Here is a 72089-nt window from a genome sequence, read left to right on the forward strand (position 1 = left end):
GATTTTTAATTGGGGGAAAGTGAATGGGAAAAGTGGGGAGGGGAGAGGGGGAGACTGGCCTCTGGGGACAGGGGCAGCAGAAGAAAAGGTGAGGGAGAGAAGAGAGACAGAGAGACAGCAGAGAAGCAGAGAGAGAAAGGAAGAGAGGGGAGGTGGGCAAAGCCGTCCTTTTAAAAGCGAATGTAGGGATTGAGCACAGGAGGTGCCTTTAGTGGCTGCAGCTGAGGACATATCCTGTAAGGATCCCAAGGGCAGGCCAGTACAGATGCCTGGATACTAACACTCTGACACTATTTGTGTCAGGGACAAGAGGTCAATTCCTAGTCATCTAAGTGGCAAAGCCAAACTCCCCCACAGTTCAATCAGGCAGGGCCTTCTATTTTGTAAGGAAATGTTCGAAAACCTGTGGAATCACATATGTGACTCCATAAGCCAGGAGGGGGAATGGAACTGTGTTTGGGACCTCCAGTGTAATAGCCACCTCCTAAGTCTTCTGTTCTCTCCAAAATAACCAAACTCACTGTCCTTTCTTTGGGAACCAAACTAAGAATTAACTGATGGAACCACTTCCGAGGCCTCTCAGAAGCTTCAAGTATTAATATAACCTTCGTGCCTACCGATTCCCCCGGCTCGGCGTTATGTTCCCCACACAGAGAGCACTCCCCATTTACCTTAATGGGTTTGCTTCGCCCCAGAGCCTTCTGTTGCCTGACCAATCGAGTTCCCCACAGTCAGGGGTCCTTGTTTTGGCTCCATTTGCCATGACCTTTTCAGTTCAGGGATTAACCTAACTGGGGCAAGAGGGAATGAAGAAACAGCAGACACACATACAGAAAAGCTTGGGTTGGGTGGGCCCTGTGCTCTGATGGAGACACATGGAAAACAGCAAGCTCATGTGTTTACAGGTGAAGGAGGAGGCAGATTGAGCTCACCTTGGTAGGGTCTCTGTAGGGGACAGTTTCACATTGTAAACACCCAGAAGCAGGAAGCTGTGCTTGGCATATTCTTCAGACTCTGTCAGTATTCACACAGGGACCAGGGCAAGGCTTTGTCTGTCCTGTGGGTCTAAAACATTGGAGTCCTTGACAGGTGATCACGTCCACAACATATATTTACTCAGGGCTTCTGCTCACACGATGTGTCTCAGGTCTTTCCATTGTTTGCTTAGCCTTTCTTGAGACTGTGCAGTAGGTGGGTACTGTGTGATCATTCTCCCTCCTGCCCATCTCCTTCCATAGGTGCCATCTCCTTCCACAGATGCCATGACCATACCTCAGGGTAAAGGGTCTTCCATCCTCCCCTTCATGGCTTCTAACACATTTCTGTCACATCTAATGTTTCCATGTCCCTATCTTGAAGGATGAAAACTTAGACCTTACCATTAGAAAGAAATTCCTTATTGTCAATTAAAGAACTATGTACTAGTGTTCCTGAGTATATTGGCTCGCATCCATAATTCCAGCACTCGGGAGGCCAAGGTAGAAGGCTCACTGCAAGCTTGAGGCCAGAATAAGTTATTTTTTTTTAAAAAAAATCCTTATATCTGAGAAATTGGACTTCGGAATCCCAAAGCTTTTTTCCACCCTTAGTGGAACACACTTGTAACCAAATGTCATCCCTAACACAAACACCTAACTTGTAATCTTATTTCATACTAAGCATCATAGACTGTCAGGCAAGAGGTCTTGAGTTTTTAACATTTATGAAGTAACATACTTATTTTATAAGCATAAATAAGTTATAACTTAAGTGATTAAGTTACAATAAAGGACATCTAAATTAGATATACATTTTTATCTTCTCTCTACAAAGTGTATGTTCAAGTGTGTGTGTGTCAGTGTGTATATGTCTGCTTGTGTGTCTCTATGCATATGTTTGTGTATTGTATGTCTGTATTATGTGTGTGTATGTTTCTGTGTGTCTGCTTGTAAATGTGTGTGAATGTGTGTTAGTGGACGTCTGTCTTTTGTGTGTGTCTATGGTTATATACATGTGCTAGTGAACTGCTGTGGTATGTGTGTGTGTGCATGTGAGTGCGTTAGTGGATTGCTGTGTAAAATGTAGGTGCAGATGGTAGTGGATGTTTGTGTTATGTGTGTGTGCCTGTGTGTACATCAGTGGATGTCCGTGGCAGTGAACTAACAGCTCTATTGATTTTCATTTTTCCTCTGACCAGTGATATGTATGATGGGAAATGTAGCTAGTCTCCTCCATTTTTCAGTTCTGTTTTGCTGTCTTCCTACAATAATCTTCTCCTGGATATATTTTTTTAATTAAATTTTGTTCATAAATTTGAAAAACTTGAATCCCATAAAGTTTTTTTGGTCTACTGAGTCTTGAGGCAGTTGAGAGTATACTGGAGGCTTGCAATAGGGCAGCTCTTTCAAAAGCCAAAATCTACTTCCCTTCAATCAAATTTTTATTTGCTTCTAAGAAGCAAAATTATGTTAGAAATTTTTACAAGAGTATCACCATCATAGATAAAAATGTATAACCTAAACTATTGATATGTAAGTTACAGATCAAGATCAAAAGGGAGAAATTTTCTGATACTATTTAGTTACTGATAATGTGCAGAATATTTAGTTACTGATAATACACAGAATACTCAGAACACAACATATGGAGCTAGACTTTATAGTTTATTTATATTAGTTAACTAGCCACATAATATGTAATTTATTGATTGCATTAAGTGACTATACATGGGTATCAGTTAATTAGTTTTGAGTTCCAAAGGGACTCTTCAGTATTCTGTTGTGTGGCACTGAGGTTAGACCTCCAGAGTCATGTACCTGCATTGCCAGGTTTCCTGTTGGCTCTACAGTCAGGGAGTTTGCAGGACTCAAGTGGGGAGGAGATATTCTGCTTGCATTGTTTGCTCCAGTATCCCATAGCGACACTTCTTTCCTTCAGCAGCGGCAGCTGAATCTAGTTAGTACTTGCTCTAATATTTGTGGACCAGCTTTGTCACAGACTCTAAGTGTCTTCAGCACCAGGCAGTTGGCATCAATGCCTCTGCTCACAGGTTTGCTCTTACCCCACAGAGGCTCTTCTGGGAAACCAAAGACTTCAGCAGTAGATAAAAGCCAAGTCCCTCCCTGAGTGCCAGGTCTTCCTTTCCTTGGGGACTCTCCTAACATACTTTTGAAGTGGTTCTAGCCTTGGATCTCTGTTTTCGTGGTTGCTACCTGGTGATACCTGGAAGTCTGTGGTGATTGGAGCTTATTTAAGCAGGTTTGCAGCAGCTGAACTTGCCATTCTCAACTTTCTCCACAAATTACAGTTAAGCTAAAAACCAAACTAAGTCAAAGCTAATGGGCTCTTGTTAATTTTGCTTAATCCCAGTGTTATTGAAGAATTGTGAAGGAAGAAAGAAGGAGGGGCCAAGGAGACACTCAAAGCCTTTCCTTTAATTAGGAACAAATCAGATATGTCTGGTTTCTCCCCCTCTTTGTTAATATAATAGAGTGCTGGATGTCTTAGCTAGCTCAATAAGACATGTGAAGGCAATAAAAAGGATACAAAGGATTCAGTGTATCCTTATTTGCAGATGATAGGATTCTGTACATAAAAGACCCCGAAGAGTCCATGAGACATATCCCACACCTGGTAAACACATCCACAAAGTAGCAGGACTCAAAAATAGCACTAAAAAAATACATAGCCTTTCTATATGCAAATGACAAGCACATCAAGGAAGAACTTAGGGAAACAATTAAGTCTGCAACAGCCTTAAAAAATCATGGAACAAATATAACTAAGGAAGTGAAAGACTTGTATGATAAAGATATTAAGACACTGAAAAAGGACACTGAAAATTATACCAGGAGATGGAAAGAGTGCCCATGCTCCTGGATTGGCAGGATTAATACTACAAAAACAGCCATCCTACAAAAGGCAACTTAAAGATATAATGCAATTCTTATCAAAATTTAAATGCAATTCTTTACAGAAAAAAACCTTAAATGTTATATAAAATATGAAAGACTCATGAAAACCAAAATCCTGAACAGCAAAAGGATGCCTGGAGGTGTCACCATCGAATATTTCAAGTCGTTCTCAGGGCATACTCAAAGGACTCTACATCCTATTATCTTCATTCGTTTACTACTGGGGAGACGGGACATCCTGACCAAAAGCAGTTTGGGAAGGAAAGCTCTTATTTCTCCTCCCAGATTAAAGTCCTTCATGAAGTTAATTCAGTGAATGAACTCAGAGTTGGGTCCTGGAGGCAGGAACTAAAGCAGAGGCCCCAGAGGGTGCTGCTTTCTGGCTTAGTTCCCATGGCTTGCTCAGCCTGAGTCCTTATACAACCTTGGGTATCCTACCCAGGAATGACACCATTTCCAGTGAGCTGGACCCTTCCACATCAATCTCCAATAAAGAAAATGCCCTAGAGCTTTGCCTGCAATCTGATGTGTGCATTTTCTCAATAGATACTCTTCTTTCCAGAAAACTCTAGCTTGTGTCAGGTTAACAAACACTCAACCAAGACAACGGGTGCCTTGTCATACTAAACACTGGCATACTAAAATATTACTATTAATTCATAACCTTTCCTTTTTTGTTTATCCCTAAGATCTCAAATTAATATCAACGTCACAATATAATAAAGCATGGTATAACATTTAAAGTCCCACAGCGTGAAAAAGTTCAGTCTCTTCAAAGTACCCAAAGTCACTCTAAAATGCCAAAGATTGGGCTCCTTTAAAGTCACAAGCAAGTTAGGTAAGAATCGGGGCACAGCCCCAATCGGAGACCAGAGAGAACCAGGAGATAGTGAAATCAGAGCCAAATCAAAGGTTAACAGTAGAAATTAAATCCTGTAGCTCAATGTCCCACATCTGGAACTGACTGAGACCTTGGTCTGGGCAGTTCCATCTCTCTGTGTCTGCCGCCCACAGCACACACAGCTCTCCCCATCCACTCTAATCATAGATTACTATTAATGTCATCAAAGAGCTCGATAGCAAATTAAAACACAATCAAAGTTTTAAAAGGGAAAAGGTGAGAATAGAAATTTCTCAAAAAGAGGCGTACTGATAGCCAAGATATTTGTAAAAATGATTAAAATCATTAGTTATTAGGAAAATACACATCAAAATCACAGTGGGATTTTACTTCTCTGAGGATCCAATAATAATATCAAAAACACAGAGGATGACAAGGAGGAAAGGGAAATTTTGTATAGTGTTGCTGCAGATGCAACACAGAGCGGCCATTGCAGAACACAGAGCGGCTGATCCCTGTGAAGTAAGGGAAGAGCTACCACCTACCCCAGAAACCACATTCCTGAGTACCTATGCAACATCAATGGAATAGTCGTGTTGAAAACAGATACGGGCACTCCCATGTTTATTACAGCAATATTTGCAGTAGCTAAGACTCAAAGCACCATCGACAGATGAGCAACAGTGACATTTGAACAGAACAGAATGGTTTTTATTGTAAAAAAAAATTCTGACATTTGCAGCAATATGGACGAAATTACAAAACTTTACGTTAAGTGCAATGAGACAGACATTGAACAAACACTGTGTAATTCACAAACAGGAAATACTTCAGAAGCTGATACCTAAGAAAGAAAAAGTAGGACATCAGTTACTATAGAGTGAGAAGTGGAGAAGAAAAGCGATGGGAGAAGTTGATAGTTACATCAAAAAATTCTACTGTTCGGTTTCATAATAGGGTTATTATAAGCAAATAATGATAATGTGCTGTTACTAAATAGTTACTAAATAAAACATTATATTCTGAATAATCCTTTCAGGAAAAAAATAAATATTTGTGATAGATATGCTAATTACATTATTTGATAATACTATATATATATATATATATAGCTACTGAGGCTTTACATCACAACAGATCCTTAGAAATATTACAGATCAGTTATAAATAAAATTTTAGCACAGAATCCCCACACCCCACAAAACATACTTTATCATCTCATTAGGGAAACTGAAAACTACTCATCCAAATGGCAAGTTTCTCGTGTAAGATGAAATGAAAGGAGGAGACATGGAGGAAGTGCGTCAGCACAGCCGGAGAAGCGGAAAGGCTGCTGAACAGATGCAGCTGGAGACGAAAGTGGAGAGTCTGAGAGAGCAGAGAGAACAAGGAGATAGCGAAAGCATTGCTCTTGCTACACGGAGAGTCATCACTGTGGCCCTGGGCAGGTGTCCTCAGTCCACGTGCAGAGTAAGGGAACAGCGTCACCTTGACTCTCACTTCTCTCAAAGCAGGCAAGGAACTCTTGCTTTTCCTTTTGTTCTATTTCTTTTTTCCTCTTCCAACTCCCCTTTTCTTTTTCATTTCCTCTCTATAGGTCAAGTTTGTCTCAACCCTATTCTGTGGTTCAAACTACCAAAAAATTATAATTCTCATATTTCAGCCTCTCTGGTACTGTGATTAGTAAATATGCCACGACAACTGACACCAAACCCATCAATCAAGAATAGTTATGCCTCGTCTATTTCTCATATACAATCACTGGTGTCTGAATTGTCCTGTTTGGTCCTCACAACAGCCCTGTGAGGTAGTCAGGAAGCATCGTGTTTCCGGAACACAGAAGACAGAATCCATAGTGGCAGGATGGATACCCAAGCCCATGTCTTCTGTGTCCTAATCCAGGATGCCTTCCACTGTAAGATGAACTGAGCTCACGGTGGTGAGCACAACAGGCTCCCTGCTTAGAACCCTTGACTGTTCTTTGAGCTCGCAAACACAGTTCTTTCAGACTTGCAACCTCATGCCCGTGCTCAGAGAGTCAACGCACTACATCTGGGTTAGGATCAGCATCAGAAGGATGAAGAGGATAGAACTAGAATGTCTGGAATGAGGGTTACTGCTCGATTCTTATGGGACCAGGTTGGATGTTCTAAATTCAAAGCAGCAAAGCCCAGGAGACAAGAAGCCGTTCAGAGGATCTTCTCATCTAACAATTTATTGATTCCTTCACAAATCCTCTTGAGATTGGGCCTGCAGTTTCCGCGCGGACCATAGAGGGTGGAAAGGAACTCCACGTCAGCAAAGTGGTTGAAGACATGGTTTATGCGTCCATGGGTTCTGGGTGTCAAATGTCGCTGCACCAGTTCGTGGACCAGGTCCTTGCATTCATGCAGCAGCTTAGATAGCACGTTTCTATCAAAGGTGTATTCTACTTCATAGAAACTGACCATGGTCATGGCAGTCTGGTTCAGCTTCTTCCGCAGTTTCTCCACAATTACAACTTCCTCCTGACTGAACTGTTTGTTCCGGTAGAGGATACCGATTTTGATGGCCACCTTGATTGAGTCTTTCATGATCTTGTGGGCTTCCTTCTTGCTATGGGTGTGCTCCTCGGTGACTTTGTACAGCTCGTCAAAGATCTCACTGCTGGTGTCATCAATCAGCATGTTGGCTACAGTTTTGCTGGCTATTTTGCTCAGGATCTTCTTCTGGGCTTGAAGGGCAAGACTTTTTGAGCTGAACACATTAGGACCTATGGTAAAGAAATAAGCACATGTAGGACAATGAGAACTGTTACTTTTTTTGCAAGTAAAACACATTAAGTTAATCTTACATCCTTTGAACACAGACTAATGTCTAGATCCACAGACACCTAACTGAACTCCACCCCAGATCTCCCAAATGCTTAGATTATAGGCATGTGTCACCGTGCCCTGCCCACCAACATTTTTATTAATTTTATATTGCATTTATTTGTGTTGTGCATGTGTATGCATACACACAATGTGTGGGCACACATGTTATGGTCACGGGGCAGCTTTGTGGAGTCTCAAGGGTTGAACTCAGTTTTTCAGGCTTGGTGGCAAGCACCCTTGCAGCAACTGAATCAATCTCATCAACCCTCATCACTGTTCCTGGCAGCACAAAGAAGGACACTTTATGGGTAAACAGACATCAAAAATGCCGAACCACCAGCTGACCTGCCCTCTCCACATGGGCCGGATCCTTCTGAGAAGTTTCTGAATGCTATTCAGGACGCTCATCCATCTGTTCTGGAATCGTCTCCCCCTCTTCCAGACCAGGTCTTACCAGTTTAGACCTACCCAATGCATGAGGCCTCTCTGACTCGACTACTTACCAAAGGTTTCCCTACAGCCACTGGAAACTATTCATTTTTGCAACTTACATAAGACAGAATTAGTGCATGTGCTCAGAATGTAGTCAGCTTCCAGGGACAATATAGATAAGTTGATCATGGAAATCTTTGTTTGTTTTTGCCTGAGTCTCGGGATCCATGTTTTATTGAAGATACTTTATTTTCATTTTCAAGGTCTTGGAAATTGTGGCACGGTCCAGATGCCAGGCAGCTGTGTGCTGGGGTTGTCATTGCCTGTGTGTTCAACTTACACAACACAGTCAGAAATTTGGGAGGAAGTCAAAAGAACTCTATTAAGAATAATTCCCAACCAATGTTTACTTGCTTACTAATTACTTAATTTAATTGTTTATTTTTATTTTTGAGGTGGGGTCTCACAGGGTGGGGATTTAGCTTAGTGGGAGGGCAGTTCCTTAGCAAGCACAAGGCCCTGGGCATGGTCCACAGCTCAAAAAAAAAAAAAAAAAAAAAAAAAAGACAAAAAAGAAAGTCACAAAGACACAGGATTTCACTCTGTAGCCCAGGCTGGTCTGAAATTCAATCTGTAGCCCAGGTTGGTCTGGATTTCACTCTGTAGCCCAGGCTAGTCTGGAACTTCTTATGTAGCATAAGCTAGATTTAAACTCAAGATCCTCCTGTTTCTGCCTTCTAAGTGTTGGGGTTACAGTGTGTGTCTCTGTGCCCAGGTCACTAATTCTCAAGGGCACAGAATGCTACTGTGAGGGAAACGCAAATACCAACAAATGACAAATCAAGCATACCTTGTGTGATTAGCACACTGAAGGAAACGCAGGAAAACCACAGACAGCTTATTTTGCTCTTTTCCGCTTTGTGAATAAAGGAGAACATATGGGTTTTTAAATCTTGCAACACTATGTCTGCATAAGTCTATCTTGAATTTGTTAAAATACTCCACGAAGTCTATAACTGGCCTATGTAGCCCAAGATGGCTTCAATCTTGCAATACTCTCACTTCTACTCTTTGGTGCTGGGATTGCAAGAATGGACTACCACACTTGGCTCACTCACAGAACTTTAATTTCATGTATGCTCTTAATACTTGAAAACATCTAATTAATCCATCATAATTATCTGCAACCAAAGCGTGTAAATAAATTGAAATTTAAGCAAGAGTCTGGTGATGATAAATCTCCACAGACTGAAAATTTTCTTCTATTGGGGCACAGTGCTCATGCCAAGACTAATCTGGGCTGAATATTTATTAATCTTTAAAAAATAAAGCTTTATAAGAAACACATCTCTAAATGACATGTGGAATAGCAGGCTAAGGTACTTTGATTAAAAGACACATCGTCAGTATGAGTTTCAGATTGGCTCTTTGTCTGGGAAGGTTCTCCACCCAGAGCTACAAACTTCTTTCAACTTCTTCCTAGGAGGAAACCCCATGATTGAACAATGGGAAGAAGGATCACCATGCCTTGGCCTCATGCATCTTCCTGGGCAAATGAATTTGTATAAAGTCTGCACAGAAAGGACGATAGAAATCAGAGAGGGGATTTGTGTCAGAAAGTCCATTTCCTCAAAGCTCTCTTTGTCTGAGCTAGGTAAGCAATGCATGCTCACATGAAGGAGGAGGAGCACAAGTTTGAGATTAGCCTGGGCTATTGAGAGACTTCAAAATAAAACAAGAAATCTGGCTGAGAGATGGCTCAGCAGTTAGCAACATGGCATGACTGCTCGTGCAGAGGACCTGAGTTCAGTTTCCGGGACCTACACCTACAGCTCGTAACTGCCTGGAAGTCTGTCTCCAAAGGATGGCCTCTTCTGGTCCCTGTGGGCACCTGTACTCATCCATACACAGACAGACAGGCAGGCAGGCAGACAGACACACACACACTTGAAAATAGGATAAATCTTTTTTTAAGACAAAATAATGTGTCTTGTGAAGGAAAAAAAAGTCTCTTAAAGAAATTTGAAAACACTGGGTATTACACAAAATGAAATGGATTATTTTCTGTGAGGCTTAATAAATACATTACAGTGGCCCATCAGTTCCAAGAGAAGACAGAAATGACTGGGGAAGAAAATGCCTGCTCGCAACACGATGTCCATTTACCGGTACCTGGAACCAATGCTGTCTTACACGACAAAACCGATGTGGTTAAGGGTCTTGAAGCAGAGAGATTATGTTGTTCCGTCCACCCACAGGCTCATGGAACGATGTGTTGCTGCGAGGGGACAAGACAAGGGACCGGAAGCAGAATAGAAAGCGGTGTGAGAGCAGAAACAGAGGCTGGGGTGACGTCACTGCCAGCTCTGCAGATGGAGGATGCGGACATGAGCCAAGGAATCTGGGTGGCCTGTGGAAGCTGGAACTGCAAGATGAAGCTTTCTTCCTTACACCCTCCCAAATCCCTGCGAACCTGCTTCAGACTTCTGAGTTCCAGGACCATGAAGACAAACTCACAGCATTTCAAGGCTGTTTATGGTGAATTGTTATGGTGGAGGAGGCTAATTTAGGCACGTAGAAGGAAAAATTTCCACTTACTCATCGTGATACCAAGCCCCTTGGTGGTTTCCCTAAGGTTTTTGGCCATCTCTCTAGAAGGAGACTTATTTATCTGCAAATAAATAGGACTTACAAATTTCTACTCTGAGAACTCAAGAAGGTCTGAATATGGAAATCTCCAAACACTTGAAAGATCACAAGGCTTGAGACAGAAGAAGCCAAACGTGCGGGACCATCAAAAACCACCAGGAAAACAAATGAAACAAAAAGTTGCGTCACCAAATGGATTGCCCCAGGACCACGGAATTGCTGCATTAAACATGATCATAAATGTGCCTCATCACAGAGGGCCCCCGACCCATCCCCCCAGATGTCCCGGGAAGGAAGGCTCTGTGTTCACTCCCATGAGTTTTACATGATCATCTACTTTTGCTCTTGATGGTTAGTGCATCAGATATTGGCAAGGCTTCAAGAAGTCCTGCAGGAAAGATAATCCCATGGTTTGTTTAGTCACCCAGTCACAAACTTACTAGGCACACACACACATAAATATGTAAAATACATCCCGTAGGATGGATTATGGGAAACAGTGGGAAGGATTAGCAGAAATAAAATCAAGACAATCAGGACAACAGAACACTTTTCAACCCCCAGAGCCCTATGGGGGAGGAGATACACAGTGCTACTAAGGATTTAAGGGAGTGTGAACTCCAGAACATGGAAATCCTCACTTTTTTCTGTCCATATTTGTATATTAGCATGCTATAGGGAAACCATGTTGGCAATATACCAGGAAGAGACACTGTAGACTAACTTCTAGAAGAGTCAAGTTTTGGGAACTAAAGTCAAGGATAAGCTGAGTAGGAAAGCAAGCTTCACTACAGCTAGTGGGAAGCACTAACATGTTCAGAATCAGTATTGATACAATCTATGGCCAGGGATAATTCTGTTAATTATTTCTGAACAGAAGTCCCCATTATCTAGCAATTAAGGGTAAAGGACAGTTTCTGAGGCTTAGGGATTCCTGACTCCAATGCGACAGTGGAAATGAACTAGAGAGAGAACACCAAGATGCTCTACGTGGACACTTGATTACGTAGGAAAAGCCTGGAGCAAGACCGACCTGCTGTGTCAAAAACAGCGTTCAGCCAGAGCACAAGTTATACCTCCATATTTCCAGAAAACATGAAGCACTCCCAGATGGTGAAATGGCATGCCCATAGTGGCAAACAGCAGGAAGTCTCACCAGGCTTGGCGAGTGGACAGGAAAGGCAGAGGAGCCTCGTGAGAACAGGTAATAAACTTGGGGAGAAAGATGAAGTAAATGATGGCTAGAAAAGACATCAGACTTCGAGCTGTCACCAGAGCCCCAGAGAGTGCTCTTGAGCGACATCAGGCTGTGGGGAGGGAGGGACCAGAGCACAGCTATTTTGTCCCCCTCCTCACAGGACTCTCATTCTCTACCGCTGTTGCTTCTCTAGAAAGTGAGCGGAGAACTTGAACATGAGTTCGGAGGGCCACATTAGCATCCTACAACAGAGGCTCCTTTGTAAGAGCAAGCAAACAGCATCACTTCATTGCTATTGACAACTCAAGATGACAGCAGGGGAAAATTAGCTGCAAATGTTAAGCAGAAGTTATAAACAGACTTGTTATCCGGATGGAAGCAATGTGTGCTGTTTAGGGAGGACCATCTGTCAGGGTGGGGAATCAAGTGTACAGGGAAGGTGGGGAGCAAGACCATGGCCATGGAGAAGGCAAGACCCAGATGGAGGAGCTCAGAAGACTTCTGGCCACCAGTCACTTAAGTTTCCATGCAGGGAACAGGAAACATGAAGGTGTTTTGAGTGGGGCATGCTCACAAACAGCTCTTTAACTTCCTTCCGCAGGGAGTTCAGAAAGTGTCTGTCTGCAAGACACAAAATCAAAGACGGGGAGCCTATGCTCTTAGCATGCAAGTACATATGAGCAGGGGAGAGCAGGCAGAGTCAGTGACTGCTCTCCTCTTGGCAAGAGCTCTTCCACAGACACACTCTGAGGCAAAAGCAATGTTCTAACATAATCCGATAAGAAATCAGCCATAAAGTCAGGCCTCTGTAACTGAAGCACTGGGAAGCCTTTTTTGAGGTGGGGCTTGTTTGTTTTTCCCAGACATCTATCATTTTAGGTGAAATGAAGAGATTTTGGCAGAGACAGCTGTCAAAGTTTTCAGTCTCTTGCTTAATCTTTTCTTACCCACCCCAGCCAACCACCACCCTACACGGAGCAATCTGTAACTCATGATTTTGCACCTGAGGGGCAGTGCGCCACCTATCTAGGGTCTAGGATCATTACAGTCCTGCAGGAGAAGACCTAGGTGCTCCAGCTCATAAAGAAGAAACTGAGGCCCAGTTGACCGCAGCAGTTCATTCAAAGACATGTAGCTAGTCAGCGGCAGAGCTCCAGGGCCCAAGACTCTAGACAAAGCCTACAACCATGGCCTTTCTACTCCCGGCCCCTGCCTACCTGCCTGTCACTATGCTACTTGCTATGATGGTCACGGACTCACCTCTGAAACAGTAAGCAAGTCTCCCATTAAATAATTTTTTTGATAGGTTGCTTTGGTCATGGTGTCTCCTCATAGCAATAGAACAGTAACTAAAAAGCTCCTTAATGACAGTGACTCCTTATGTGATTAAATGGACTTCAATTTAAACCTCCATCTACCTGGGAAGGCGAACACTCATCATTTAACACAGAAAGGACAGAATTATGAGAGAATAGTACATTTGCCAGAAGCTGATGATAGATGCAGTTTTTGGTTTTGGACAGAACTGTGTCTGTTTTAACAGAACTATGTGTGGATTTTGTTTTTCTTATTGATTTTATAGCTAGCTCTGAAAAGTAAATGAGAATCTGATCACTTTCCTTTACCAGGACTATCTGAGGCAGATATTTGTGAAGTCACTAGAGACAGAATCATTTCCAACTGGACAGGATCTGACGATCCGAGAGATTTTTATACCACACAAGGGCATTCATCAGTAAAACCAGCGTCCACTCATGCAACCATTTAAACAAAGTCTAGTCATGCTCTCCTTTTAGGGTAGTCCTGCTTACTGAAGTACTTATGCATATAAATGATCATATTCTTGCAGCAGTTCTATGATACACACAAAATCAGCAGCATCTTACAGGCATAGAAGCCAAGGCAAGAGAAAGTAAGGGACTTCTCTAAATGCACTGTGCAGGAGCTAACAGCGCTGGCTCCTGTGGTCCACCCTATTGACCTGTACTTCACCGCCCACTAAATACACATTATTTTAATACATACTAAACTTCTAAGCATGGGTAATAAATCAATTAGCTTAAATGGTTTTTTGAATTACTGCCCGTTTTAAAATAAAAATTGATCAGGTTTTATCTCCCTCAAGAGAATTAATTTTTCAATAACTGACCTGGAGAGATGGCTCGGTGATTAAGAGTGCTTACTGCTCTATCAGAAGGACCAGAGTTCAGAGACCCATTCCCTCATCAGGTGCTCACAAACATCTGTAACTCCAGCTCCAGGGGATCAGACACCCTCTCCTGGCCTCCATGGGCACATGCATGCTCTCCCACAGACATGCACATATGTACACACACACACACACACACACACACACACGCAATACAACAAAGCTTTAAACTTACAAAGCATTTCAAGCACATAGATAAAACAGAAGAAAATATAACATTTATATGGTCAATGCACAGAAAGAACAATTCTTTTAAAATTAATTTTTAAAATGTATTGTTATTGAACATATGAGGTGCATGAGTGTGGGTATGTACACATGCAAAAGCCTACACGCAGAGGTCAGAGGACAACTCTGTGTAGTCTGTTCTCTCCGCCACCTTTATATAGAAGTTCTGGAGATTCAACTCAGGTCATTGTGAGCCAGGCACTTTACCTGGCAAAGCATCTGGTCAGCCCAAGAACAGTTCTTAATATTTTGCCTTCCAAGACAGAGGGAAGAGGCATCCTTTTTGTTTCCAGCTTCTCTCCCGCTGCTCTCCCCTCGAATCCATTCGACTCTAGAGACTGATGTCTGACCTCTGGTTTTTATAGATGAGGGTTTCAAAGTTTTCATAAAAGATAAACCCTTTAGAAACATTTCATTCAACATCACACTTTCAAGATTTACCAAGTTTGAATATGTCTGCATATTTCCTTTGTCAGACATTCAAGTTCAATGCACCTCCTGTGCACACACAGCAGTCTGCAGGTCCTACATCTAGAAGATGTCTGCCAAGTCCTGGCAGAAGTGCTGCCAACTGCTCTCCATGGAGAGTGCACCAGTTTTCGCTCCCAGCCGTGGGGAGCTCCAGAGGTTAAGCGTCCTCGTCAATAGCCCACCTTTTGAATTCTTGTTCATCTGAATAGTGCAAAAACTGGTATTTGGTTGTAACACACATCACTCTCAGCCAATGGCATACAGAAGATTTAAACGTTAACACACAGTGGCCAATCATTTCCTTGATTTTTTTTATCTGATGTTTAAAATTGCATTTCCTGCCATGAGGTAATGAGGTCTCATATTTTCTCGAATATTAAGGCTCTGTTTTTTACATTTAGTTCTTCAGTCCACCTGGAGAGAATCTATGCATATTCTATATGGTTTGGATTATTTGCCTCCAAACAATTTATTCTTTTGGTTAAATATTACATCCTTTCTGCTACTGATCTTTCAGGCATCCCTCCATTTTTCATATCAACTTTCCACATTTAATGAATATATTTCTGATTTTTTTAGTGCATTCTCTAGTCTGTTGGTATATTTCAATAGCAATGCCACACATTAATTGCTAATACAATGGGTGAGTACCCCCACTTTGTTCTGCTTAGAAACTGTCTTCACTATTCTTTTCCTCTCCAACATGAACTTCAAATCATTGCTCAAAATCTATTGCATAAAATCTAATGACAGAGTTCAGCAAGTTAAGTCACTTGGAGATAAACACAGAAGAACCCAACCATTAACAGCCATTTAGTTAACTGTCAGAAAGGGCCAGCCAGATGGCTGTGCTAGCTGATGACGGGAGTTTTGTCCCCAGAAGCCATGTGGAAGGGGGAGAACTAGGAAGTTGGTCTCTGACCTCTGCTGTGAAACACACAGGCCCCCTTCTCTCTCTCTCTCTCTCTCTCTCTCTCTCTCTCTCTCTCTCTCTCTCTCTCTCTCTCTCTCTCACACACACACACACACACACACACACACAACCAAGAAGTAAACTATAAGTTACATCAAAGGCTATTTTGTGAGTAAAATGTGCAGACACACTATAAGCATAGAGTAGAGAAGATCCGGCCAAATGGTGAGAGGATCGTATTTAATGGATGAAGTTTCCACATCAAAGATGACTTCAGCTCCACTTCTCCCAGTGATTTAGCTTGGTGGGCTCTGTGGTTAGGTCTAGTAGATTGCATGCAGCATCTCTTGGGTATTATAATGTAGTCAACATTGCCTACACAAATTTGCCATATTTTTCTCATGTTTTCTTGCTTGTTTGTTGTTTTATTGCTTTATTACAATGGTGGGAACCTCCACCAGTGCGATCTTGGGAAATAAGAATTATTGGCATTTCTGTCTCATTCCTAACTTCAAAAGGATTACCTCTACATTTTCTCCATAAAATATGATGTATGCTGTGGTCTTCATGAAGTTTTTTTTTTTTTTTATAGTTTTACAGGACAAAGAAAGTCATAAATCCAGGCAAGTTTAAAATCCATTGGTGAATATGCCAGACAGACAGGCACAGAGAGATGCAGGGGCTATTGTACAGGCACAGAGAGATGCAGGGGCTACTGTACAGGCACAGGGAGATGCAGGGGCTATTGTATAGGCACTGGATGCTGTGTGATGAAATTCTTAGCTCTAGGATTGGTGGACGCTAGTGCTCTGCTGTGTCAACTGATAAAACTGGTAATTCATTATAAGAACAAGAGCTATTAAAGATACATATGAGTTAAATGAGATGCCAAAGCAAAAAAAAAAAAGAAAGAAAGAAAAAAGAAAGAAACTAAAAGTCTTTTTAGAGTGGACTTTGAAACTAAGGATAAATTCTAAAGTTACAGAGCACTCATCTTTCGGTGACATTGCTTGTCCTAGAGTTTCCTTGAGCAGCTTTCTGTGCTCCCTAAAGTGTCTTATTAAAACTCCTTCCAGCCGGAAAGCCCCGAATCTCAGTTTGGCCAGCACTGAGGTCCCTACAGTAAGGGGACTCCTCAGGCTGCTAAATCAAATGTCGCTATGTCTGCAGACCCTCAACAATATTCCTGGGATTTCTGCAGAGACACGTCTCCAAGCTTCTTGGTGAGTTTCCCTGCGTCATTTGACAGGTTGATCCCTTGAATGTGGGTTCTGCGTTCCTCTGCTTTTCTAACAAACCCATAGAGACATCAGAGAGACAGGGGATAACTTTCCTCCTGGCCCATGAGGCTGCCTGATGCATCCTTAGCTTTTGGTTAAGCTAGCGCTCTGCTAAATTAATGGGTTCCCAAAGACTTTAATCTATTAATCATAGATTTGGTTCTGACTCAGAGGTGGGCAAGGAATGGCTGTTTCGGAGGGCTAGAACCAGTCCAAGTTGAGGTAGCTAGCCTTTGGACCTGCAACGTTCCAGTCTCTCCACAGCCCTGACTTTCTAATCAGCCAATCTGTCTCTGCAGACACAGCTTCTTTCAGGAGATTTTGTTCACACTTCCGCTTGTTAGACAATGTACTTTGTGCATGCGGGGTTACATATTATTTATTAAATGTTAAGGTCCCTCATCGCAAGGAAGGCTCATTTCTGGGATTTGATGCAAATGAAACTGAGCAGGAGCAGGCCAGCAGTCTGCATTCAGGGGAGGGGAATAGTAAAGGCCAGGAAGAGAGAAACACTTGGGTCGTGGGAGAGGGCCGAAGGAGAGAGAGGAGGAAGGGAGGGGAGCGGACAAAAATATATAGTCCAATAAATCCATAAAAAAGAAAAAAGACATAAACCCTTGGGTCACATCAAAACTATTAGTCGCTATGGTATGAATCTGAACTATTTTTACGCCATCTGCATCTGACATAACATTTGTATGTGACAATTGCTAAACCTAAAATTAAGTAATCAAGGGCACAATTTGGCCTAATGGAGTGACGTTTACAGATGAATCACACATCTAAAATAATCAAAATTTACATATCTTTAATGAGATTGACTCTATAGTTCTCTCTATATTTGTAACCTATTAACTATCAAACTTTCTTTGAATGGCTAGACATGGGACTTTTGAAGACGTCACTACTCTGGTATTATCTTTTAATTAAATACAAATATTGTTTAATTAATTTTTTTTTTTTTGGTTTTTCGAGACAGAATTTCTCTGTGGTTTTGGAGCCTATCCTGGAACTAGCTCATGTAGACCAGGCTGGTCTCGAACTCACAGAGATCAGCCTGCCTCTGTCTCCCGAGTGCTGGGGTTAAAGGCGTGCGCCACCACCTCCCGGCTGTTTAATTAATTTTTAAAGAAAGGCTAGTTATATTATAGAACGTTTAGACATTAACTGAAAGCGAATCGGCACTCAAGGTATAAACATTGTGAATGTTACTAAGCGTTGATGTCTTTCGTATAACTTGGATAAGAAGAATTAACCAAAACCTTAGTTATCTCTAGCAGAGTAAATAGAGTTAAAGTTTAACTTAAAACCTAGATTTTCTTTTTAACTTTGCCCAAATATACTTACTTATATAGACAATGGAAACACTTGAAATTTCCAGTTTCATATAAGCAAACAGTCACAACAAAAGGCGTGATTAAATGAAAGAACACGGTAGCTTCACTTGTGGCATCATTAAAACCAAGACTAGTATTCTATCAATTAGAAATATTAGGTGATATTAGATGTTATAAACAATTTTATTTATTCGTTTGTTTGTTTACTTTTGATTTTTCGAGACAGGGTCTCTCTGTGTAGCTTTGGAACCTGTCCTGGACCTTGCTTTATAGACCAAACTGGCCTTGAACTCACAAAGATGCACTGCCTCTGCATCCCGAGTGCTGGGATTAAAGGCGTGCACCACCACCACCTGGCCACAAACAATTTTTAAAATCTAATTACAAAAAATCTAAGAAATAAAAAAGGTTGTCAGGCTGTAGTGGCACACGCCTTTAATCCCAGCACTCGGGGACGCAGGGGCAGGTGGATCTCTGACTTTGAGGCCAGCCTGGTCTACAGAGGGAGTTCCAGGACAGTCAGGGCTGTTACACAGTGTAATCCTGTCTCATAAAGCCAGAGGGACAGACAGAGAGAAAGAGAGAGAGAAAGGGGGGGGGGGGGGCGGCACTAGGCTACTAGGCTGTCGGTGGATGAAGACAGGAACATCCAGCATTTTTGGCGTTTACACGAATGTGCTTGCAGATGGCATGGAAGAGTTTGCAGCTTCCTAGGAGTGAGCAGGAGGCATCTGGCACATTCTTCATCTGTAAAGTAGGAAGGAGTTTTTGATGTGATGTCCTTTTTTTCTTTTAGTTGATAAAATCGTCTGGTTTTTTAACATAAGAAGTCTCTGTAACTAATTTAAACTTTAGTTAACAGCTCAAGTCTTGTACGATACTATGTGCTATTGGTTCATCTAACAGACCAGACTTTATAAACAGATTTAAGTATCTGTCCAACAGCAAGCTTTACCATCACTATATGATTTAATAGGATTATTCTAAGGAGACATTATTCTCTAAACAGAATTTTTTTATATACTTAAAGCAATGGCTGACTATTTAAAAGACAAAGGTTTTATCCAATAAGAAAACATATTTATAACCCCAGTAGTACAGACATTGAGAAAAACAATTAATAAATGGGACCTCCTGAAGATGAAAAGCTTCTGTAAAGCAAAGAGCATGGTCAACAAGTCAAAACAACAGCCTACAGAATGGAAAAAGATCTTTACCAACCCCATATCAGACAGAGATCTGATCTCCAAAATATACAAAAAAAATCAAGGAATTGGTCATCAAAAGAACAAATAATCCATTTAAAAAAAAGTGGAGTACAGACCTAAACAGAGAACTCTCAACAGAAGAATCTAAAATGGCTGAAAGATACTTAAGGAAATACTCAACATCCTTAGCCATTAGAGAAATGCAAATCAAAACAACTCTGAAATTCCATCTTATACCTGTAAGAATGGCCAAGCTCAAAAACACTGATGACAACTTATGCTGGAGAGGTTGTGGGGTAAAGGGAACACTCCTGCATCGCTGGAGGGAATGCAAACTGGTACAGCTCCTTTGGATATGACAATTTCTCAGAAAATTAGGAAACAACCTTCTTCAAGACCCTATAATACCACTTTTGGGTATATATCCAAAGGATGCTCAATTGTGCCACAAGGACATGTGCTCAACTATGTTCATAGCAGCATTGTTTGTCATACCCAGAACCTGGAAACAACCTAAATGTCCCTCAACTGAAGAATGGATAAGGAAAATGTGGCCCATTTACACAATGGAGTACTACACAGCAGAAAAAAATAATGACATCTTGAAATGAATGGAGCTAAAAAACATCATATTGAGTGAGGTAACCCAGACCCAGAAAGACAAATATCATATGTACTCACTCATAGGTGGGAAGTTAAAAAGACAAGGTCTCTTGAGGGGACCTTGGGAGAGGGCTGAAGGGGAGGGGAGAGGCAGGGAGGCGAGCAGAGAAAAATGTAGAGCCCAATAAAACCAATAAAAATAAATAAAATTACAAAAAAGAAAAAGAAAACATATTTAATCACAACTCTTAAATTGTCCATTTAGTAAGAGAAGACTAAGAACAATTCAATACTTAAGAAAAGATTATTATAAAAAAGCATGAATTTTATCTCAGGGTATTAAATTAATTTTCAAAATTTTTGTAGCCTTTATATTATTTTTAGTTATAACCATATTTATTTTACATAACTGTCTATAACATACTTTAATCTTAGCATTATTATAATTGCAAAATTTGGAGAACAAGTTTAATGAGGCAATTTTAAGTGAAAACTCAGGAGGCTGCATCTAAAACACAGCATACAGTGTCTTAGCGATCCGATAATTATAAACATAGGCAAAGTACGTAATAGTCTTCGTTTCTTAATCAAATTTAAATTAGTTATATGTTAAAGATTTAAGCTATAAAAGATAGCTTGAAATGGTTTTTTTTTTTGTCAGAAAAAGTATTGACTTTTTACTAATGTTTCTGAAGCATCAAAAGTAGGATAAGGCATCTAGGGCAGGAAAATGTTTGACTCTTCTTCTTCTTCTTCTTCTTCTTCTTCTTCTTCTTCTTCTTCTTCTTCTTCTTCTTCTTCTTCTTCTTCTCCTCCTCCTCCTCCTCCTCCTCCTCCTCCTCCTCCTCCTCCTCCTCCTCTTCTTCTTCTTCTTCTTCTTCTTCTTCTTCTTCTTCTCATTATTATTATATAATAATATAAAATAGATATGACTACTTTAAAAGATATGTATTTATATCACACACATATTATGATGATCTGCAAACTCTAAGATGTCTACGTAAGCCTCAAAGCAAGTTTTCAAAATGACAATTAAAAAGTACTTAGAGTTTTCTCTTACATAGGCCTGACTAAAGTAAGAGCCTTGAAAACCCCATTTTTAATTTGTTTGTTTTTAAAGAGGCAATGGTGGTGAAAGACATCCTTAAAATCCATAGAATGTGTGTGTATTTATACATATACTTGTGTAGCATATCTAAACTCACAGACATGAGCTTTTTTTTTTTGAGACAGGGTTTCTAAGTAGTTTTAGAGCCTGTCCTGGAACTAGCTCTGTAGACCAGGCTGCCTACCTCTGCCTCCCGAGTGCCGGGATTAAAGGAGTGTGCCACCACCGCCCGCCATGAGCTATCCTTTTAACCAGTGGAATAAATAGTTTAGAACATCAAGGGAGGGCAGTTGTCAATAGGAAGAACATGTCCTGCAGTAGGAGCAATCACCTCTTCAAGTTAACTTACACCCTCAAGCAATGGGGACCATGTTGTAGAACCAGATCTGGGATGCAGATCGAGAAGATAACATCTTGAGCAGAATTGTAGGATTATGTGTTGCTTGTCATTAAAAGCAGCTTCAATGTTTTTTTTTTTTAATTTAAAAACTCTCGGTAATTGTCTCAAGGAAAGATCTAGGACAATTAGTCATCTCTAATGTTTTACCTATATGTTACACTGATTAAATATACTTTTTGTCTTTTATCATATATTTATCTTAATTTTAGTTTACTATCAGTCAGAATGAAGTCAAACCAATTAGTTTACATGAACACTTATAAGTCAATTTGACAGTAAGTACCTTTTGTAAAAATAAAACATAACCCAATATAGGCAGTTTATGTTTGTAATAAAGCATAAGATATTATTCAATAAACCAAGATTTTCAACATAATTGTGTTGGGATTTTTATTTTCAATATTTTTCATTATGAAAAGGAAAAGTCATAGAGTTCTTCAGTAAACATATACCTCTATTAATTTATATGTAGTCCATCCATAATAAAAACATTACATTTAAGTTCTATGTTAATATTTTGAGGGGGTTGGAGAGATGGCTCAGCAGCTAAGAGCTCTGGCTGCTCTTCCAGAGATCCTGAGTTCAATTCTCAGCAACCACATGGTGGTTCACAACAATCTATAGTGGGATCTGATGCTCTCTTTCGTCATGTAGGCATGCATGCAGACAGAGCACTCATACAAAAAATAATATTTTAAAAAATATGAATTTATGTATCTATTATATAAATGCAGATCTGGTTTGGAAAGAAATCTTTATCAAAATCCATATATATAATAATAAATGTTTGTGAAACATTTAACATTTGCAAAGATCATTTCAATATATTTTAAGATGTTTAGCATACTTAAATATATAAATATGTATTTATCAGGTCTTAATATATGACTTAATATTGAAATTTGAATCTACATGTGTAGTTTTGCAGAGCATATGAAAACAATTTTAGCACATAACAAAAATTAATTTTAAAAAGAGAACTGAGGTAGAGAACAGTGTGTTAAAAAGATCTTTAACATGACAGCCTATATTGGGGAGGATGTGGAGTAAGGGGAATGCTCATCCATTGCTGACGGGAGTGCAAACTTACAGCCACTTTAGAAATCAGTATGATGGTTTCTCAGAAAATTGGGAATCAATCTACCTCAAGATCCAGCAATGCCACTCTTGGGCATATACCCAAAGGATGCACACTCATATCACAAGGACATTTGCTTAACTATAGTCATAGCAGCATTATTCGTAATAGCCAGAACTTGGAAACAACCTAGAAGCCCCTCAACCAAAGAATGGATGAGGAAAATGTGGTACATTTACTCAGTGGTAAAAAAAAAAAAAAAATGACATCTTGAAATTTTCAGGCAAATTGATGGAACTAGAAAAAATCCATCCTGAGTGAGGTAACCCAGACCCAGAAAGACAAACATGGTATGTAATGACTTATAAGCGGATATTAAATGTAAAGCAAAAGATAAGGCTACAATCCACAGCCCCAGATATGCTAGGTAACAAGGAGGACCCTAAAAGGGACACATGGATCTTCCTAGGAAGAAGAAATAGATGAGAACTTCTGGGTAAACTGGGGGTGGGGAGATAGAGAGGAGGGAATGCGAGGATGGAAACATGAGGGATTGGGATGGTGGAGTTGGGGGCAGGATGAAGAGGGAGAGCAATGAAAGAGATATCTTGATAGAGAGGCCATTATGGGGTTAGGAAGAAACCTGGTGCCAGAGAAACTCCCAGGAACCCACAAGGATGACCCCAGCTAAGACTCCTAGCAATAGTGGAGAGGGGGCCCTGAACTGGCCATTTCCGTACTCAGATTGGTAACTACTCTAATTGTCATCATGGAGCCTCCATCTAGTAACTGATGGAAGCGGATGCAGAGATCCATAGCCAAGTACAGGGCAGAGCTCCAGGAGTCCAGTTGAAGAGAGGGAGGAGGGATTATATGAACAAGGGGGGGGTCAAGATCATGATGGGGAAACCCTCAGAGACATCCGACCTGAGCTTGTGGGAGCTCACAGACTCTGGACCAACAGCTAGGGAATAGGCATGGGACTGACATCTGCATCTGGGTACCAGTTATGTAGCTTGCTCTGTTTGTGGTGCTGTTACCAGTGGGACCAAGACCTGGTCCCAACACATGAGCTGGCTCTGTGGAACCTATTCCCTGTGGTGTGATGCCTCACCCAGCCTTGATGCAAGGGGGTGGAGGTTGGTCCTGGCTCACCTTGATGTGCCATGCTTTGTTGACTCCCATGGGAGGCCTTACTCCTTCTGAATGGAGATGGAGGAGTGGATAGGGAGTGAGAAGGGAGGTAGGGGAGGGAATGAGAGGAGAGGAGGGAAGGAAAGCTGATTGGTAGGTAAATAAATACATAAGAATAAAAGAGAAAAAAATCTTTGATACAAACAATACATGAAAACAAGGAAAATACACAAAAACAATTATCACAGACACATGACACAATTATGTGAAATTAGGTGTACTCACTTTAGGAAAAAAGTTAGAATGTTTATCCTATTTCTTTAAGACGTGAAATGATTGGCAACAGAGGGGTCAAAACGTGATGTCTGTCCTACAGACTTAAGGTAAACCATCTCTCTTTCTCTCTCTAGCTGAGGGGGAAGAGTGAGGTTTTGTTGTCTTTTATTTTTTAATTGTATCCCAAACTGATTTCTAGGAGGTAACTTGGAAGTCACAACTTGTGCCAAACCTATTAGATGAGCCACGTTAAAAGTAGAAAGCAGAAAAAAGATTTATTCAAAGTGGTCACATTGGGGAGGGGTGACAAAGATGGAGCAAACCTCTCAAGTCTACCTCTAGGGTCCTGAAGTAAGAAAAAGTTTAAATAGAGGGGCCAGACATGCACATTTCTGAGCAGTTCTAGCTCAGGTAGTTACACCGCCAACTCATCATTACCTAAGTGTTAGTCTCGCCTGTGAGGTGGTCTGACCAGCTGTTAGACTTGTTTGAAAGCTCTTTCAGAGAGACAACTTGTTCCTCCGGCTGTAGCCCTCTCCTTTTCCCAGAATGAGATTCCTGGGGAACTCCATTATCCTTAAAGCCAATTGTTTGAAGACTGAGAGGCACAAACCCTCTTTAGGATCGTTATACAACTGGAGGGGGCAGAGATCAGTTTTATAAAGCTGCTCCCCAGAAAACAATACACATGACCCCCGAGCAGAGCACAGATGAGTCTAGAAAATGACCTATTTTTGGTGTCCGTGGCTCGCAAATATTTAGTGGGTTTGTTAGAAAAGCAGAAGCAAAGAAACGCAGAACCCACATTCAAAGGATCAACTGTCAAATAACACAGGGAAACTCACCAAGAAGCCTGGAGACGGGTCTCTGCAGAAATCCCAGGAATATCGTTGAGGGGGGTCTGCAGACACAGTGACATTTGATTTAGCAGCCTGAGGAGCCCCCTAACTATAGGGATCTCAGTGTGGGCCAAACAGATTCGGGGCTTTCTGGCTGGAAGGAGTTTTAGTAAGACACTTTAGGGAGCACAGAAAGCTGCTCAAGGAAACTCTAGGACAAGCAATGTCACCGAAAGATGAGTGCTGTGTAACTTTAGAATTCATCCTTAGTTTCAAAGTCCACTCTAAAAAGATTTTAATTTTTTGCTTTGGAATCTCATTTAACTCATATGCACCTTTAATAGCTCTTTTTTATAATGAATTACCAATTTTATCAGTTAACACAGCAGAACACCAGTGTCCACTATCCAAGAGCTAAGAATTTCATCACACAGCATCCAGTGCCTATACAATAGCCCCTGAATCTCCCTGCATCTCCCTGCATCTCCCTGCATCTCCCTGCACCTGCCTGTCTTGCGTACTCACCAGTGGATTTTAAGCTTGCTTTGACTTATGGTTTTCTTTGTCCTATAAATCTACAAAAACCTTATGAAACTGTTTCTACATTAGAACATGGAATTGGGGTAACCTAAATCTATGTCCCCTGGCCATGGTCGCTCAAATGGCTCCAGAATAAACTATCTCTTATTGCCTTTAAGATGAGAGCTGTGATTTTTATGTTAACAAACATACAGCCAGCTAGAGTACCTCATGGTGTTTACCTTCTCCTTTTTGCATGTCTTGTTGTGTGTATGTGTGTGTGTGTGTGCGTGTGTGTACGCACACACACGTGTGTGTTTTCTTCCTTTCTCCTGAAAAATTTCCTATCTACGCTGACTGGGGAACACCTGTTTTAGGTCAGTTTTATGTGCTGCTTTTGGAGCTGACTTTCTCAGTTTTTACCCTGAAGTCATCTTCTTCACTAGGTCTCAGGATTTACACATTTACACAAACATTTACACAAAACATGATGGGGCTCAAGACACTGGGTGGCCAATCACTCATAGGTGTCTTCCCAGACAAGCAATATAGTTCCTTCTGACCCAGGAATGGGGAATATTTGTTGGGTTTCCCTGTGAGTCTGTGGAATATTGTGGGTGTCCCCCTGGTACCCCATACCTTTGAGTGGGAGGGAACAGGTACCACTTCTTCTTGGTGTCTTTATCATCAGGTATCATAAAACCCCTAAGCTAAAGGCTAAACAAGGTCAGAAGAGTAGCAACAGAAAAAGACAGAATTACGCATTTGAGGAGGAATGTCAGGAGTCAAAGGCCAAAGGATATTAAATCAAAACATTTCAAAGACAGTGAAAACCAATACAAATACCAAAATACCTTCAAAATAAAATGTTGACCAGAATGCCTTTAGAGATCCAAAAGCAAGCCAGCCAATCAACCAATCAGCAAACCAAACCAAATATCTGCACCAAAATGTTTCAAAGCAAACAAATTAATTAGATTTCTTAAACAAATACATTGGAAGTGGACCAAAATGGGGTCTGTCAAAATAGAATCCTTGTTAAACAGCTTAGAATAAACAAAAATGGACTGTCAGTCAAACCAAGGGAGGCCCTGACCCTGGAAAGAACTCACAACAATCATTTGAGGAAATATCACCAGGCAGTCTGGACTCAGTGTGTTCATGCAGATACCTGGCTTCCATTCAGGTAGCTTCTCCAGTGAAAGTGGACCATTCTCAAATCCCACATTGTGGCACCGTAACTGTCTACCCAAAAGACACGACAGCTCTTGTCTTAAAGGGAACATGAGTTTATTCTGGAGCCATTTTGAGTGGCTGTGGTGTAATGGTCTGTCCTGTCCCTTTAAAGAGACAAGCCACGCCTACTCCCTCCCCTGTCCACCAGGCAAGCTGATCTTTAGCTTCCAGTCTGAGTCTCTTCCTTTCCATCTCTCTCCCAAAGAGGCAGCTTCTGTCTCGCTCCCTTCTCCCCACTTCTCCCCATTCCCCCTCTCTCCCTCTCTCTTTGCTGCCTTTTTCCCTCCCCCCCTTTCCTCTCCATAACCCATTAAATAAATATCCAACCTTACTCTGCATGGCATGCCTACCCATCTCGGTCTCTCACCTACAAGGCAGCTCCATGCCTAGGACCCACTGGCCCTCATGGCCTACCAGCCATTTGGGGGCTCCCTGCCTGGGACCCAGCTGCCTTCATGGCCCACCATGGTCTCGGGATCTGCTGCCCACTGCCTCCCTCCACTTGGGAGACCTGCAGCATGGTCTCATGGCCCGCTGCCCACTACTGCCAGTCGGAGACCTACAGCGTTTTATTTCTAAACCATTACACATGTCCCTGGGAACACAGATTTAGATTACCCTGAATTCCATGTTCCCTGCTGTGGGTTTCTGATAGGCAGCACCAGGTTAAAGTATCTTCTTTCTGCTCCTTATTCTACCAAGGCTCTCTGCTTTTAAGTGGAAATACATACCTTATTTTATTAAATGCATTCTCTGTGTCTGCTTAGATTGTTTATCTCATAATACATTACTTGAACAATCATAAAAGTTTTAAACATAAATTATTCTTGCATTCCTGTAACAAGCCTTACCTGATCCGATGTGTGTGAACAAAATACTGATGAATTCTAATAGTAAATTTAGGATTTGACATTTTTCTGGAGCAAACTCCAGGGAAAATAAATTATAGACTGAGGAGGTGGTTATTTATGCTCATAGAACCAAAGATCCTGAAAAACGATTTAATCTGATTAACTCAGCAACATGTAAAACCCCAGTTTAATAAACATGCATACACACACAGTTTAATAAACACACACATATACACACACACACATGCACACACACACCTGTAAATTGAACTAAAGAGGTTGGAACACATGTAGGAGAAGCCAGAGGGGCAACAATCTTGTAGGCAACAGTGCATCTTATTTAACAATCAATCTAGTTTATTTTTTTAAAGAAAATATGAATTTCATTTCAATCAAAACCTGAATATGGATCAGCAGGCAGGGGACACTTACAACACACTGCTTATGAGATCCCTTGTGTATATGCTTCAGTAAAATTGGAACTGGAGTAAACCACATTGGAATATTCATGGTCACCACTGTCAATATCAGACGTATGGACTAGCACCACCGAGGGGTGTAGCTCATAGTGGAAGGTGAGAAAGATGATCACTCAAGGATTCTGAGGTTGGGACCCTGGACTTTGTAGACTGGCTCAAAGGGCTGACCCATTCACATTTCTGTGGTGGTAGAAGCCTGTTTTCCCAGAAGTTTCTCAGAAGTACTTCTTTCTTGAGAAGGCCTTCCTAAATCAATGTCCCCCTCCCCCCCATTTGGTTCTAGGAAGTTAAGTGGTCCAGAAAAAGAAATTGTAGACTTTACAGTAATCAAAGATCGTACCAGTGAAAGGATTCGTGCTGCTGAATTACCAGGTAGTCTTTCAAGGATGGCGGGAACAGCTATTCCAGGGGTCATGGAGTCACTCCTCAAAGACAGTGACACACAGCCTGCTGACCTGACTCAGGAGTAGTAGGAAACAATGGGAGAGCAGGTTTCCCATCCCCCTGCAGAGCCCCTCAAATTCTCCGGGTGACTATCTCCTTGTGTACCTGGGTTCTTAGTCTGCTAAACAGAGAAGCAGCCCAGAGTGTTCGTGTTTAACAGTGATCCCCTTCAGAATCGGCAGTTGAATTTTCATCCACAAAACCCACCATGGGGCACATACCAAATAGGAGCATTTCTTGGAATGGGTCAGCAGCCGTCCTTAGTCAAAGGCTAATTCGTCCTGTGCAGACCCCCCTTCTACTGTTGTCGTTAGACACAGTGCTGTCTCCTCCTTTGAAAACCCTGGGGCGTTTACCTCAAAGCCAACAGCTCTCCTCTTCTGTGGCGCCCCTCCAGAGGGCCTTATCCTGTCTTTTCTGGGGCTCTGGACTCCTCCAGCAGGCCTCAGCATGTGCCAACCACAGAACAAGCAGTTGGCAGGATCTCTCCTAAAGACTCTTCCTGTGCCAGCCTCAGCACCCACAGACTGAGCCACAGACAGCCAGTTCTGCCAGCCACTGACCTGAGCTAGTTGCTACACAGGCCTGTAAAAACTTCCGCTCCAGTTGCTCCCGTTAGACCCCACTCTATGTGCATCCCTGTCTCCCCTAAATCAAAGCTCATGTTTTCCCCAGACTCACGGCAATTGCACTGTGCATCATCTCCACAGGCCCACGCAAGTCCAGCCACTCTCCGTGACTGTCCTCTAAACAGACTGCCCTGCACAGGGCCTAGTCACGGAATTCCCTTTGGCCTTCCTTTGTTTGTTCCTTGGCAGTTCCAAGAGGGGTATCCATGACACATGGCAAACATTTAATAAACCTAAAACTCAAAAATTAAATAGTGACTGTTCAGCGCAAGAAGGTACCCATGGAGGAGTAGTCTTGTACTTCCCCATTTTCACTCCACACTCAGCAGTAACTGCTGTTGCCAGTGGCACAAATGGCCTTTAAAAAAATACAATTGTAAAATACAATTTAATTGTGACAGCCAATTGTCTGGATTGCTTTTATTAATTGTACATTTTATGGCAACCCATGTACATGTGCTGAGCAAACCCAGCCTTATTTTATCCATACCCTGCTTCCCAACTTCTAGCCTCAATATTCTCCGTTCGGGGGGACTTGTATGAGACACAGGGAGTGGCACTGGCCTTCATGTGTCCAGTTTATTTCACTTAACATGATGTCTTCCAGTTCCATCTATTCTGCTGCTAATGACAGAATTCTATTCTTCCTTACGGCTGAAAATTACTTCATATACATATATACAAATATGTGTGTGAGTGAATATATTATATTTTTACTGTCCATTCATCAACTAATGGGCACCCATGCTGATTCTTATCCTGCCATTATGAAAAAAAAAGCCATGGAAACATGGCTACCCAGGTATTTCTGGCATGTTGACTTCATTTCCTTTGGATAGATAAATAAAAGTTAGATAGCTGGATGAGGCAGTAAATCTATTTTTAGAATTTTTTTATATGTTTGGCTGTTTTGCCTTCATGTATGCCTGTGCACCAAGTGTGCAGTGTCTGGATTCCCCTGGGACTGGAATTATAGATGGTTTTGAACCACTATGTTGGTACTAGGAAAGAATCCTTGTCCTCTGGAAGAGTAGCAAATGTTCTTAACCCATAAGTCATCTCTCCAGCTCCTATTTTTAATTTTTTTTTAAAAAGGAACTTCCATAAACTTTTCCATAGCGTCTATAGCAATTTACATTCCCACCCTCAGTGTATGAGAATTTATCCTTTATCACAGTCTTGCTAGTATTTGTTATTTTGGGCTTTTTGACAACCCTTCTAGCTATGTTGCGTTTCTCTAATGGCTAAAGATATTGAATACTTTTCTCATATATTTGTTTGCCAATTGGATAGTCTTTTAATTGTCCATGTGGGGTGTCTGAAGCAAGGGGGCACTTTTGTTTGTTACCATGTGAGAGTACAGAGTGCTACAGGCCTTTACTGGGCAGGTCTGCTGACTGCCACACAGTCCAGGACACGGAACGTCAAGAGTGCCCCAAGTTAGCTTTCTCATCCTTTGACTGACCTGGCTGTCAGCAGCATGGAGCCCTCCGTAGGGTTGGGGTTTCTGCTGTCATCCCCCCAGTTCTCCAGTTTCTTCACAGATTTATGCAGACTCCCAGGCATGGCTCAGCCAGGACCCTGAGCTAATGGCCTAACTTCCATTCACTCTTCATCTCCAAGCTCTTGGTCTGGCGTCATCTCTCGACTATACCATGACCTTTCACACCAGGGCCCCCTCTATGACTCTGCTCATTCAATCATCCCACGCCCCTTCTCAACCCAATCCCCACTCAACCTCAAGGGCTCTACTTCAAGTACCTCAGACTCCTGAGAAAAATTTTCCTGTAATTCTCTTTAGTAATTAATCATGACTAATCACCCATGCCTGGATGAACAACTTTATCTCCCCCGAGTCTAAACTCCTCGAGAGCAGAAATCATGGTTCATGCACCCAAAAGCTACAGACAGGACTTAAAATGAAATGTCTCTCAATTCTGACATGTATTAGAATTCACATTAACACCAATGATAGCCAGGTGGTTGGTGGCACACTCCTTTAAACCTGGCATTTGGGAGACAGAGGCAGGTAGATCTCTGTGAGTTCAAGGCCAGCCTGGACTACAGAGTAAGTTCGAGAACAGCCAGAGCTGTTACACAGAGAAACCCTTTCTAAGGCCAGGCGGTGGTGGCGCACGCCTTTAATCCCAGCACTCGGGAGGCAGAGGCAGGCGGATCTCTGTGAGTTCGAGACCAGCCTGGTCTACAGAGCTAGTTCCAGGACAGGCTCCAAAGCCACAGAGAAACCCTGTCTCGAAAAAACCAAAAAAAAAAAAAAAAAAAAATTAAAAAACAAGAATAAGAACAACAATAATAACAACAAAAGAAGACCAATGATAACCTGTATCAATGATACTGGGGTCTACTTCCTCCTCCTGGGGTCAGGGTTTCCTGCATTGTGCTCCTTATCCAGTGAGGGGTTGTAGCTATCACATTACTTTCTTGTTTTTTTTTTTAATTTTAAAATAATGCAGGTATATCATTTCAATATCAAACTGATGAACAAAACTTGTAACGAAATGAGACATCTGACCCATGTCTGATGCTGGCCTCTTTGAGACAAACCCCTTCAGGCTATTTCATATGTTTCCATGACTAATGGCCTCCACTATTTAAATTATATGCTTATACTTCTAGCTCTTGGTTTTATTTGCTTTTAACTTCAGACTACAGAAGGCAGAAATGTCATTGTCTTCCCTATTTGTTTTTCCGTCTACCTTCTACTTTGGTTCTCCATCAACATTTGGTTAGATCACACTTTGGCAGTTACAGTATTATGATTTAGATAACATTCATAGCTTAGCCAGGATGTTCTCTGACTTCTATGACTGCATTTCCTCTCTTACGCATCTTGTTTTTCCCAGGAGTTAACACAGCTTGTCCATCATCTGGTTTATTTCCTGTCTATCTAGAGCTAAGACACCCCCAAAATTCTAAGAGATACATGGTTCTCAGTATGAAACACATCAACTACTTGTCTGCTGCTGAGATCCGAGCAGATTTTCCTCTATGCCCGACATCTCCCTCCGCCTTCCCCACTTCTCCTTGGCCCTGTCTGAGTTCTCAGCTTTGTGGCTTCCCTCCTTTAATTTACTTCCCGGACCAGCAGAGTGCTCTATTTGTTACTCTTCATCTCTATGACAAAACACTGGACAGGAAGGAAGAGTTTGTTCGGCCCAGAAGATTACTCCATGGTCGTGTGGCCCCAGGACCTTGGGAAGAACATCATGGCAGAAGGAGCATTCAGAGGGTAAAGGTGAATAGGCTGTTCATCTAAGGTCAGAGAGGAAGCAAAGAAAGGAACGGGCAGAACAAGATCAGCCTAAGGACAGGCCCTTAATGATTTATTTCATCTGCCTGGGCCCTACCTCCTAACATTTCCAGAGCCTCCAGAAACCGGGCTACCCAACACCTGAGCCTGCGGGAGACTTATTCTTTTCAAACCACTATAGGCACTTTGTCCAGAATAGATGGCAACAAACACCTTAAAAAGTCAGAGAATAAAGGGTCCAGAGGGAAAGTATAAAATTTTATGTAGGTTTTTAAACAAACACTTAAACTGTAGCCATTTGTGTAAAGACACAAAAAAGGTAGAAATTATGTTGCACCTGAGGACCCAGTTGGCTGATCCCTAAGCTTTGGTAGCACCCCATGAAAGGGGTCTTGGAAAGTTCCTTTGTTTCTGAGATCTAGCATGTTTCACAATGACTTTATTCCATCTTCACACTTGATGGATGGTTTAACTGGGCCCAGAGAGCTATCAAAATTCATTTACCTCAAGCATGCAACAGACTTACCGCCACTGCCACCTAGCTCTCAAGGTCATGGTTTTTAAAACTATTACAGTGTGCGGTCCTGTTTTTACTCTCTTGTGGTTAAGACCATGACTTCAGAACCATTTCTAGAACTGATCACTGGACTCAATTTCTACTCCTTTTCTTTTATTTCTCCTGGAAGCCTTGTGGGGCTGTGTAGAAACCCAGGGTCAAGAAATTGGGAGGGCCAGAGATGCTGAAGGAGCAAAGGACACAGAACATCTATAGTAATCCAATGATTTGGAAGTCTGGGCTGGAGAATCACAAATTAAAAGCCAAATAGCCTGGAAAACAGAATGAGACCTTTTCTTAAAAAAAAAAAAAAAAAAGCCTGGGGAGGGGGACACTGACCAGATGGTTCATCTGGTAGCAGCATTTGCTGTCAAGCCTGGTGGCCTGAGTTCAATTCCTGGGTCTCCTGTGGTGGAAGGAGAGAACCAGCTTCTGCAAAGTTGTCCTCTGACCTCCACATATGCGCATGGCATATACAAGCACTCGTGTATACCAGCACTCCATATATACCAGCACTCCGTATATACAGGCACTCCATATATACCGGCACTCCGTATATAAAGGCACTCCACATATACAGGCACTCCGCGTATACAGGCACTCCGCGTATACAGGCACTCCGTGTATACAGGCACTCTGTGTATACAGGCACTCCGTGTATACAGGCACTCTGTATAAGCGATAAGACAACATAAGGGGATCAAGGGGATTCGTATTGGAAAGGAAGAAGTTAAGCTTTCGTTATTTGCAGATGATATAGTATACATAAGCGACCCCAAAAACTCTACCAAAGAACTCCTACAGCTGATAAACACCTTTGGGAATGTGGAAGGATACAAGATCAACTCCAAAAAATCAGTTGCCTTCCTATACACTAAAGATAAGGAAGCAGAGAGGGAAATCAGAGAAACATCACCTTTCACGATAGCCACAAATAGCATAAAATATCTTGGGGTAACTCTGACCAAGGAAGTGAAAGATCTATTTAACAAGAACTTTAAGTCTTTGAAGAAAGAAATCGATGAGGACACCAGAAAATGGAAGGATCTCCCTTGCTCTTGGATTGGGAGGATCAACATAGTAAAAATGGCAATTCTACCAAAAGCAATCTATAGATTCAACGCAATCCCCCATCAAAATCCCATCAAAATTCTTCACAGATCTGGAAAAGACAATAATCAACTTTATATGGAAAAACAAAAAACCCAGGATAGCCAAAACAATCTTATACAATAAAGGATTGTCTGGAGGCATTACCATCCCTGACATCAAACTCTATTACAGAGCTACAGTATCAAAAACAGCCTAGAGAGTTTTTAACAGCAAAATACAACACTAAGAATAGTTGGAAACAGATCTCTTTGTTCACTTGTGAACCTTGGCCCATCCTGCTATGGGGGAGAGGAAGGCCTGGGGTGGGGGTGTTTGGGAACAGCTGTGAGTGGATATGGTCTCAGGAGGAGCTGTGTTTTATTCTTAGCACAACATCTGCTTCTCTGGGAATTTACCTCCGTCTCAACCAAGTTTCCTCATATACTCTCTGCTCTCTTGTTTTAAAAGCCAAGTTGGTTATATTCAGTCATGAAGAATAAGATAACCGTTCCTAGTTGTTGTTATTGTTGTGGTTCTTGTTGCTGTGTGTGTGCCGGCACTAGTGTTGTGAGCAGTTTTCTCCAAGACTGAAACATCCCACCCTGCAGGGAAGCTCCTTAAGGCAGAAATTATACATTCAAAATAGGTTCAGGAAATCCCTGAAACTGAGCAGGCACACTGGGCCCCTCCCCACCAGGAGTGAAATGACTGCTAAAAGCCATCTCAGGCCATATAGGGCGAAGCTTCTGAGACAAGCCAAGCTGCCCTGGAGAAGCTCAGAACAACTGAGGCACCTGGAGAGGACACTCTCCAGCCCGTTGAGTTGCCTGCAGGCTGTGCCGTGTGCTGCAGGTTCCCAGCTCTGTAAGCTGTCACCCGTGCTAAGGTGGGCCTTGGTAATGAAGCTGCCTAGCTGTCTTGAGTCATTTCCACCCCCATAATAATCCCTCTCCCATATTCCTGTAAATAACACCAATAAAACTCATAGGTTCTCCAAGCCAGGCTTCGATGAGTCCTGATGGGCTCCCTCTCTGGGGTGAGAAGGCTCGTGTGTTGTGTCTCCTCGGGAAAAGTCTTCTCAAACAACAGCAGTGGATTCTTCCCAGGGCCTCCCCAAGCCAATGTTCTCACTCACGGGCCACACTCTGGTCCCTAGATAGTACCTTATTAAGCAGGGGACAAAGTGATGGAACTACTTGCTTTGATTTCCACTTGAAAACTAAATGAGCTCCTTTATGTGGAGGAGAGGAGTTCTTTATGGAATCTTATTATAATTTTAGATTTGAAGTGCATAAAATAAACCATTATTTCACAACATAAATCAATAAAGTACAGACAAGAAATCCTGGCAAATAAGGAATGCCAATCCTCAACAGGGATTGAGAGAAATTGAAAACTGCTTTAACAATGCTGGTAAATGTGAGTATTGCGTTGTCCTACCAGCTTCCTGCTAGGCTGCCTTCCTGGTAGGCTAGAGCAGGACGAGGTGGAGGTAGGGGAGATAAAGAACGCGGGGCCTACCATACGACCTCTTACTTTCAAGCTTCAAGGTGTACACTAAACCCCTCAATCAGATTTCCATCCAACTGCTTCAGAAACAGATACTATAGATCTACTCACTGCCACACAACTCCTCAATGATGAATTTGTTTTGGAATGATGGAAAACTGGTGGAGGTGACCAGCCTATAAGCTAATGTAATCTTGTGATACCGAATTTTAAATGTTCTTTTTTCCCCTAATTTTAAATGTAATAAAATACAAAACGAAAACATATAAACAAAAAAGAACCCTAAAGATGCAAGTCAGTCATGATTAGGGTAGAAGTCAAGGATAGAGAAACAGTCTTGGGATGGGGAAATGAGAAACAGGATGTCAGGTGTCCACAGTGCTGGCCAGCAAGATGCTGCAAGGCTGTGTTTCAAGAAAGCCAAAAGAACAGAGTCCGCAGGCTCCCAGAGTAGGTCCCAGCAAGCTCCAGAGCCCATGGTCAGACTGAGCTCTAGGATCTGTAAGCTCACCTTTGATCTGACTGCCTGCCCTTTTCCATGGCCAAGATTGCTCAAAGGAGAAGGTGAGCCAGAGGAAAGGGGGATCAAAGCCAGGGGCACCGGGGAGGAAGAGGGCTGAGGGTAGGTATGGTTCACTCCCCCCCCCTCCCCACCCCAATAGCATGGAGAAATGCTGAGAAAGAGACTGGGAAGACTGCCAGACAGTTAGAAGGAAGAGCCATGAGAAGGAGTGGTGGATCACATTTAGATTCTGCTTTTAACTGATGTTCCCCAAAATCAAACCCAGGCCCGTACACATGCTAACTAGAAGTGCTCACACTGAGCTGTATTGCCACCAGCTCCTGTTGCTGCTTTTCAAGAACATTTCCTATTGAAGTTATGTGCATTTTTTGAGAGGGATCTACAGAGGCATACACAGAAGAAAGAGGTACTAATAAATGTAAGCACACATAATGGTGTATTTTGTTTGAATATAAAAAATGTGACTGTGATGGATTGTAACACCCACATTTTAGATGGTTGTGTGTACAATTGTATACCTATACATACGTTCATACATGCTCATGAACACATATAGTGGTTGTGTGCATAGTTGTATACCTCTGCATACGTTCATATATGCCTATGAACACATACAGTGGTTTGTGTATAGTTGTATACCTATGCATACGTTCATACATGCCTATGAACACATAAAATACAATGGAGATAATAGACTATTAAATTTCCCTTGTGAAGTGCCATAATGTAAATTCTTCTCCACATCATTAAACATTCTTCAAACTAATATTTCTTAAGAGCTGAATAACATTACACTGTCTGTAATCAAGTGTTTAATGTGTAATTGTCATGTATTTAATGTGTAATTGTCATGTATTTAATATGTAAGTGCCATGTATTTAATGTGTAACTGCCATGTATTTAATGTGCAAGAATCATGTGCTTAATCATTCAGTGAGTGTTTGACTGAATATTGAAGTTGTTTATTTTTGATGTTTTTTTTCCTTTGGGGTCATCAGTTTAAAATAGTAAAAGTCGGCCCCACAATTTGAGATTGGGATAATGTAACCCTCCTGATACTGTTTGCTTTACCCATGTCTTGATTTTGCTCTGAGGTAAGGTTATACATTCTTCAAGTCCACTCTGAGGCTGCCATCAGAGCTGGTGAAAGATGAGAGAAAAGTAAGACCCAAGACATGAGCATTGCAAGGACTCTGTGGTCCAGGAGGAAAGGCCTCTGGCAGATGTGAACCTTGCTCAGGACCAGCCTGAGTTTGACCACTTAGGGCTCTTCAGTGCTGTGCTGTAAGAATGAGAGGTATTTCCCAAAGAAAGTGTTTTTGTCAGAAGAGCAAAGCCACCACTCTATTATGGGGACACAGGAAGGAAAAGGGTATTGCAAGAAATACAATGGTAACAGTTAAAGAAGGGGACAGGGGTATCAGGATTATAGCCCAATTAGTCAAAATAAAAAGAAAAAAGAGTTAAGGCAATTGAGGTTTACACCATGCACCTCTCTGGGCTTTCTAAAAGTTAACTTTGTATAAAGTTAGCTCTCCCTGTTTATTCAATGGGATTCAGTCAGTGAATTATGAAGTTAAGTCCTAAAGACAGAGAGGCTTAACATAAGGAAACTCATTTCCCATTTTCCTTCCAACAAATTTAATCCTTTATTAAAAAAATCAATCTCGAGAAAGATAGGACGTAACGGGAGAACTAGGGGCCAATACAATTCTTCTTGAAGCTAACATCTGAAAATAATTAACTGTTTTTTTTTATTTCATACAGTTAAAATATTTTTAATATTTTATGGAAATACTAAACTTCTAAGACACTGGATTTTTAAAGACTGTGAAACTTTTAGATATACTATACTTTGTTGTTGTTTTGGCACAATTGTTTATACAAATTCAACAAATAAAACATCAAATCATGGGAAGTTTGGGAAACAGCACCATACAATGACACTTATGAACTCTGGACGTAAAAACTAAGGACTAGTCGGTTTACCAATCTAAGTGAGAACTCAACTAACTTAAGAGCTAAAGGGAAAAAAGGGCTGTGGGTTCTGCTTTATTCATGGTACAATGAACTCTACATAGAATACAAGAGCCTGCACTGAGAGCAAAACCCTCCTGTGAAGAAAGGCTGATCTGAACTGTAAAATTGTGAGGAAAAGATGAAGTCTTATAGAGAAAACTTAACAACCCTTTTTCTTTGGCTATATATACAAAAGTATCCGTGACGTGTTCTTCTGAGTTCTTAACAGGCAAAGTAGGCTCTCAACATCCACTTAAGCGTGGAAAGTTATCCTGTGTTTTATGTTATGATAGTAACATGAGCTTTTGGAGACAAACAGGAAAGGAAAGGTTATGGTTTAAAGTGATGTGTCTGTGTATTAAAGCTGACAAGGAGTGCATTGTACTGGCTAGCTCTGTCAAGTAGACACAAACCTGAACTTACCTTGGGAAGAGGAAATCTCAGTTTAAGAATTGCCTCCATCACACTGGCCTGTGGGTATGTCTGCGGGGCATTTGGTTAACGGCTAATTGACATAGGAGATCCCAAGCCAGTTTGGGTGATACCCTCCTTAGGCAGGTGAGCCTGCGCTGTATAAGAAAGGTAGCTGAGGAAGTGAGGAAGAAGCCAGCAACCCGTGTTCCTTCACAGTCTCTGATTCAGGTAGTGCCTCCAGGCTCCTGCCTTCAGTTCCTGCCTTGGCTCCTCTCAGTGGTGAACAGTAATCTGTAAGGCATGTAGATACTTTCTTCCTCCTGGATGCTTTTGGTCGGTCTTTTATCACAGCAACAGAAGACAGACTAGGAGACAGGTGGCTATCTCAGACCTTCTAGTTATTCTAGTAACTACAGTTCTTTCTTTACAAAACACAATTACATATGGTTTTTAGGGAGGAACATTGAAGTCAGAGGACCTAGACTACCAGCCCAGTTCTCAGCCTGCCTGGCCATGCAGCCAAATGAGGTTTGGTGTGTTGTTGTTGTTGTTATGTTTACCTCTGTGGGTAAACACTAAAGAACAGGGACTCTTTTTCTCATATAAAAAACACTTTTCAAATAAAGCTGTCTCTCATCTTTCTGGGATTGCCTTGGGATAACTATTTTCTCGGGCAAAGCATCCTTCTTCTTCAGGTCCTGTCTAATATCCCTCTTTGCTCTATTCTCGCACAATCTACCATGAGCTTTCATTCCTACGAGCCCTGAAAAGAATGTTCCTGAAAAGTAGTAACTAAACTATCGTGTAGGAACCCAAACCTAGGTTAAAATCTCCTTTTCTTGGTAATTAACACAGTTTTAGGCATTCATTACAGCGACAGAAAGCAGACACAAAAACAGCCTCCATCAGTCCACTCTATAGCCTCTGTGGGTTGATCCTTGCCCATGTGTGATTACTAATGCAGAGTATGTCTAATTCACAGCAGGGCCATGGAGAAGCAATGCCCTAACTAACAGAGGGGGCCCAGCTGTTAGGGTTCTGGGTACAAAGGAAACTGAGCAGGATATGCAAAGCAGCCTAGTGACACCTGTCTGTCTAATACACAGTTTTGGACTTAAGCTGGCTTTACTTCCACTCACAAGCTGCACAGTCCTGAGACAGTTACTTACACTCTGTGCCTCTATTTCCTTGCCTAGAAAATTAGGCTATTCCTAGTATTTAACCCAGAATGATGGTGAGTTCAAGGTGAAATGCCACAGGAATAAGTAACCATATAAGGACTTCTGGGCTGGACTTTGGGAGATGAAAACCATCCTCCTGTCTCCCTCTTGTTTGGCCACCTAAGTTTCTTGCTTCTCCTACCACAGAATTTCCAATGCCAGTCTTTGCTCTCTACCTTTCTTAATTTTATCCAACAGAAACCAAGGAAACAGGATTCAAAGGTAGCAGCAAAGACGAGCTGCAGAAAAGCCCTTCACGTCCTTCTCCTATCCGAGTCCCTGTTTTACAGCCTTCCAGTTGAACCACAGGCCCCAAACTGGAGACACAGAACACACACATGTGCTCACCGATAACTTACTTCCTGTCTCACCCGAAAAGTGGATGCCTCCGCCACACAAAAAATAAACTGGCGGTCTCCCCAAAAGCTGTGTGCCATTACTAAAGTTCTTACTTTTCAGGCTAGAGCAGTTCACAGAAAGCATGTTTTACTTTTGAAACAGATTCTCGCAGTCAGTGGCTGTCTCTGCGGTTTCTCTAGTTTAAGCAAGATTGGACACCACGAAAGTGTCTCCTTTTCTTCCCGGAGAACTGAATTACAAAATCCTGGTTTCTATTAGGGTGTGTCCAGCACTCTCTGTGCTGCCAAGCCTTCCATTTTTATAGTCTGTACACGGGCAGATTTTCCATGAACAGGCTCAAATGTATTCCCAAGCAATGATGTCTAAGAAACTCAGTAAGCATTTAACCAAAAAGAACATTTCTTATTGCAAAACAAAAGTAGCATATTCTTATGCTTCAGTATACATGGGAGCTGAAGGGTATTCACTCATCTTATAGGGGCTCGTAAATGAAGTTGATCCTTTAAATGCTCTCCTTTTTCTTTCCTTCCCTGCCTCCTTTCTTCCTTTTTCTCTTTGTGGCTTTGGGAATCCAACCCAAACACTTATTCATGCTAGGCAAGCACTCTACCACCGAGATACACCCTCGGCCCTCCTTTTTTCCTCTCTACAGACTTACATAGAAGACACCCCAAACACCCACCTACACAGACGTTTTATAGAAACTAGAGGCCAAACAAAATTATTTATAGAGTATATTTCTAGAGATTTGAATGTGGATTAAAGTGGAAGCTGGGGGCAGCTGTGGAAGATGAACCCATTAGAGAAAGTGCTAACGGGGAGAGGGACAAGAATTTCATTTGGCCGGCAAATAAAAAAGCAGGTACCATAGTTTCTTAAAGAGAAAAATAATGCAGGAAATGGTTTTATATGTACATATTCATATACACTATTTCAGAAACTTCCCGTGAGAACAAATTGTGTTGCCCCCATGTTCCAAATCCTACACCGCATCCTGCTAGGATCGCCTAGTTTCACAGATTCAGTTTGGAGTGAGCGCTTCCCTCCACCTAACAGGACTGCAAACAACTTCCTGTCTCCCTCCCCCTCACCTCTTCTTCTACAGATTTTGATCCCCAAAAAAGTTCAAAACCAAAACCAAACCAAAACTGACCCTCGTCCTGCCAACTTGTACCCCTGTCTGCTTCATGGAGAACCAACCCACTACCCATGTGTGCATACATGCCTCTATCTGCCCAGTCATCCAGCAGCCTGCCACTGGGTTTAGGGCATGTAGGAGGTCTGGGGGTGGGGGGTGGGGCTGCTACAGATGAAAAAAAAGAGCCAATTCTACCCATTAGGGAGCTAATAAATATAATAGTCCAATATAGGAACAATCATAAAATATTGAATATTGTGACCAGGGCTAAGGAAGGATATAAAGGGGACAACCAGGGATGCAATCCCAGGCAAGAGAGATCTAGAACCTTCACTCATTATAGCCGTCAGTATCTCTAACCTGTTTCCCCCATACAGTGCCAAACCCTGGAGGACAAAACAGACTCTATCGTCTCTCTTCACAGTTCCTCATCATGTCTAACAGAGTCCAAGACAGTACAGAAATCACCAAGCACTGTAAACAAAGCACAAGACAACACAACCAGCGGTTCTGTGTAGTAGGGAAAGCTCTGCCACTGGCCTGGCCTTCAGTGGGAAGCTCCCAGGAAGTTCTTCCAGATGCTCAGATGTCTATTAAAACTTCCATAGAATCTGAGAATCCGCAGAAACACAAGACAAGTTCCTGGCTGTCAAACAGCTACAGCTCATTGTGTGGGCAGGAGAGAAACCAGTTCAAGCTTCAAAAACAGGAACAAGAAAAGGAACTTGACTAATAGCCAAATGGTACAGTATGCTCAGGCCGTCTCTGCTGTCAGCTGGCCAGCTCACTCATCATTAATCTGTCAGCAAAAGGTAATTAATAACCTCCGTCATTAACCTGACACTGGGAACCAGACCCCTAAACTCGCAAACAAACACACCTGCAGAGTTTTCTTTAGCGCCAAAGAAGAAAAGACCCTTTGAACAAAACCTCACTGTCAAGTGGGGTAAGGAGCATGATTCTGGAGAACAGTGGTAGTGTCCAGAGTCCATCCCCAGCGTTTCTCTGCCTCCAGGGCACTTCCGCTCAACTGTTCACTCTCACCCCCAACTCAGCACACGCCACTGTCTCTCTTCATTTTCCTGCCACTGCCTTGGTGCTGCCTGTAAGTAACTTGTGCTGCTGTCCCTGAAGTACCATTGACAGCCTTCCTCTGTCCTACATCCATGCCGCCAGCGTTGGGCTCCCGCTCTGAAAACGGAATCTCAGGAATCCCTGCATTTCTTCGTCTCTGCAAGAAGTGATGTCTGGAAGTGGTTTCTTTTGGCCATGTCTCTGCCCAACAATCATGGGACACCCCTTCCCAAATTTTCCAAATCGTCTGCCCTACACTGCCTGTTTTATTTCTTGAGAACTCCCAGAATTCCAGCTGCCTCCCGCCCCTGGAACGTCTGTCTCCTCTTAACAATTTTACTACATCTACCTATTGCTTATTACATGGGCCAACCGATGAGCAGATAAAACAGTAAAGGCAGTTAGAGCCTGCCATTTTCTATCTCTCGCAGAGACTCCACCCCATGGAAATGCTTTTCTGCGGCGCCTCCTCAGGTACAATCATCCTGACTTTCCTGAAACAGGGAGTTGGTGGTTCAAGAAGCTCTCTTGCTTTTGGCTGAGCAGACAGACTCTCTTGATTTTCCAAACCAGAAGGGAAAAAAATTGATATTGCTAATGCTACTCCCCCGTTGCTTCTTAGAAATGATTCTCATTCCCTTTAGAATGAATATATCTAGCTCTAGAATTTCCAAGAGATGGATGGTGGATTTGCTGACAGTTGAGTCTCTGGTCCGAATCCAGTGTTCCCTAAACTCTGCTGCTTTCCTAATCGCAGAATGAACCACAAGATGACAGAAAACCAGGGGAGACGCTGACGGCAGAATGGCATAGAAGCATCATCCTGTGCCTCCTGGGGTGGGGGAAGATTTCTACAAACGGCACGCTCAAACCTCTTCTCCCCAACCCTTCCGACAAAAAGCAAGTCACCTATGGAAGCTGCCTTGCTCCTTGCCAACAGCTGACCACCATGGGGAAGTTCAAGAGGGGCGTGAATACCTCCTGGGCCTCCTGCCACCTGGACAGTAGTAAGAGGTTTATGGAGCCAGAGCAGCACTGGGAGGAGACGGCCACGCCTCTTCCATTTGGAGTAGCACAGCACAGGGGAGCTCCCATCCCTGCATTAGCAAGTGGACTGGCTGAGGCGGCCTCTGTCTTTTTCAACACGCCCTAGAGCCCAGGAGAGGATGGTGGAAGCAGGAGGTAGCAATGTCCCCATCCTGTTGAGCTGGAAGGGGAGTGGAGAAGTAAACAAAATCCCCCCTGCACTCACATGTAACCTGAGAAGACAATTCGAAATCCCGTCAGCTAATCAGTGGAATCATGACAATTTTATTGAATATGCGCGCGCGCGCATGTGTGTGTGTGTGTTTGCCTTGCAGTTTTTACTCTCTTTATATGATATATATATACATATACATATATATATATATATATATACTTGGCAATTTTTACTCTATAAAGCACTAAGATCGATTATTTTGTGGGGTTCTTAGAGATAACCTAAACGGGTAAAATGACAGTGGCCATTTACTGAAATGGCCAAGAACACTTTCCAGGTGTTATTTACTTGATTCTGGAAGTACTAAGGTCAGAAAGAGAAGTAACTTCCCCTGAGAGAGACACTAAGGTCTTTCTCATTCTAGAGACTTTTCCTTAACCTTACAAAGGGCATCTTATGTGCAGAGGAGGCAACAGTCCTTACAACTCAATCCCAACAAAGTAAGCATGTGTGCCACACAGGAACCACTTTTCCCAGTTACAGACTCTCCCTGGAGGAGGTACAGATCCACAGGAGAATGCCAGCTTCTTTGTAGGGCAAAGGTCAGCCTCTGTGGGTGGGTGTCTGTCATTTGAATTATACCTGACTCTGCAGCAAAGTGTCTGCAACAGGATGCAAGCAAAGCAAGACGGAGAAGCGACACTAATTCTGGAGCCTTGTCCCAGAGGAGAACACTTTCAGACTGGAAATAATGAGACTAAATGCCATTTAGCATAATGGCTCATGACATTAAAATAAATGTTCAAGTCGTGAGATTCAAGCACACAAGGCAAGAAGTGACTGCAGGAAACAGTAAGGTGCAAACAAATGGTGTCAGCTCGTGAGAGCGGCCTGCCCCTGCTCTTCCAGGCGCATCTGACCTGAGCCGTGGCTAAGGCGTGCTGCTAGCTGTGCAGCTGTGCAGTGGCCTTCTCACACAACCTGTCAGTCACCTGAACAGACAAGGGACTTCGGAGCTGCAGCAGGTTGGGGGTGGGCACACCAGGGTGTACATGTGCTCTTTCTCTCTCTTTTCCTCTGACTACCAAGCGCCCTGGAGTCTCTCCAGCCCCCTCCTCCTTGTTAAGGAGTTCCCTTGCCTTCCTCCCTGTCTCCCTTAGTCCTCTAGCTTCCACCCACAGGATAAGCTGGTAGACCGACCATGGCAAAGCTACCGACATTGCTCAAGTGTTAGTGACAGCATGTCTGGCGTCCGTCTACCCCGAGCTCTGGAAATATACTTAGATACTCACAGATGCCTATTAAATACACCTATTGGATTATTCCATGATTAGAGAAGATCCAAAAGCCACCTGGGAAGCAAAATCTTGGCACCTTAAAGTCACAGAAACACACACGCAAGCCAAAGGATAGCGTTTATGAACGGCATCCACACGTACTACACAGAGCAGGACTCCCTTGCACAGCCGCTGGAAGCCTTACTCACACACAGGCACCTCCCTTTCTGCCTGCTTAGCCCAGGAATCCTACCCACTCTAGGTTGGGGACCACAGCCACCCTCTGAGGAATAAGCAAGCGCAGCTCAGAAAGATAAGTACCAGGGCCCATGACTAGGAGTCTGGGAAAGCCCTTTATTAAACCTCGACTTATGAAAATGGAGATTAAAAAATTAAAAATAAACAAGAACAAAAGCCCCCTAGCTAGATGTTGTCCTACTCTGGCTCCTGAACATGCATTTTCTACACCCACGCCTGATCTAACAGGCCTTCCACCAATTGGTCTCCACGGTTGGCCCTCGAGCGTGCCTTGAAAAGCGTGAAGACTTGACGGTGTAGAAGTCTGTGTTAGGAGGCTTCCCGCAGGCAATCACGGTCTGTAGGGCAAGGAAATTTTCGGGGCTGTACTAGGTGCACAGAACTGTAATTGCAGATAGAAAGTGAGGGGTCCTGGAGTCTGGACCCTGGGCAGGTAGAGGCAGAACCGCTGGCGGAGGTGAGCTGAGTCTGGCAGAAAATAGACCCAGGGTTGTGGGCAGCTTCCTCCTGTTGCTCGGTACTGGGGAGAGGCGGAGGAGGACATTCATTTCTCTCCTAATAAGCAGCCACCTATCCTATTGCTTCCATAACTATTGATTATGAAAAGCTTGCGGCGCCTCTTAAAGGGGAAGACCAGCTCTGCGTGTCGCCGCGACTGCTTTTAGACCCCTCATCCAGGGCCCTCCTCCGCTAGCCACGCCACAGGGTTGGGCTAGGACTTCTGTGCCGGCTTGCCCAGCAGTCTCAAGAACCGCAGACACAAGTGGAGCGAAGAGCCAATAGCTTTGCCCACGGGTCTTTTCTTCCCACCGACTCTGAGGCATGGCCTCACAGCCCCAGGATGGAGGAACCGGCAACACACGGAAAGTTACTTCCAAAGGGTTGCGCCGGTTTCCGCAGAAAACTACAAGGCGTAGATTTCTCGAGCCCCCCGCCCCCCGCACCACCCCAGTAGTAGCCTCAAGGCCGCCGCTGGAGACCCCACCACAGTGTGATCCATGGGTAAATGTCCCTCTTGTCCCTCCGACGCACCTAAGTGCCATAGGGTAGGAGGACGCCCCAAAGCCAGTTCCCAGTTTTGGTCTGAAAGATCTTGGCTGCCGGGGGACCGGCCTCCTGCCCCGCAGCTCCAAGAAATACTCTCAATTTCCTGCACTGGCCTCCCCTCCTCTCCAACCCCAACCCTCCCGGCAGGGTTGCCCCCTCTCTACCTGCAGCAGTCCCAGGCTCGCCCTCGCTCTGCTCTCCAGAATCTGAATCCATACTGTGGGCTTCCGCCCGCGCATCCACCACCGCCCGCCTGCGGGGCGCTGGGGCCGGCGTCCCAGCTCGGGTGGCGGTGGCACACTCGGTATGGGCTGCAAAGAGTCTGGAGCCTGGACGGAGCAGAGTGGGCAGTGTGTGGTCAGACACTAGGGCCAGGGGGCGGCTCCGCAGAGGCCAAGCCTGCTCCTGTGGCCCGCCCGCCGCCCGCCAGTGCCTGCACGCCAGAGTAGTGGGGGGGCGGGGGGGGGACAGGAGGGGGTAGGATGTGAGAGAGGGGGAGGAGGAGTGTCCAGTGCCCCAGGGCTCCTGGCTGGGAGTAAGTAGCCCGGTTCTTCTATACCCAGAGCCGTGGAATGGGAGCCCGGCGAGGCGGTGCGGGTCCTGGAAGTCAGAAGTCCCCCTTCTTTGGGTGTGGCAAAGTTTGCAAAATTCTTCAGTGAAAAAGCGCCTCTGACCATTAAAAATAAGGAGTTATTATTAAGGTTTAGGGTTGAGAGGCTGCACGCGTTTTAGTTCAACTTCACTCCTTAGACACTTGAGTGAAATCTCTGTGTGTCTGTTTCCTCGCGTGGAAAAGTGGGCGAACGGTCTTGCAGGAATATTGTGGGATATATGATGCCGGTTCACTTGTAAGAGAACAAGCAGCGGGCCTTCCGCCTAGTGAGGGAGGGAAAGACTAGTCAGGTAGAGATAACTCCAGCAGCTCTCTTCTCCGTGTGGGCGTGGCCTGTCGAGCTGGTTCTGAGAGCTGGGTGATGGCCCAGCCTGAGTTGGCCTGGAAGACTGGACCCACCCTGGCAATCATGCTCTGTGCCAATTTTTTCTTCCAGCTCAAGAAGCACGAATTGATTTTTAAAACGTTTTCTTTTCTGGGGAGATGGCTAGTAGGTAAGAACGCTTGGTGTTTAAGCACGGAGAACTGAATTTAAAAGCCCCCCGTGGCCCGGACAGGTGCCTGTGACCCCATGGAGGACAGCCACAGGAGGAGTTCTGGGACTTGCTGGCTACCAGCCTAGCGCCAGGTTCAGTTAGAGATCCTGTCTGAAGGGAATAAGATGATAGCGAATGAGGGACACCTGGTGTCCTCCTCTGACCTGGGAGGTGAGGAGGAACCTTTTTCTTGCTGATGGGATTAAATGCAAAGAACTAAACTTTCCCACATTCCCTTTTACTTCCATTTTTTTTTTAAAAAAAATATTATCTAGTCAAGAGACCAAGCCATGGGGGAGACGCTGAGCAAAAACTCTAGTGTTAATTTCTGAGTATACATGTGCTTTCATTGTATTCCTCTATTATAGGCTTAAAATTCACATAACCCCGAGCCTGCTTTTCTTGAGTATAAACTGACCACGGTGGTCACAAACTATTGACCTGAGAGAAAAAAAGTCAGGAAGAGAATGTTGGCTTAGAGGTGCCAGATTCCCAGTGTGTCCTCCGAACACTCATTTCGTCTGAACTATGTATGACCCAGGGATGAAATTGCGTTTTGGAGATGAGAAACACAGTTGCGATTTGGCTGTCGTATAGAAGCAACCCGTGGCCATCCCCATTTTACGATGCAGAATCTGGGTCTCCGGTCCAGGGAGCACAAACGGGAAGAAGGCAAATCGAGGCTGTCTGGAGTGGACAACTGTCTGCTGTGGCCCGCTGTTACAGGCGAGTTTTGGCTTCTCATCTAGCTGGTAGCTACCTCATTTTGTGAGAGGTAGACCTCACAGAACATTATTAAAGCTCTACTTTATGTTCTAGGGGAAAGTTTTCTGGAAGACCAAACTCCTTGGCCTCAATGATAAAAGTTGGATGGAATGAAATGCTCAAAAAAGCCCCTATATAAGAAGTGTGCTCTTGGGCAAATGGTCCAGCCTCTCTGTCTCCTCCTGTATTAGCATTTCCTTCACAGTCCCCTATGAAGGAGGAAAAGTGGTGGGCGTGGAAGTAACTCCCCAATGCTGATGCACTGTTAATGTTTGACAAGGGAAAGAGCATATATTCCTTAGTCTAATGGGTCTCATTTAGAAAAATAAAACCAAAACCCTATTTTTTTTAAATGAAAATCAAAAAGGAATGCAAAATTGGACCCAAGTCAATGCTCAGAAAAGAAATGGCTGGGTCATTTTAAAAGGTTGCTGTGCTAGATCTGATAGCTCATGCTCATAATCCCAACACTGGGAAGCTGAGACAGAACTACTGGCCACAAGTTCAAAACCAGCCTGGGCTGCAGAATGAGTTACAGGTCAGACTGTCCTGTAGGATGAGACCCTGCCTCGAAAAAATAATGAGTCAAGAATTCTTAAAAGTTTGCTCTCGCCACTTCTCGGAGGAAAATTGTAACGATGATTTCTCACAACTGAGTACGCTGGGCCAAACGCATTTGGTATGAAGAACATGTGGCTGCTTGTGGAGCATGTCTAAGATTCTGAGTTCAGTCCCCAACACCCTCCCCCCACACACAGTCTCTACATGCCAAGCTGAAATGCAACAACAGGAATATGAGTTGTTCTCTGGGCTTTGCTTCCTTGCGCTTCGTAGGTCTGTTTTTGTTTTTATTTGTTTGTATATGTTTCATGGACAGATGCTGTATGAGAGTTATGTGGATACAATCGTGTCTCACAGCAAAAATTAAACAGAGACTTCTTGTGTTGAGACCAAGAGGAAAGTCCTGGGAGCACATACTCCCGACACTTACCTGCCATCAGGCACCAGACCTCCTCTAAATGCCAGCTTATTGGAGCTCAGAGATAAGTGCTTGTGAGTGCAGAGGAGGAAGAACTGGTGGAAGTGCCCTGGAAAGTGCAGGGGCTAAGTCTTTCCACAGTAATCCCTGTTCAGTTAGCCATTCCCAGCCTATTCTTTCTGCAGAATGAGACAGATGGAGAATGAAATATTGTATGTACGGTTAAACAATGGAAGCGAGAGATCCAAACTAAATAATGTCTCCATTCTGGTTTCCTATGACATGCATTATGTCGTCATGGGACAAGACAAAGGGAACTGATTGCTGGCATTCGAGTGTAAAGAGAAATGCTACATTATCTGTGCCCCCAGATGGAAAAGCAAGTGCCAGAGAAGCCTTTAAAGCAACATCTCATGACCGAGGACAGTGAAATCAAAAATGTGACTTTCTCTTTACAAACCCATCCTGGCATTTTTTTTCCTTAAAAAAATTTTAAAAAATAAAACAGAAAAAACAAAACAAAAAACCTCTTTAGGAGCTGAAAGGGGAAATAGATTTCATTAATGCCTTTGTGTATTTTTAGAAGAATGGCCTCACTCTGCAGACCTGAATCTAGAGTCAGAGAATTGCAATCCGCCTTCTTCGATTTTTCCACAACATCTTCGAAGCCTGGTAACTCTGAAGCCAAGAGAATATCTAACTCTCTTTGGCCATTTCTTAGCAGCGAATAGAATTTTTCACTTTTTAGAGAAACTGTCTATCTGCTGGGAAAAGTATCTTTATCTGTAAGGTGTCAAGAAATAGAAAGTAAAGTGACCCATTTCTTCTAAGGCAATAATACTCTTTTAATCTGAGCCAGGGCTATGACTCATCTGCCTGTCTCCTCTTGTGGGATGCAAAGGGAGTGTCTGCAAACCTCCTGACAGCAGAGGGGAGGGAGCCTTCAAGGAAGGTGGTTTCTAATGCTCCAGCTTCAGATTCAAGTGTGTTTTTCTCTGGGTTGAGGTGGCCTTGACCCAGGAGACGAGGAGTTCTCTAAGCCTCGTTATTGACGAGTTATCTCAAGGTAGACATAAGGTAGCTTCAACCAGAACCATCATGGCTCCATAGGAGCTGATGTTTACAGGTAGTTTTGTATTGTTCTAAGAGGACAAGGAGCTGGAAGACAGCCTTGAAAGAAGGAAGGGGTTTTCCACATTTCTCTCTTTCTAGCAAAAATAGGGTTTTATGATTCCCACCGCTTCTTTCAAATGCAGGGCACTATGACCATGGAAAACAGGAAAATATAAATAAGTAAAAAGGAGGAAAATTAAAAAATCCTCAATAATCGCACAAGTTATAATCCCTGCTAAGATTCTGTGATGGTTGATCAACTTGATACACATTAAAAAAGGAAGCTCAGTTGAGTATTTGCCTCCATGAGACTGGCGTGCGGGTCTGTCTGTGGAGAATTTTCTAGAAACTAATTGATGTAGGAAGAACAAGTCTACTGTGGACTGTACCACCTGTAGGCAGGTGGACAAGGGCTGTATAAGACTCGTAGCTAGACTTGAGCCTGGGAGGAATCCAGCAAGCAGAGTTCCTCCATCGCCACTGCTTCAAGTCCCTAGGTTGCTGAGGTTCCTGCCATGACGATATGATGAAGCAAGCCCTTTCCTCCCGGGGTGTTTTTTTTTGTTACGGTGCTTCTTACAGTAACAGAAAGCAAACTAGAATGTGTATCTTCTGGAACTTTCCCCTTGTTGGCTGTATGGTATTCTGCTTTTGCAGGCTTTGTTTGTTTGGTTTTTAACTGGCAGAAGCCTGGGGTGGGGTCAGGAAATGAGTATCAAGTACTTTCTTCCCAGCTCTCTATCCCCGAATCTTGGCTTTCGCAGCATCTCCAGTCTTGTGTCCTTCCAATGCAGAGTGGCAACGGTTGCCTGCTGCGACAAATGTTCAGATCACCTCGCTAGCCCTCCACTCTTCCATGGCCTGTGCAACCAATTCCCAAAATTGCTCTGTCTCCTTTGAAAGCAGGAAAAATGCTTTCCTAATTTGAATTTATTAGGACCTCATCAGAAGAATATTGGTTCCTGGATAGTCATGGGCAGCGATATTGGGGGAGCCTGGAGCTCCAATTCTTTAGGATTCTTTTGGATTCACACTCTAAACACTGCTGCAGATGTGGAAAATTCTCCTATAGCTAATAATATCACATTTATTCTCACGAAGACCTTATCTGGGGCTGGAGAGATAGCTTAGGAATTAGGGACATGAACTGCTCTTGCAGAGGATCTGAATTTGGTTCTCAGCACTAATACCAGTTGAAGTCCTGGAGAAATCGCGTGTCCAAGTTCTGGGAGTGGTGGGTGAGGTTGGAACCCAGAACTCCTGAGATTTGCTAGACCTCAGCTCCTCATCTGACACTGGCTCCCTCCCCTGGCTATGACTTCAACAACCCTTCTCTATGGTTTATGTTAATCACCCTTCTGATCCGGGGAAGGGAAAACTGAATGCTCTAAATTTTCCCGTTTTAATTTTATTGTAATTATATGACAAACTAGTTCAATAATGCTTACTTGCTAATTATTATACAGAACAAATGTTGCTTGCCAAGCGTTGAGTGGAACCTTTTATTCTTCTCTTCAAAAATTTTATCCTTAGGAAAGCTAAATACGTATTCCAATCTGGAAGGCTTCATTTATGTAAGTCTCCGATTTCATAATGTCTGTGTGGAATGTAGGGGTGGAGAATGGGAAAAGGGTGATCAAGGTCAGCTGGTCTAACCTCGTCACTGTTCAAGGTCTGCCTGTCTAACCTCTTCACTCCAGATGGGAAGAAACACACCTAAAATTATAGAGCGCCTCTCCCAGAGCCAGGGGTAGGTGGGACTAGAACCCAGGTCGCTGGGCTAGTGTAAGATGATTCTCCTTTGTGGCCCCTCCACCTGCCAGCCTTCCTATCCCCTTCCGGCTGGCTTCACATACTCTTTCTCAAATACTGCTCTTGCCCTTCATTTTCTCTCAGCTGCTAGCCTGTTTTCAAAACAGGACTTAACCAACACCTCTTTTCAGGGTCCTTGTCCTTGTCTCTCTCTTCTCCCTCTCTTCTCTTTCCTGGGTTTTTAAACTGTCTGTTCTTCTCTTCAGTCTAGCCTACATGTTCTTTCCCAAATCTTCCCTTGACATTGTCCCTTCATGGATTCCTCCCTTTTGATCCAAGGCCAATCTGTCTGGTTGAAACTCTTCTACTGGAGGAATCTTCTAAGTCCTGGATCTGAACTCTGGTTGCCGTACACCTTGGATCATTCTGAAAAAGGCCGTAAGTTAATATCATAACATTTATGCACAAGCAGGACCTGTGGGGCTGTCTCTACTGTTGCCTGGCTTCTTGGCTGCTGATGTGAATGTCTTCACACCTCAAACATGACTGCAGATGTGGGAAATCCTCCTTTAGCCAAAAATATCACATCTATTCTCATTAAGACATATGATCCAGTGCTGGAGAGATAGATGGCTTAGTAGTTAAGGGCATGCACTGTTCTTGCAGAACATTTGAATTTGGTTCCCAGAATTTATTATCTGGTGACTCAGCCTCCTGTATCTTCAGCTCTAGGTAATCCAATGCCTTCTCATACACCTACAGTTACACACACACACACACACACACACACTTCTCAAAATATATCATCCATGAAATTTCAGTGCTTCAGCGATTTTCTCCTTTGGCTGTTAGTAACAATCTTAGCTGGGTTTCATATCTTTGCCAAGTTTGTGTTATATAGGCATTTACAAGAACAAGGTTAGCAACCTTGTTCAAGTATATTGGCCTTCCCCCGGAGCAGAGCGTATTGACACCATAATTTCTGTTGGCTGGTGTTTTTCTAGCCTTGCAGATTTTGTTTCTTTCCTCAGTGTGGATTTCGTCTCAGGCACTTAACTGTTAGAAGTTAGGAACTCAGTCTGTCTTCTACACCCCTGTAATTCACACACTAATCCCTCTTGATAAGGTTGGAAGACAAGTGTACAGGACACTTGCTTTCTCCTTTCACACAAACGATGCTTCAGCAAAGTTACAAAGAAGGGGAATTGCTGGCAGGAACAAAAGGACAGCTTCTGGAGCCCAAGAACACAATCTGTTGTGTCTTCCTGTCCTCTTGTGTGAAGTAGGGTCAGTGAGATGCAGACGTCCAGTTTCAGCATGGAGCAATCTGTCTTTCTAAAGTCCCCATTGTGACCAAAGGCTTTGCGTTCCCAGACTAGTGATGACAAGGTTTGCTTTCTAATTTTTGTATTATTTCTACATTGGCATCCAAAGTCTTATCAGATTCTAATGCCACTTCTTTCATGAGTCTCTTAATTTTTCTTTTTCCTTCCTATATCCAGCTCTCACAGCTCTTGTCCACGACTTTGAAAAGATGGGCTCTTGTACGTTACCCTAACTGGATTCTAGTGACTCTCCTATCCTAGCCTCTTATGTGACCAGAACTATAGGCTTGAACATTGCCGCACTATGACATTACCGTCGTCACTGACCCTGCTCTCTCCAGCCTTGTTCTAGTCCAGGGACACCAAACTAAAGTCTGATTTTGGCCTAACTTTTATTGAACTGGGTGTAATTCAAGGCCTGCCTGCCTGTCCCAGATCTCTTCAGGTGCCAATTCTGAGAACCACTTTCTCTGTGGGATCCTGAGTCAGCTCTGATAACATTTCTTTCCACTAGATAGTGAGGGAGGAAATGATCTGTTTGTAACCCGGAATGTTTTGTTCCTGGGATCCTTATACATCTTCCAGTCCAACGTTCCCCTCAGGCTCTGCCGGCAAAGAGCCATGAGCCGGTGTAAACCAGTGGGCTCTGCTTTGCCTCAGTTCCACCACTTCCATTGGGCGCTCTCCTGGAAACGTAGGCCTCCTTCTATCTGATACTCTGAGACCTGGCCATTTTTGACCACCTGAAATAGCAGAAAGGAGTCACTACAAACAGCTGGAGAGTTCGCTTAACATAACTACAATTGTGTTTACTTTCACTTTGTTTAAAACATTAACTTGCTTGGCTATTTATTTATTTATTTATTTATTGGAATGGCTCCGATGTTTTTAGACTAATAGTTTTCCTGCAAAGCTATAGCCAAGAGCCATAGGAAAATCAGGAAGAAAGGGTCCCAAGTTACTTGAAAATGTTACCAGTAAGTCTCTTCAGCTCTTCCTCATGGTCTAGTTTTCTTTCTTTACCCCCAAGCTGCGAGGCATGAGAACAAGAAGGTGCAGTAGGCACCAGAGCTGGTGTAATGATTCCTTCCCATGCCCACATGGCCTATCGCCCACTCTCCTTCCTGCAGCCGAGGTGGCTTCCTTCTGACTGAAAGGAACTTCAGGCCTCTGAAAATGGAAGTGAAAGAAGAACCCTAAATAACAGCAGGCAGGATGGAGAACAAGCCTGTGTTCCTCCTCCAGTCCGGCTCTACACAGTCTTCTAGAAGTTCAGGGCAATGAGCTCCAGATGCCCTCAAGGTAAGCAGCCTCCAGCTGTGATTCCCTTCTCATTTCCATCCTGTGAGAGCATACACTGGGGCACACTTCGGGATTACTTCCCCAAAAATATGTTATCAGGTCTTTATTGCAGGGTCTGTTTCTGACAGAGCCTATTCTAACACAAGCTACAAGAACAAAGCCAAGGAATGAGAAAACTCTTAAAAACTAGAGCTGGCAGTGGAAGTGTATTGACACTGAGTCACAGCATATGTAACATACTGAGTAGCAATCATGGCAAAATGTATTTCAGAGAATTCTAGAAGAGGCCTGGGAGTAAGCTCCACATTTTGAAATGCTTTCTGCATACAAGAGTCAAAACAAACTGTGAAATAAATTTTAAGTATCTTAAGGGAGAATTCATTGACTGTCTGGAAGCCTGAGTTTCCTGAAAGACCCCTGCTAACAAGGATTTGCTGGGTTTTCATTTGAATTGAAGTCGCTGCCTTCAAGCTTTAAGCCTCCTGGCTCCAGAAGTTGGGATTTTTATGACTCATGTTCTCATATTAGTTTTTTATTGTAGCCCTTCCTTCCTTGCATAATAGAGTTCTTTTTTTAAAAGTCTGCCTTCCCACAGAAGCCCCCTTTGCCCCTTGGCCATTTTAATGGCTCTTCTTACTCGTCATTATCTCATTCCTGGGCTGTGACGATCAGCTCTGCATGCAGAATCCCAGGGGCCAGGACACTGAAATCTGCACTTCTGTTTTGTTTTCCATCCAAATTGATTATTTTTTTCAGTTTTCATCCAGATGTTTAATATCATGTAAACACAGCTTGAAAGAATTCCTGAAGTGCTTGCAGATGCATGCCAGTGAGATACTTTCCAAATTACATATAATGATACTCTCGGGCTATTTTAATCCATGCCATAATCTCTGCCTAGAATTTTAGCTGTGGGATTAAGACAGAAAGAAAGTGATAAATTCACATGTATGGGTGATTTGTCTATTTGATTACAGACCTTTTGAAAACATTCAGGGATTGACACCCCCCCCCCCCCCAAGTGCTGACATGTCTATGACTATTACCTGCCCCATGAATTCTTACCCGAGTTCGCCCCACCAGTTCTTACCCTGGTTTTTGGCTATGGTCTTAAAAAGTTTTGCAAGGAAACTAATAGTCTAAAAATATTGGGAGTCACCCCCAAAAAATCATATTAAAGTAGTACAGACTAAGTGTCTTAAAATCCAGAAACTTACTTTCTGAAGGCCAGATTTCAAAATTAGAGCGCTGGAATCCAGTTTACTGGGAGGGCATTCCTTTTGTTAGATCAGGGGTGAGAGGGAGGCAGACCTTGTTTGTCCCTGTTGTAAGTGCGTTAATCCAGTCACAGAGGTTCACTCTCGGCAGGCACCATGGTGGGTCCTGTTACCTGGGAACAGGTAGGAGGATCACTGGAGTCCAGGAGTTTAGGCCAGCCTGGGCTACATCGAAAGATATCTCCTAGCTGAGTGGTGGTGGTACACACCTATAATCCCAGCACGTGGGAGGCAGAAGCAGGCGGATCTCTTTAAGTTCAAAGCCAGCATGGTCTACAGAGAGGGAGTTCCAGGACACCCAGGGCTATACAGAGAAACCCTGTCAAAAAAAAAAAAAAAGAAAAAAAAAAGGAAGGAAGGAATAGAAATCTCCTCAAAAACATCCCCACAAAATAAACAAACCAGAGCCAACCAATCCCCCAGGCTATCTCCATTCCTCTCTGCCACCCACTGAACTTCAGAAAACAGGGTCCATCCTCCTGCCGCATCCAACAAACACAGCTCACCACCAAGGATAGACATCACAGCAGTGTAAAAGGATGGAGAAATTCCAAGTAAATGGCCAAGAAGCAAGCAGGCAAAGTAATTTTAATATCTGACAAAATAGCTTCAACCAGAAACTAATCAGAAGAGATAGGGAAGAACATGCATAGTCACCAAAGGAAAAGTCCACCAAGAGGAATCTGCAGTTCTTAACATCTGTGCCCCAAACACAAGGACACCCAAGTTCATAAAAAATACCACTACAGCTTGAACCACATATTGACCCTCACACAGTGACAGTGGGTGACTTCAATACCCCACTCTTGCCAATAGTCCGGTCATCTACACAAAAACCAAATAGAAATGCTAGAGTGATAACGTCACAGATAAAATAGCAAGTAGCTACAGGATATTTCACTCAAATACAAAAGAATATACTTCCTTTTCAGAAACTTGCGGGCCTTTCTCCAAGGTTGATGACATACTTGGACATAGAGAATGTCTCAACAGATAAAAGAAAATTGAAACAACACTCTGCATCCTCTCCGACCACCATGAGTTAAAACTAAGTATTGACAACACAGAAAGCTTACAAACTCATGGAAACGGAACAACTCTCCACTGAATGAAAAAAAATGGATCATGAAAGACTTTCTAGAACTGAATAAAAATGAATGTACAACAAACCATACCAGTATAATAAAAGCTTTTAAGACATCAAAGAAATAAATTGAAGAAGATAATAGATGGAAAAATCTCCCATGCACATGGACTGGTAAGATGAATTTAGTAAAAAATGACCATCCTTCTAAAAGTGATCTACAGAGTGAATGCAATCCCCATCAAAATTCCAACACAACCCTTCACAGAAATCACAGGACAATCTTAGGGTTCACATGGAAAGAAAAAAAAACCAAAATAGTTAAAACAAGCCTGGATAATAAAAGAACTGCTGGGGACATCACCAGCCTTGATTGTTGTACGACAAAGCTTCTGTACTGCAAGGGACACCATCATTTGGACAAAGTGGTAGGCTACAGCACGGGCAAAGGTTTTACCACTTTCACATCTGACGGGGTGTTAGTATCTAAAATGTAAAAGAACTTAAAAATGGCATCAAGAACTAAACAGAGAGTTCTCAAAAAATGAAACACAAATGACACTGAGAAACATTTAAAATGTTCAACATCCTTAGTCATCAGAGGAAGACATATTAAAACCATTTTTAAAATTTCATCTTGCAACAGTCAGAATGGTCATAATCAATGAAACAAATGACAGCTCATGCTGGTGCAGATGTGGGGGTAGGGGAGCGCTTATTCATTGCTGGTAGAAGCATAAACTTATATAGCCACTGTGGAAATCAGTGCAGAGACTCCCCAGGAATATAGGAATAGATCTACCTCAAGATCCAGCTATAGCACTCCTGGACTTATACCTGAAGGACTATACTCTACCACAGAAACATTTGCTCACCCACATTATGGCTGCTCTAGTCATAACAGCCAGAAATTGGAGCAACCTAGATAGCTGCCAATGGGAGAATGGATAATGAAAATGTGGAGCATTTACACAATGGAATATCATTCAGCTGTTAAGAAAAAATGAAATTATAAAATTCACAGGAAAATGGATGGAGCTAGAAAAAATCCAGACCCCAAAATAAAATATTGCATTTTTCTTTTATAGGTATTTGTTAGTTTTTAAGCCTTCACTATTCATGCTTCAATCCATATAACAATAGATATTAGGTACCTCGTCAGGGACTAGAGAGTAGAAGAGGCTCTCCCAAGGAAGGGGATATACTGTTATGAAGAGGTAAGAGAGAAACTGAACTGGAGGACCAAATGGAGAGGGATGTAGAGAGAGGGAATGTGGGGATGGCTAACTAGCAGGAAGGGACATTTTTGTGGGCCGTATGGAAACCTCCTACTGTAGAAGATTCCTAAAGTATATGCACTTATGAAAACATCTAATGGAATCATCAAATAATGGGGAGACGATGCCCTAGCTAAACTTCTTACCCATCAACTGACACCTCCAGTGACAGGAATGGATTACATGTTGTTGAGTTGTTGACTAAAGGGTCCCATGGAAACCCAAACATCTCAACTACTGCCAGAGCTATTGGTCACACTCTATAAACTGATGGTAAGGTCCTATTGCTGAAGACAGTGCTTATATATCTCATTGAACACAGAGAAGTCCAGCTGGTGTCTGACTAGAGCCTTCACTCCTACCAACTAATGCTCATGGTCCTGGAAGATACTCTGCATGCCACCAAAGGAGAAAGGTAGCCATCAACCCAGGTACAGATCTGTGATCTACAACTGTGATCTGCCTATGAGATGTGCTCGTATAAGTAGTGATACCAATATGGCAAGTGTAATAAGCCACTATCTAATTAGACTTAAGGCCCATGAGATATAGCCCATGCCTGACATTGGTAGAATGGCCAAGAACCTGAGACTGTATAGATCATGGGCCTCATAGGAAACTAACTACTACTGTTCTATTAAAGGAACGCAGTAATAGAGTGACTCCTGATGACACTCTGCTATTCCCACAGATCAGTGCCACACTCCGCCGTCATCAGAGAAAGGTTTTCCTTCAGTAGATTGGAACTAAAACAGAGACCCACAGTGTGCAGAGAGTGAGAGACTTTGGTGCGCACCCTGTCCTAATCACGATGTCTTTATCCTACTCCTCCCTTCAGTACTCAAGACTCTATGCTGAAGAGGAAGTGGAAAGATTTTAGAGCTAGAGGTGATGGATGTCTCCAAGGAAACTGTCTTTCACACAGCAGGACCAATGCACATATGAACTCTGGAAGACATGGCAGCATGGACAAAGCCTGCAGTGTCTCCATACTGTGAAGAAGTGGACATAGGGCATCACCCCTATGTCCATGCATAACCAAGATCATCTCTGCAGCTGATACCTGTTGGTAATAATAATAATAATAATAATAATAATAATAATTGGTTTTCTCCAATGGAGTCACAGCAGGCACATTAACGACACTTCGGTATGGGCTCCACGCCCAGGAGTGGTTAGCCAACACAAAATGAACTCACTGGTATTTTTGGAAGTGGACAGGGACTCTTGTGATGGAGTCATCTCTGCATCACATGATGTGGAGTGTGAGCATCCTACAGCAGAAGGGGGACAGATGTTGGACCAGATCTTCTCTAGGTTTCCTTCCCTCTCCCAAAAACTCTGCCAATGTCTTTTCCTAACATTTCTTTTGTTGCTTTGCTGTAAAATAGGTGTCAAGATGCTGAAAATTCAAATAGGAGAGGAATCTCAGGGAAATTATGTTACTAGGAAACCAGAAAGCCTTGGCATTCATTCAGGAGAATGTATTCTGCTGCCATATACCTCTCCTGAAGTCCTGCCAAGCCAAATTCTTTATCTGGGGACAGTCTTCGGAGCTGGTTTCCCTGCCCAAAGGGCCAAGGCTCAACACTTCTCAGTATCAAAGCTACTGGTTGGCAATTTTTTGTCCTGTTCTTTTGGGTACTAAAGAATAAGGCAGAATGTTTAGCGTGCTTATTCTTCTAAACAAAAGGATGAACTTATTTGGAATCTTTGGAGTTCTGTTGCTTAAATATATAAAATGTGTAGTCAAAGTTTCTCAACCTTAGCGTGATAGCATCATGAAAACATAGCTCTTTGTCATGGGGCTGCCCTGTGCTCTGTAGGCTGTTCTAGAGCATCTTTGGACTCTAGTTACTAGACTCTAGGGGTAGCTCGCAGTTTAGACAACCAAAGATGTCTAAGTAAAAACACTGGGAGTAAATCATCTCGGTGTTCCTAACCCAAGAAGCAGTCAAGCGGTGTCAGGAGTCCACCTTTTCTGATCTTATCACCTGACGTAGGAGTTAAGGGCCCCATATAACTAATATCAAAGACCAGAAGCCAACTGACCTTTGTTCAAATTCTGAGTTTCTTATCTCTAACTCATTTACTTCTCTAAGCTTTAGTTTCTCTCTCTGTGAAATGGGACAATGATAACTCCACATACTGGTCAAGAGAATAAAATCAGATAACACTGGTTTATCACAGGGCTACTTAAGAGTGCCATCCATGTGACTTATTACTATTATTAACCCTGTCCCCAGCTGGGCTGGGAAAGGTTATTTAGTCCTTGGCATACAATCTAACCCGAAGGCGTTCTGTATTGAACACATAGACTAACTACTATAACTCACAACTCTGAGGCTTGAAGACTGAAAACAATGGTTTATTTTCACCCACCTAACGGCCCAGGTGTTTCTAGTGGAGCAACTGTCCTGGGGAGCTCTTCTCCAAGCAGACTTGGGGACCTGTGCTCCTGTCTGGTAGCTCTGCCACATCTTTCCTTAAGTACGAATGCTCTAAAGGCTTCACGAAACTGAGAAGTGATCCTACTTCCACACTGCCTTGGCGATTCCAAGTGATGGTTAACCTGTCTTGATTATCTACAGTAAAGAAATGTTTAATGCAGTGCGTTTTGATCAATCAATTTTCAATTTTGATTTTTTTGCCCTATCAGCTATTAAAATACAATGGAATGTGCTTTCTGTGGGACATGTGAGTATTGGTTTGGGACAGAAAAATGACATAATCAGACTATTCCAGGAAGGTCTCTGGTGACAGTTTGAGGGCTAGTTTGTAGAGCTGAACAATTAGACCAAGGATGAAGAGCTTATTGTCACACTCTAAGCAAGTGAAGATCTGGGCTGGGCAGGAGCAAGTCAGTAAATATATGCAGTTTTCATTTGTTAATTATTTCTCCATAATAGGACCAAAAATGGGGAGTTTAAAGGAGGTGGGCTCAGTGGCAGAGTGTTTTGTTGACAAGTTCGAGTCACGAGTTTAGTCCCTAGAACTGCAAAAACAATAACAGAGACAAGAAGCATTAGGGAACAGGACTTTTAATGGCCAGGGAAGTGAAAGTGTGGGTATTGTCAGCTGGTGTGACAGGAGAGATTAGCTGGGATGCTGAAAGAGGAAGCCTGGAGGTTTGGAGGAAGCTGCGGAGGTTGGTAGGTGAGATCATCCAGGGACCGACTTGAAAAAGGAGAACAGGAAAAGCAGCTCAGGGTGAATCCCAGAGAGCAGCCCACCTGGGAGGCTTTGGAAAAGAGCATGAGAAGAGAGAAGGGTCCAGATAGGTACCTGACCCAGAAGTTGGGGAACAGGGTATGACAGGGGACATGGCACATGGCAGATGCTGCACAAGTCTTTGAGGGGTCAAATAAAAAAAAGCTACTGTTAGAAACACTGTAGCAGCACTTCTCAACCTGTGGGTTAAGATCCCCGGAGGGGCAGGGCGTTGAACAACTGTCTCACAGGGGACATCTAAGACCATTGAAAACACAGATGCTTACATTACAGTTCACAACAGTAGCAAAATTACAGTTATGAAGTAACAATGATAATAATTGTATGGTTGGAGTTGCCACAACCTGGGGAACTGTATTGACGGGCTGAACCTTAGGAAGGCTGAGAGCCACTGTGCTATAAGATGAGAGTCATCATCTCAAGGCTCAGAGGACTTGAAGGCAGCAAGGCAGACACGGTGCTGGGAGTTTTAGCTGGATGGACTGGGAAGGACTTGAGAGTAAAGGGTTTTGGAGCACTCTACAGGGGAGGTCGGGGGTCTGGTTGGAGGGAAACCAAGTGTCTGAGGAGAGAGGCCTGGGAATGGAAGGAGGAGACCCTGTCCATTGGGAGGTGGGCAGCAGACTGTGTAGGGAGCCATGCAGAGCCATGGGAGGTGCGCTGGGAAAAGGCAGGAGGCTTTCTTCCCAGGGTGTAGGCAGTGAAGGAAATGGAGAAGGTGGAAGAAACGTGTATGAACGGAAACTCTGAGGGGATGCCACGAAGCTGCCAAAACTCATACATTTATGTATGGTTACTTGTGTATGTGTGTATGTATGTGTTTGTATATATGTATGTGTGTATGCACGTGAATGTGTGTTTAGTGTGTGTGTGTGTGTGCGCGTGTGTGTACATAGTGCTATCATAATGAAAACCATCTGGTGCCACTTTGTATCAGAGACTCCGGAAACTTCAAGGCTTGAACAGACCATGAAGATCAAGCAGTTACAACGCTGTATTTCCCAACACAGGACAAGAAATTTCTAGAGGTTAGTTAGGTCATCTGCGTCAATTGCAGTTAGCCAGTGGGTTGGGTAGCAGAGCCAGGGAAACATAAGTTCCCTTAATGCTTTGTCTGCCGCTTCTCCCCCTGACAAATTGGAGTGGTTTTCCTTCCTATTCTCTTAGCATAGAAAGAAAAGTAGCAGTTTGCCATGCAGATCTGGGAAAGGATTGTCATAAGGAATTTAATCCATGCTTAGGACCCTTTTCTTCACACTGTCAGAGGAATTATCAAAAGAAAATTATTGGACAGAACTAGCCGTGTATTATAGCTTCCAAGCCCATAAGCACAGATGTCCACTGGCAAAACTGAAATAAAATTGAAATGAATTAAAACTTGTTTTGTTTTTCATTCCTGGGGATAAAAAATTCTTGCTACACATAAGTGTTCTGGTTCGGTCTCCTCCCCCTTATTACTAAACAAAGGCAGAGCACAACAAAAATAGAAACGAGCGCAGGGGTCTGCTCCCGCTCCCATTTCTTCCTCCGGATGACAATGCCATTTTTTTTTTTTTGTCAAATCACATCATGGAATATCTATCACAGCACTGTCTCTGTAGAGGCCTCAAAGAAACTGAAGTGTGTGGAGGGATGGCCACACGAGAGCCCATATTTTTGGGTCCTTTCAGGCCCAAGTTGGTGATGGAGGAAGTCATTAAGCCCATTAGAGAATGAACAAGATGAGAAGCTCTGTCTTCTGGTGGTTAGGGCTATGGGTGGGAAGCAAGACATTCTTGGTTCCAATCCCACCCCTTACATCAGCTTATAATAGCAGGTTTACTTTTGGAAAGATATTTAGTTGGTAAAACAAACTAGTACCAACTAGTCCCACACTTCAGGAATTTTGAAGGTCACCATAGAAGAGTAGCAAATCCAAGTGTGTGGCTTCATCGATATTAACTGGACCATTTATGTCACATGACAAAGACTCCTTGACCAAACTTCTGGCAAGCTCTTCTGAGCCTCTTTTCAATGGTCTTGACTTTGAGTTTCCATGTCTGTGTCCGTCCTTGCCAACTCTAGAGAGAAACTCAGTCAACCTTAAGAGAGTGCCTCATCCTTGACATCTGGTCACCTGGTCTACCCTCAGCCAGAGCCCTTCTGAGTTGGCTTAGCAAGAGGCCACCTCCCACTGCCTTTTCCTCTTAGTAATTTTCCGTATCCACTAGTCCCCATCTCAGCTTCTTGGCTCTAAGTTACCACTAGTCCCTGTGTTTGGAGCTGAACTCCAGGCCCCCGTGTTTCCTATCACAGCCCTGAATAAAATCTTTTTTAGTGTTTTAATAAGCATGAGGGTTATACTTTCTTCAACAAGAATAGAGGAGAGTTAATGAGGCCACCATAGGAATATTCTCTCAGTAGGATGAGAATAAAGTAGAAAACGGGTGTGAGAAATTGGGGCTGACTGCTTGCAGGGTACCTGCGTCCTGGCTGGGCCCTCTGTGGCAAGCCTTTCACTCCGGCTCTGCGGGTTCAGAACATTGATTCATCAGAGCCTCCGGGAGGCAAGCAAGTGCAGGAATGTGAGGCCCTAGCTCACAAAGACTCCTGTTTCACATCATCTTACATTCGTGTTATTCTCAGTAGCTTTAGGACCTTGGTCCTATAACTTTTAGTTGGTTGGTTTTGATATGAAAATCAGGGATAACAAAGACTTTCTTTAGATGTTCTGATCTACTATATGCTGAAGAGCCTGGAATGGTTAAGATGCCAATAAACAGACCCTTTTCATTAGAGAGATTCCCTAAGAGATTGGATGGAACCAAACCCATAGAGCCCTGGCTGTAAACTAAGATGTGAGTTTTCACTTCACGGGAGTGAAAAACATTACACCTACCTAAGACCCATGGCTGTGCTCCAGGCTTGGCTTCCCCTCTCATCTTCTGGGACAGTGCATCAATAACATGAAGGCTACAAAAGCCTTAAGAGCATGCTCACAAGGGTGGCACAGTTGCTGGCACCCTGCTCCTCCATGCTCATTGTACACTCCTGCAGGCTGCCCTCTGCGGATACCTGGCCACCCTCAGCCAGGTGCTGCAATCATTCTGGCCAGTGGAATACCTTCAGATCACACACAGAGAACAATATGGAAATCTCTGGGGAAAAAAAAAAAAAACAAAAAAAACCACTCCTAGCAACAGCCTCCAATCAGCCAATCCCAGATTAGACCAACTCTATGACACATGCTCTGCCATCTCCTAGGGCACTAACAGTAGAACTGAGCTCAAACGTTGAGGGACTCTTGCATGACACCTCACTCTCCACTCCCTGTTCTCCTCTCCCGTCTCATTCCAGCTCAGGAGTCGCTTGCTCTTTTTCCAAGAGTATCCTTGGCCCTGGGCCTCAGAGACTCAGTGACCTCACTAAGAGAGTCCTCAGCCATGAGGCAACTAAGTACCTGAGCTGGAGGTACATTTCCAAATGGAAATGATGTCAAGAGGCCACACTGATTTGTTCAGATTCACGAAGAAGTGGCATTGGCTCAGAAACGAGTTCTCCTCATTTATTAGTCTACCTAATGAATGGATATTTATCATCTCCGTGCCAGCTCTGCAGTGATCCCCAGATGCTGCAGAAACCAGCTCTGAAGGAACGGCCTGGAATCCTACCTTTGCCATTGGAGCACAAGGTTCCTTTTCTTACCCGCTCTTTCTGATTGTGGCAGAATACCCCTTATTTTTTGAAATCTGTTACCCAGAAGAGCAATCAGAAGAGGTCATAGCACGTGGAGGTCATCCTCAGGTGCCCTCCCCCATCCCTAGGTCTCCTTGGGGATCTGCTCCTTGCTCCTCCCAGGAGCTGGTCTCAGTCATGTCCACTGCTTGCTGGGGTGCAAGCCTTGGTCTCCCTTCCAGGTTGTCTGCTTGCTTCTTCTTTCTCAGCCACATCTGCATTTCTAGAATTTGTCATTCACATCCATAGCCTCCATTTTCCTTGTTTTGCCAGCTTACTCCTGCAAGTTCCTGAACCCTGACCCTTCAGAGGCTTTGACAGCTCATCCAAGACTGCACAGGAATCGCAGCAGAATTCAGAAAGATTCACTCAGGGAAGGAGAGGCCTTCTTTTTCTGAAAACTTATCTGAAATATCTCCTGTCCTGTATGCATCCCTGACCTTTGAACTGTTACAATGAATCCTATTGCTTACTATATTGCTTTTGCATGCAGTTCTATCTTTGTATCATTTCCTTTCCAAAGGACACACTTGGTTTCCCAGGTTTATTTTCTGTCCACCAGGGAGACCCAAGTTCCCATTTCAGTCTCATTCCTCAACAGTGCTGTGGTTTGGGGCAAATTGCAGAATTAGCATCTTTGTACATCAATTTCTCTTGGCTTTCTGTAAAATAGGAAACTTTCCCACTTCACTGGTTTGAGTAAAACTATGTATCACATATGCAATAAATATTAATGTTTTTCTCCTTTGCCTACTCTGAGGCTCTCTCATAAAATGGGGCACCCATCTACTTTTTTCCCATTGCTGTTGCCCACCTTTTATGTTGAAACTAGGGTGCTGGCAATAAGGCTACTGTTGGGAAGCAACACTGGGCATCTGTCAGGTAGGGAATAGTGCTGAGGGGTTCCACAGGAACCAAAGAGACCCGGTAAAGAGAAAGACCTCTCTCTCTTTTTCTGTGTAGCCTGGTCTCTGGGGAACGTCTAGCCTAACTCGAAGAGCAGACATTTATGGCTTCTCCGTAGACCTCAGTGGCATATGCTCTCCACCTTGGGCTATGAGGAGGCCAAACAATAATTGTCACATGAACAATACCCAGAACTGAATTCAGTCTCTGCTACTGACTCTTCAGAAAGCTTTGGGAAGCAGCTGACCACCTCTTCAACAAATTCTGTGACGCCCAGACCTTGCTCTCAGCTGCCTCATCAGGGTAGCAGGACTTTGTGTCAGTTTCGTATGGCCCCGAGGGTGACCTGGCTCCAGAGTCAAGGATGTCAGCCTGACCCTGACTCATGCAGGCCCTGAGTTTAGAACTCAGAGCCAGACAGTTCTAGAGATGGAAAGGAGGAGGTTCCAGTGAATTACTGAAGAGCAGCTGCATGAGCTCAGTAGCCTGGTGCCACCATTCATCAAAACTGCCATCAAGGGAGCCTGGGAGCTAGCCCAGAAGAAACTGTAGAATGCAATGTTCTCTTAGGTCCACAATTTATAAATTACTTAAATCAGGTTTATGCAGCACCGTGTTTAAATCTTGAATATTTTTAATGTTTTTTTCTTGTTTACTGCTTCACCTAGGAATTATGGGAGACATTTGTCAAATATTTTATGATTCTGGGGTCTATTTCTCTTTATTCTGTCAAGTTTGGCTTTGCACTTGTGGAATTGTGTGTGTTTTCTGTGGAGTCAGATTTAGAATTATTACATCTCCTGGTGTAGTGATTTTTACTGAAATAGAGTTTCCCTTTCATCCCTGATGCTCCTTGCCTCAGAGTCGAACTTGTCTGACATCAGCTCAGCCCCAGTGTGATGTGGGAGTGTCATATATCAATCTGTTGATTTCATTGGTTAAGTAACAAACTGTTTGGCCCTCATAGGTTAAAACATAGGTGGGTGGAGTAAACAGAACAGAATGCTGGGAGGAAGAGGAAGTGAGCTCAGACTTGACAGCTCTGCTCTCTGGAGCAGACGCCATGCTCCCCTCTCCCCGGCAGACGCAATAAAGCTCCAACCCAGGATGGACGTAGGCTAGAATCTTCCCGGTAAGCACACCTTCGGGTGCTACACGCATGAATAGAAATGGGCCAAGCAGTGTTTAAAAGAATACAATGCGTGTGTTGTTATTTTGGGTATAAAGCTAACCATGCGGGAGCTGGGCTGTGGGAAGAGGCCCGCAGCTCTCTCAACACCAGTGTGTCCCTGGGTTTGTATTTAGGGCTCACTTGGATGATATGGAAACTGATTTTAATAAGCATGGACTTTGTGTAACTTTGCCTTTAACTGATATATCAGGGCCATTTGCATCCAATAAAATACCGATACACTGAGTTTGCTTCTACCCACATACTTACCCCTCTGTTTCGTTCCACCTGGTCTGTATTCCTTTTTCTCTTCTTTTTGTTTAAAATCACATTTATTAGTCACATAAATATTTTGAGAACAACTATCTACCGCCCCTTCTGAAACCTCAGCAAAATTTATCACAGGTTTTAATAAACTACTACAAGTAACTAAGAGGAAAATGAGTTTTAAAAACACAAAAAAGGTAAGTAACCAGATGTGGACCACTGACAGGGTGACTTACGTTTTTAAGACTGAGCCACTGATTTGCAACTTTTATTAAAATAAATTTCACCTATAAATGCAAGATTATTGATGGTGTGATCACGATTTGTTTGAATAACAGTTGAATTTTTACATTAAAAAGTAACAAAGTTTCGGGCTGGAGAGATGGCTCAGAGGTTAAGAGCATTGCCTGCTCTTCCAAAGGTCCTGAGTTCAATTCCCAGCAACCACATGGTGGCTCACAACCATCTGTAATGAGGTCTGGTGCCCTCTTCTGGCCTGCAGACATACACGCAGACAGAATATTGTATACATAATAAATAAATAAATAAATATAAAAAAATAACAAAGTTTCAACTAAGGGACAAATATAACATCATATTCATTTACGTCAGTGCCACGGTCCAAAATACATTTTCCTCTTGCTTCTAATCCTCTTGCTGCACAGCAGGGGCTTCCAGTGGGAGCTAGCATCCGTCTGCTCTTGATGAAGACAACAGTAGACAGATGTTGCCTGATGTCTGGGTAATGCTGGACGTAGCGGAACCAGTGGGGCGCGTTAGGAGAGTTCTCCTTTCCTTGGACTGTCAGGTCAACTACAAAGTGACAGAGCCCATAGTACAGTAGGGCACCCGCCACGGTAACAGTGTCTCCTGCAAGGTAGGCTTTGTCTTCAGACAGGAATTAAGATCTTTTGGCAAGGTGTGTGTTCTTCTTTACTGGAGTGTCCGTCTGTCCTAGTGATCCTGCTCTCTCGCCACAGCTGTGAGGCTCCCCGGCAAGGGTTCTTCATTGGTGTGCTTGACTAGATGGGTCGCGGTGGTAGTTAATGTCGTTAGACTTGGGACATTGTTTGTAGAACTGGAATCTGCGGCTTGCTCTGGGCACTGTACTTGTTCCCCAGCCTCAGTCCCAGGGACTTTTCCAATGACTCAGCTCCATGGTCACTGCCATCTTCTCCCCCTTTTCTCTTCTTGCTTCCTTTCAGATAACTCATATTATTTTTTGTAATTTTAGACTTCATTAAAGTGAAATTTGCATAACATAAACCAGGCCATTTCAAAATGAAAAATCCAGTGTTGTTTGGTACTTTCCCTACGTTGTATGACTAATACGTCTGTCTAGTTTCGAGCCATTTTCATTATTCCATAAGATGTCATATCCACCTCTTTTTGAGGATTGAAAATGGATCAAAGGGCCTTGTGAGTGCTCTACCACTGAGCCACATCCCCGGCTCTTTGTGTAAGATAAAGCCTCACTATGTTGCTCAGGCTGGCCTCAAACCCACCTTCTTGCTTCAGTCTTCGGAATGCTGGTACCACACACGCAGACCACCATACCCCGCTTCCCTTGGGGCAGTTGCTTCTCAACTACCCAAGAGGATTCCCAAGAATCTACTTGCCTGTCTCTGGTAACCACAGATCTATATTGTTTCTATAGATTATGAATAGATCAAGCTTTTTTTAAATTGCTTCTCTGCCAGCTGGTTAATTATTCATCATTTTACTTCTCTTTTAGTGATTACCTCAGAGGCTAGCAATGCACACTCCTAACTTCTTAGATTTTTACGTAAAGCACTGTATTGCTTCCAGGGCAAGGAAACTCCTTAAGAACATTCACCTTGTATTGTCTCCCTCAGAACCTGTGAAGATGACAGAAGCCAAGGCTAGCTGCTAGACTGTTGGCACCATATTCTCCTTGGCTTCTTGTCTACTCAAATCAGCAACTATATTGTAGAGGAAGGTGCCCACAGACTGCCCAGTGCCCACCAACACGCTCCCTTCTCTCCATGACTTCGTCTCTTTGGTGCCTTTTAACTTGATGGTTTTGACGGCCTTTTGATCTTGTCTAGCCTTTTCAGGTGCCTATGAGGCTGCTCTTCAATAAACCACTCTGCCACCGTTGAGGGCAGAGTTCAATGCCTTCGTTTTGCAGCAAGGACACAGGAGCCTTGAGGGAGAAGTCAGTGGTCTAATTTTGCTGCTAATTAAGGCAGGCTGGATTTAGAACCCTGGCCTCCTGGTGCCCATTTCTGTGCTGTCTACCACAGCAGACTGGGCAACAAAGCAGTCTTACTCCATCAAACTTCAGATGAGCCATTGCTTGCTCCTTTAAGAATGATTTCTTTTGGAATTGCTCTATTTCTTAGCACTGGGCAAATAAGGTTTTTTTCTTTCTTTTTCTTTTTGCCATCAAGATCTTCTCTTTGAAGTTTCAGCCGTTTTATTTTGATTTGATAACTGTAGTTTTCTTTGGCTTTATCCTATTTTGATCATATAGCTCCATGAATCTAAGCCAGTGTTTCTCAACCTTTGGGTCACCAATCCCACAGGGGTCACATGTCAGATATCCTGCCTATTAGATATTTGCATTATGATTCATAACAGCAGCAAAACCCCCACAGGGGTTACATACCAGATATCCTGAATATTAGATATTTACATTATGATTCATAACATCAGAAAATTACAGATATGAAGTAGCAGCAAAAATAATTTTATGTTTGGGGGGCTGGTCTCCATAACATGAGGAACTGTATTAAAGGGCCGCAGCTTTAGGAAGGTTGAAAACCACTGATAAACTTTGAGGGTTTTTGACAGTTTTGTGATATTATTGCTTGAATTATAGCACTCACTTTGTGCTCCTCATCTTATCGCTGAGTGTTATTTGCAGGTGTAAACCCTTAGGAATTATGCAGTCTTGACGGGTGCATCAGAGGTAGGCAAGGATATAGTAGAAGAAATGGGTATAGCTGTGTGTTAAAGACACACAGAATGAGAGAAGCCTAAATCAAACGCCTTATTATCTTTACTTAACACACAAGAGGGAGGCACCCAGGTTTGCGGTACCATCCTTTCCTCTTTGGGAACCAACTGACCTCATCTGCTGGAACCTATGTGGCTTACGGCTGTAACTTGACTCAAATCAGCAGGGTGGGCAGAGGGAAGAACTGCTCATAACCCCTCCCTTCAGGGTCTTCCTAGACAACTATGTCCCATTGAATGGATTTGTTCATGATCTCAAGGGAGACTGGGAAATGTATTCTTCATTCTGGGATACCGCTTCTTGGGCTGACATTTAGACGTTCTATTATTGTGGGGGGGAAGTTAGTAAATGCTGAAGGACAATTAGCAGTCTACCAAAATAGTTATTGTAAAAGGCAATAGGTTATAAACCAAGGCCTTGGAAAAAGAAATTGGAAAAATGTGACAAAGACTGGGCATTGAAGGGCGAATACGAGTTCAGTCAAAGATCATCCAGGGTCAAACGCCCCTGCCAGGCTCCTGCCCGAAATGTTCTTTCACTCAACTCACATTTGCTGCCGCCTGGGAGTTTACAGTGGAGATATTGCTTAATAGAACTGATTTCTAAAGCAGAGACAGGAGGATTTTACACTGGAGAATGAGAGCAAGGAATGGGAAGAGCCATTGTTTTACTATGTAGGAGGAAAGGATGCAAACCACTGTGGATAAACCAAGAGTTCAGGTAGAAGCGTGTGTGCCAACTTAAACCCACTCTCCAGGCAGCTGGGAGAAAGTATAGGTAGATGTGAGGATTGGAGATGTGGGTTTGGGGTTAGACTTTATGCTATGATGGGTAAAACTGTCGGAACAGGTACTTGCCTCAAGAAGACATCTGTAGAGCAAATAGCCCAGGTAAGGACTGACGTCAGTAGGGGGAGGAAAACTAGCAAACTGATGTGACATCTGTTCAGGCCCAGCAGTCCCCAAAGGACTTCCCAGCCTCATCTCTCCGTCCCTGGCCACACCACCCTTCTGTGATTTGCTCTTCCCTTAACTCTCGGTAACCCTCCCTGGTCACTAAATGTTCATTACCTAGATTACTGCACTTGGTAATATTCAGCTTAACTTTCATTATACAAGCAATACACAGTCACATTTTTAAATATTAGAAAACAGAGTCAAACAAGAACATTAAGATCACATGTGATTCCTTCACCTGAACTAGTGTTTTGGTCAAGATATGTCCAGACTCGTACCTATGTGTCTCCCTTCCTGATAATATTCCTGAGCTCACTCTATGCCTCTCACCTGCCTACGACACACACCTGAATCTTATTAAGCCTTACAGCAATGTGTTAGGCAGGACTCGTCATCTCCGAAGAAGCAGAGCAGAGAGATGTTTACAAACCTACCCCATCATTCAGGCACTGATATCCTAATATATGTATGCATTTTTAACCTTTGATTATAAAAGTTTTAACTATAGACACTGGAGAAGAAACACTAGCAAGAGAGCACACACCTAGCTCCAGGGGCCATCAGCTCACGGTCAGCCCCCTTGAACTTGTTCTGCTTGCCAGGCTGGACCCTGATTATTATTCTAAAGCAAACTGTGAACTCCATGCCACCCCGGCCACAGCACCTGTGTCTCCAGTAAGACCTTGCTTAAAGCATATGCCATCCAAATGAACAAATCCTACATGATACACTTGGTACCAGTACTCAGTCTCAGCTATGAATTCATGCA

At 43.2% G+C, this 72089-nt stretch overlaps 1 protein-coding gene and 1 pseudogene across 1 annotated transcript; both read right to left on the reverse strand.

Annotated features, from left to right (window-relative positions):
• Positions 1-3393: 3393 nt before the first annotated feature.
• Positions 3394-46475, reverse strand: Tnfaip8l3 (TNF alpha induced protein 8 like 3). The gene is made up of 2 exons (XM_057768915.1): positions 46234-46475; positions 3394-7486 (listed from the first exon to the last, which is right to left on the reverse strand). Exons 1-2 carry the CDS (start codon positions 46283-46285, stop codon positions 6924-6926), a joined length of 615 nt encoding a protein of 204 aa, XP_057624898.1. The 5' UTR covers positions 46286-46475; the 3' UTR covers positions 3394-6923.
• A 21480-nt stretch (positions 46476-67955) lies between these two features.
• Positions 67956-68936, reverse strand: LOC130873511 (eukaryotic translation elongation factor 1 epsilon-1-like; annotated as a pseudogene).
• Between the last annotated feature and the right edge of the window lie 3153 nt (positions 68937-72089).

Source organism: Chionomys nivalis, chromosome 4 (genome assembly GCF_950005125.1).
Source record: "Chionomys nivalis chromosome 4, mChiNiv1.1, whole genome shotgun sequence".
NCBI classification, from domain to species: domain Eukaryota; kingdom Metazoa; phylum Chordata; class Mammalia; order Rodentia; family Cricetidae; genus Chionomys; species Chionomys nivalis.

Excerpts from the sequence above, each read along its gene's own strand:
- Tnfaip8l3 (XM_057768915.1), bottom strand. The coding sequence starts at position 46,285 with ATGGATTCAGATTCTGGAGAGCAGAGCGAGGGCGAGCCTGGGACTGCT. Across the intron at positions 7,487-46,233 it reads CGAGCCTGGGACTGCTGCAG|GTCCTAATGTGTTCAGCTCA; the intron begins GTAGAGAGGGGG and ends TCTTTACCATAG.